Source organism: Arachis stenosperma, chromosome 6 (genome assembly GCF_014773155.1).
Source record: "Arachis stenosperma cultivar V10309 chromosome 6, arast.V10309.gnm1.PFL2, whole genome shotgun sequence".
Classification (NCBI taxonomy): Eukaryota; Viridiplantae; Streptophyta; class Magnoliopsida; order Fabales; family Fabaceae; genus Arachis; species Arachis stenosperma.
This window is the reverse complement of record NC_080382.1, coordinates 45,012,672-45,084,760: the sequence shown is the minus strand read 5'-3', so window position 1 is coordinate 45,084,760 and position 72,089 is coordinate 45,012,672. Positions and strand designations below refer to the sequence as shown.

The 72,089-nt window shown below is 38.1% G+C and overlaps 2 protein-coding genes across 2 annotated transcripts; one reads left to right on the top strand and one right to left on the bottom strand.

Annotated features, from left to right (window-relative positions):
• The first annotated feature begins 39,812 nt into the window (after nucleotides 1-39,812).
• On the top strand, nucleotides 39,813-43,051 carry LOC130934001 (glycine-rich cell wall structural protein-like). Its single transcript, XM_057863591.1, has 3 exons — nucleotides 39,813-39,897; nucleotides 39,958-40,371; nucleotides 42,999-43,051. Exons 1-3 carry the CDS (start codon nucleotides 39,813-39,815, stop codon nucleotides 43,049-43,051), a joined length of 552 nt encoding a protein of 183 aa, XP_057719574.1.
• A 4,491-nt stretch (nucleotides 43,052-47,542) lies between these two features.
• On the bottom strand, nucleotides 47,543-48,239 carry LOC130934000 (uncharacterized). Its single transcript, XM_057863590.1, has 2 exons — nucleotides 47,944-48,239; nucleotides 47,543-47,669 (listed from the first exon to the last, which is right to left on the bottom strand). Exons 1-2 carry the CDS (start codon nucleotides 48,237-48,239, stop codon nucleotides 47,543-47,545), a joined length of 423 nt encoding a protein of 140 aa, XP_057719573.1.
• Between the last annotated feature and the right edge of the window lie 23,850 nt (nucleotides 48,240-72,089).

The following is a 72,089-nucleotide window of genomic DNA, read 5'->3' as shown; positions in this document are numbered from 1 at the left end:
AAGGAAATGTAAATTGCAATTAACAGAAGAATAAAAGATGACTTAAATTGAAACAGATCTCAGACAGAAAAGTAAAATTGCCTGAAGAAGCATATAGTAGATAAATTAAACAGAAAATGTAGATCTCAGGGGTCAAGAGAGTAGAAAACAAGTCTAGATCTCACTGCCTTCCTTGATCCAATCAAAGAACAACTCTAGAAGAATTAAAGATGAAATTCAGTAGAGAAAAGTATATCAAAACACAAATCCTTGAATTATGTAGTAAAATGAACAAAGAGATCTCAAGGTGAGATTGAAACAGAATTTCTTCAATTCTCAACACCCAAGACTCAAGCAATGTGTGCAGAAAAGAAAAAAAGTAAACCCAGAGGAAGAGAACTCAATTCTCCTTCCCAATTCAAAGCTAAAGTTCAAAGAAAATGAAAATTCCAAATAAGAGTCAACTCCCAAAAATGAAAAAGTCTAAAAATGATCAAAAGAAAAGTAAAAAACAAAAAGGTCCTCTCTAAATCTAACTAAAATCTATTTATACACTTCCTATTTTTGGATTTTAGAATTTGGGGTGGGCTTTTTAATTTGGTGAAGAAATGAATTAATTTGGCAATTTAGTTGAATTTCCTAGCCCATGGGTGTTGCTCCCAGGGCTAGGCTCGGTTCCTTGCAAGAGCGGAGCTTTAGTGCTCTTTGCTTTGCAATGTTGCGCACATGCTGGGCTTTGACAAGGGGAGTAGTGATCAACTCTTGGCAAGAGCTGAGCTTCCTCCTTGTCCTTAATAAAGTTCCAAGTTCGAATCCTTGGTGAGGCAAATTGGTGTAAGTAGCGCCTAGTTAAAATCTCTTCACACAGCGCTACTTGTTGTTTGAGTAAGGCTCCCACTTTGATTCCCAATCAATGCATTTTGTGGAGCCAATTTTCTTTATGCTTAGCAATATAACGTAGCGCTTATTTAAGTAAAGCAACTGAGTGCCCTTGCCCTCATTGAAGTAGCGCCTTTTTGTTATCCCTCAGGTGCAAGGTTCAAGTCTTGGAGGTTGCATTTTGGCCAATTTCTTTTGTGAAACAATGCAAGTAACGCTTCCTTCCATTCTCTTGGTGCAAGGTTTGAAACTTGGTGGCTTCATTCCTTGGAATTGTGCCTTGAATTTATTTTGGAGAAGCCCGATAAAGCTCTTGGCAAGAGCATAGCTTTGAAGTTTTGCATTGTTTCCTTGTTAAATTGTGGCGCTCGATTCACAAGGAAAGCGTAGCTTTCCCTTTGCTTGGCCTTGATCCCTTGAAGTAGCACTCTTTGTGAGAGCTCTAGGCTCTTGGTGAGAGCTTTAGGCTCTTGCCCCTTGTGTTGTGCCACGCTTTTCCCTTTTCCTTAGGCCACGCTTTACTTATTTCTTCGTTTTCATCACCTACAAATAATCAAAATCACCTATCAAAGTATCACAAATTTCACAAGGTTTAAAATTCATATAAAAACCAAGTAATTTCAGCTTAAACCTCATGATTTTGTGTAAATGAGAGGATGGTTGATTGATTTAACAAACTATGCAATTTCACTCCAAATTACTTACTTACAATGCAAGAAAGTGCATAAAACCTAATGAAACAAGTGAAAAATGTAGAACCTATGCACAATTACTCAAGAGGGGGGTGAATTGAGTATTGCAACAACAATGAATCTTTTTGCGAAAGTTAAAGACAATATACAAAAGTGTTATTGTACTAGTATTTTTCCAAGAGCTTAACTCAATTGCTAAGCATTTATAAGGAGCTTTTACTTTCCAATAGACACCAAGTCAAATAAATTGATCAAGCTTTTCACCAATCGGACTTAAGCTATTCCTTAAGTACTTACGAAGCTACTTTTCGATCACAATTTATTTGCTCAAAGGTAAAAGACAATAATATTGAAGAGATGAGTTTGGAGAGATGCAAACGCTATTTAGAGTGGTTCGGCACAATCCTTGTCCTACGTCCACTTTCTTTCTCAATCGCTATTGAGAAGTTCCACTATTGCCAAGCTTCAAGGTGCTCGCGCAAAACCTTTTACAATCCGAGTCCTTAGTTTCTAACACCTCACGGTATATGATCACCACTCGTATACTAACCCACTCCACTTAGAGATACCTTCTCTAAGATTTGCCTTGAGTACTTAGTATACCTCTTTGGTATCCTCACCGACTATAGTGTTTATAACTCTTGACTCAACCTTGGAGATCACACTCCAATTTACAAAGTGTACAAGAAAATAATTCTCAAAGAATTGTTGAGACGAAATGAGTACTCTCTAGAAGAGTGTATGATTACAAGTTTAGCACTATTGAACCAATTGATATTGCTCTCTCAAATTGTGTATTATAACACCTTAAAAAAATGTGTAGAATGAAAGAATATGAACAAGATAGTTTGCAAATCCTCAAGTATGTGAAATAAGGCTTCAATCCATCTATTTATAGACTCCCCAAACCTTAGAAACGTTGGGGAGTTAATGGGATGGAGCCTTTTTGTCAAAACTAGCCGTTTTTTATGTTTTTGAATCATTTGCATCGATGCATAACACTTTGCATCGATGCAAATGTGTCTTTGAAGCTGAAATTTGAATTTTCAGCTAGGTTGCATCGATGCAAACATCTTTGCATCGATGCAACAAGTCGTCGCATGCTTTGCATCGATGCAAGATGAGTGTGCATCGATGCAAACCTTAAAGAATGGCTTAAAATCACTTCAAAATACTTAGGATTGATCTCAAACTTGTTGGAGTCAATTCCTATGCTTTTGTACCTTTGAAAACAAGTTTTAAACCATTTGGCTAGCATCGAATTGCAAGATGTGCATCAAAACATTTTGTGAGTGTGTGTTGAGAGATTTAGCAATTGGTTCTTAACAAGAAGTTACCTAAGTCCTAAGACACTATACTTGTCTTCAAATGTTGTGGACTTGAGTTTCTTGTTGTTGTTGTGTTGCTTTCAACTCTTTATTCCTCAACGTTGAATGTTGGTTGATCTTTCAACATGCTTGTTCATTCAAGTTGTTTGTTGGTTTGTCTTTCATGTCGTTTGTTGGTTTATCATTCATCAAAACCTACGAATACAAACTTCGCATACAAGCAACATGATTTACAAAAAATGCTTGCAAAGCTAGCATATGATGACTTGTCATCACCTACCTCAAGGAATCAAGCCCGCAGCGATTTTAATGCAGTAAACCCTTTTTTCATGTTAATTTGTAGCAGTGACATAAACCACAGAAATTCCTAAGTCACCACAACTGCATTATCCAAAACTACAGCAACCACAGCAACTTTAATCACGCATAACCACAATTCAACCCTAAGACATTAATGTCATGAAATCTCAATAAACATACAACGGAGTAGTAATAGCAAGGGTTTTCAAGCAGGAAAACTTACGCAACAAAAGAACGAAGCAGCAACGACCTCTGAACCAATTTAGCGACAGCTCTGGCAGCTACCTCCAGTGACGGCGGTGACCAGAAGCTCCAATGGTGGATTTCTGATGATCAGAGGCGCAGCAACGCGGCTGTAACAACAATCAATGACAACAATATTTCTGGAAGTTAAAGGAATGGAAATTAGAAGGAAGAACGCCCTTACAAGTGGCAGACTCCACGACGGCAGTGGCTAGAAGCATGGCGACGCAACTCGGTAACGAGCTCCGTCGGAGCTCCCTTTCTCTCTCTTCGAAATACCTCCCCATGCACACCATCACAGCAGCGATTCACAACCCCAAGAACGATGACGAAGCGGCCCCATGACAACGACGAAGATGAAGCTTTCTTCTCTGCATCTCTGGCTTGCACGTTGTATTCTCCCGCACGCGACAAATTTAGACCCCTCTCCACTCGGCGGCATGACGGTAGCGACGGCCTTCAAAAGAAACGGTGATGGCTTGGCATCTCCTTCCACCCTCTTCTCCCTTTCTTCTTCTCCTCCCTCGGTTCCCCCCTCTCTATTCTCCCGTTTCTCTCTTTTCCTTTCTTTCTTTCTTTTATTTCTATTGGAGGAATGGCGGCTAGGGTTTGGTGAGGGTGGGTGTTATGTGAGTGTGATTATGAGCATGTTTTAGGATTAGGTTAGAGTTTTGGGTAGTATAAAAATTTTAATAAAATAAAAGGGTAAAATAGTAATTGAAAACCAAATATAATTATTTTTGAGAATATTATTTATTATCAACTTACCAATTATTTTCAGAGAAATAGTCTAGTTTAAAAAATTAGAGATAATCAAATTAATTTTTTCTTCATTCGAAAAATAAAATTCAAAGTCTCAATATTCAAATTAAATCATATAAAATTCTCATTATTTTTCAATTACTAAAATTTTAAATTTTAAATAAGAAAATATCAATTATTATAAAAATTATGAGTTCTAATAAATTTTAAACTCAAAGTTTAATAACTTTAATTTAATTTCTTTTGGTGAAATAATTTTTCTGAATATAAAAGCATGATTACGTATAATAATTCGCAAATAACTCATTATTTAATTTTCAAAATCTCGGAATGTTATGAGTGATTTGCTTTACTTGTTGCATGAGAAAATTGAAGGATCTAGTCTAAGGTAACTCTTAGTATTTGTTCTTTCAGTTTTATCTCTTTTATCTAGGTTGTTAAATACAAGTTCTTTGAAGGTCTAGTAGGAAAAAATCCTTTTAGTGACCTATGTTTTTAAGAATAAATTTCTTAGAGTCTTGTAGAAAAATAGCTATCCAACTATCCTTTTATCTTAATTTATTTTGTTTCTGTTATATCCTTTTTCTTTGGGTTTTTTCTTACCAGCTGGTATCAATTTCAAGTAGTAAAAAACCCCTATTTATCTACGTATTCTAGGATATTCGTCTAATTTCTTTGTTAATCTTTTTTATGCAATTTTAGATTAGTGTAATATTCATAAAAAAATAAAAAAAATTCAAACAAAAAATAGCACAACAATTCAAAAAGAAAAAGAGATATTGCGATTAAAATTGTTTTTGAAAAGTGTAGTTAAAAAAAACACAAGAGAAAAGTGTCAAACAGTTTAAGAAAGTTGTTGATTTTAATTTTAAAGTACTAAAAGAAAATATATTCTAGTTTGTTATAATCAAGGTTCTGAAAACTGAATCGGTTATCGAACCGTTCTAGTTACTGGTTTATTGATTCATCGGTCCAACCGTAGTCTAACCAAAAAATTGTTTTATAATAATAAATAAATTATTAATAAACACCCTAAAACATAATTATAGCCTAATATGAACTTTAAAATATCTTTTAAATTCAAAGCACTGCATCAACCAAAATCTAATATAACCTTTAATCTCATCAATTATTAAAAATTTATCACTCATTAATCATTATATCACTATTGAACTCATGGTTACAAGAAATAGAAAAAAATTCATTAAATTAACCAAACCAATCATAAATATTCGATCATCTACAAATAAAAGCTTATACTTCAGCATAATTTTAATAAAGATTAGCAATATTTTTAGCATACAGTGTACTACTGATCGCAATTTTAAAATGATTTTAGCATAATTTTAACAAAGATTAATAAACTTTTCCAGAGACTAACAAAGATTATCAAGGTTTTAGGGTTTTTGCACAATTTTTTTCAGCATAACACAATAAAAAGCAACAAATCAGAGTACCACAAATCAGCAATAAGCAGAATTAAGTAGCACTAGCTTTAGCAAAATCTTAAACCAAAGAACAAAGAACTAATGTTCAAGAACCTTCAGCTACTTCATTTAATGTTTAACTTTGTTTCATGTTTATTGTGCTACCAGAACCAACAATGGAATGCTGCTGTAATAGTGCAAAACAACAATTGAAACCAGAACAATTGAAAGTAGGGACTGTAACAACGTGCTAATCATTAAAACAACAAACAGCAAACCAACAATCAAATAACAAGAACTATTGAAACTTTAAAATACAGCAAACCAATAAAATAAGAACTATAACAAATAAAGTTAAAACAACAATCAAATAAAATAATAACTGAATAATTAATACAAAAAAGAACAAGAAGAAGAAAAAGAAATCACCTTAGGCTGGTGCACGTTCTGAAATTTGAACAGAACAGGGAGAGGGAGCTGGAGCTTTGAAACGTGACGGTAATGGCTAAGCGTAGGCTGAACAACAGCGAAACTGAGGTTGAATAGAGGCTCCAACACGCGACAGAGAGGGCTGAACAGAGGGCTAAGCAACTCCAATTGGAAGACGAGGGCTGGAGCCCGGTAGAACAGAGGCTGAAGAGCGACAAAACCTCAGAAAGACAGCAGCAGATTCATGGTAAAACAGAGGCAGAAGCTTGGCTGAAAAGAGGTGGAAGCACGACGAGCAAGGGCAGAACAGATGCCTTGTGACGAATATGTAGCAGTAAGGACGACACGAGATGGAGGTCGGTGGTGACTGGATGTTGAAGAATGGCGACAAGATGGAGGCTGGCGGTGACTGGAGGTTGAAAAATGGCGACGAGATAGAGGGTTGCTTCCTTCAATTTTCGAGTTCTCACTTCTCATCTTTGTGTTCATGCATTGATTTCAAAGGCTAGAGAAAGAATGGGAAAAATTGTTCTGGTTTTTTTAAATTGCTGAAACGACATCGTTTGGATGATTTTCCAAAAGCCAGCCGGATCCCAGATAGGCAAACCGACTAATTTTCAGCTAGTTTAACAATTTTTTACCAGTTTTTAAATAGGCAGTTTTTTTCGATTATCCAAACCGCTGCCATCAATGTTTTTCACTCTAGGGTATCATTTGGGATTAGATTTTTTTATGGGTTCTCTTAAAAAGGTATCTCTCCTTATTTTGTTTTCTTTGTCACATAATTTGAGTTTTTTGTCAAATTAAAAATTTCTATCATTAAGATTATTATAGTTTGGTCTCTCTTTTTTCTTCATTTCTAAAGTGAAACTTATTTAAAGCAATCTAAAAGTGAAAAAAAAAAGATAAGAATCGTTAGCTCAAAAGAGAAAAAAGTCACAAATTGGATTCAATCACAAGTGCCTAATTTGAGTGAAACACGTAAGAAGAGTGTTGGGAGGTCTTTATTATCACTACAAGAAATTCGTCGGATATTGTCAGATTTACTGGTGAATTTACCAAAACAGCAGGTAATATGTTTACCGTCAGAATAAATCTGGTATAAACCTCACCGGTAATTGTTTACCAGTGAAATTTTTTGTCCACTGCTAATTAGCGTCGAAAAATTTTCGGGTAGTTCTTACCGTCGAATTTCCTCCCAATAAATTCAATGGTAATATATTATTATTATTGATAACTACCAGCAGAATTAACCGACAGAAAACTTAAATTTTAAATTTTTTAAAAATTTAGTTTACAAATTAATATATACTTTTAAATTTTTAAATGCAATAATTTCTAAACTAATAAATCAAAAAATACAACACTAATTAACTAAAAAAATGATTAACTCTGATAATAACAAACTTAGAAAATTAACAATAATAAACCATAAATCAGTAATTAACTCAAAAAATAAATAAATTAAGAGTAACTTAGACAATCAATAACAATCAACTAATTAACTTAAAAAGTAAGTATCTCAGATAATAATAAACTTAGAAAATTAAAAACGATAAATAATAAGTCGATAATTAACTCAGAAAATAAATAAATTAAGATTCACCCAAATAATTAATAATAATTAACTTTAACTAAAAAAATGGTTAACTAAAATAATAATAAACTTAGAAAATTAACAACAATGAATAATAAGTCAATAATTAACTCAGAAAATAAACAAGTTAAGATTAACTCAAACAATTAACAACAATCAACTAATTAACTCAGATAATAATAAATTTAGAAAATTAACAACAATAAATAATAAGTCAATAATTAACTCAAAAAATAAAAAAGTTAAGATTAACTCAGATAATTAACAACAATCATCTAATTAACTCAAAAACAATTAGCTAAGATAATCATAAACTAAGAAAATTAACAACAATAAGTCAATAATTAATTCAGAAAATAAACAAGATTAACTCAAACAATTAACAACAATCAACTAATAAACTTTGAAAATTAATAACAATAAACAATAGGGTTTTTTACTTAAATAAATGAAAGTGAAGCCAAATTTACTGGATTCCCTTAAAATAAATTTCGAAACATGTTTACCATATTTCTAATATTATATAAATCGTCCTAGGATAATAAGGATTATATAATATGTTAAACATGGCACCCTAGGACGATTTATACATGCATGACATAGTTCGAATTAGTCATAAATCGTGCCAAGGTATCCATGGTTACTAGTTGAGTATAAATTGTCCCACTCTGGATGGATGCACGTGATTTTGGGCTGAAAAACAAAGGTCTGCCATGATTAATGTGCTTTTCAAACCCCTAATAACCCTAGCACAATTTACTTTTTCTTTACTAAATCTAATAGGCCTGCCATGATTTACTTGCAACGTAGTAACTTTGAGGAGGCAAGAACGATTTTTGATGATAAAAACTCTATAAATAAATGAGTGTGGCTTCAACAAATCACATTAGAATTTTAGTGAGTTTAGGGAGAGATGGCTGAGAATATATTTTTTTTATTTCATCACTGAGGAAAGATTGATGAAAACACAAGTGAAGGTGTTATGTTCTCTAGTAAAAAGTAGATAAGTGTATTTGTAAATCCGTTAACCACTTTGATGAAATTACATAGTAGTATATTACAGAAGCCAGGAAAGTGTGGCAAAAAATGTGTGAAACAAGGTTATGCTAAGTTTGAAAAGTACGAGATGCTTAGAGATGACGACATGTGAGTTATATTCCACAGTTAAGCAAGATTTTTCGACTTGGGCACTATGGAGTTGTTTTCCAGAATGGTTGATGTAGAGGATAGCTCTGATGGATCCGCTCTGAATCTGTCAATTGGGGTCATAAAAGGGAGTTCCAGCATCATTCTAGCTGGGCAACTAGTGACTCACTTTATTTCAACCCGATCATTTGCGGCTGATTTGCCTGTTATAGCAGATGACTTGGATGATGGGTGTACCTTTGGACAACTCGCAGTTGCAATGGGAGCAGCACCTGTACTAGACAGTGCACCGGCATTCATGGAGGTAAGAGATAGAGATCCATTTGCAGAGGCTATAGGCAATGATGGGTCGGATTCAGAGCCACCAATTATTGGTGATGAAAGCGATGGCGAGGAAGATACCACACGTGCCGGGGGAGTACAAACCCATGCAAGCAGTCAGACACAGAAGTACCCTCGACATTTTTCAACTTTGGACCTTGATGCAATGAACCAGCCTGTATTTTCAAATCAACAGTACCCTACTATTCATGGAGACAGGCTTAGTATGATAGGCACGGACGAGTTTGAAATCAGGCAATGGTTCGAAACCAAAGAGGAAGCCATACTGACAGTCTAGAGTTATAATATTTGTCGCGGTGTAGAATATAAAGTGATTGAGTCTGACCAATTGAAGTATCATAGAAAGTGTGTGCAGTTCGAGAATAGATGTAACTGGATGATACGTGTGACTATGAGGCAGAGGAAAAGCTTCTAGAAAGTTAGAAAGTACAACGGACTGCACACATGTCTAGCAATTGAGATATCGACGGATCACAGGCAGCTCGATTATCATGTTATTTGTGCTTCAATTCTATCGTTCGTCATGGTGGATGTATTAGTCTCCATTTAGGTATTGTAGAATGCAGTGTTGTCAAAGTTTGGTTTCAAGCCTAGTGATGAGCGGATATTTTATACGCTTTTTGGCATCATTTTCATATAGTTTTTAGTGTGTTTTGTTTAGTTTTTATTAAATTTTTACAAGTTTTAGTGTTAAATTACATTTATGGATTCTAGTTTGAGTTTGTGTATTTTTGTACCATTTCAAGTATTTTCTGGCTGAAATTGAGGAGCTGGAGTAAAAGTCTGATTCAGAGACAGAGAAAGCATTATAGATGTTGTCCAAATCTGACCTCCTTGCACTTGGAAGAGCTTTTCTAGAGATACAGAAGTCCAAATGAAGAGTTCTTAACGGCTATGGAAATCTGACTTCCAGAGCTTTCCAACAATATATAATAGTTTGTACTTTTCTTCGAATTAGGGTATCTAGCGCTCATGGAGCTGAGCTCAACGTCCAAACATCCAGAGAGGACCCCTAGCCAGCGTTTCACGCTCTAGAGGCCTCATAGCACATGGATCTCATCAAGTCTCATCCCAAACACTCACCAAGTGGGCGCAGAAGTAAATTTTAGTACTAAAAAGATTATTTTACCCTTACTAGTCATTAGTTTAGTATTTAAGGGATTTGATTTATGTTGTTTGAACATCTTTGCCCATCATTCAACATATTTACGTTTTACATTGTATTTATCCTTTTAGTATGAGTTTCTAAACCTCCTAGGTTGAGGGGAGGAGCCCTGTTGAGTCCTATGAATTAATAAAAGTATTACTGTTTTTCTTCGATACGTGGCTGGAAAGCACAAACCGCCAGCTTGATTATACATCTCTCAGACGGCTAATCCATGACTTCATTGGAGACTTCTCGAGACACTAGTTCAGCTGATTTTAGGGGAGATTAGGATCTCTGTGGTAGAGGCTAGAATCCAAAGAAGAAGAATTCTTTGATCCGGAAGATTTGACCTTGTCTATGACAGTTTGAGTAGGATCTCCAAGAGAATAAACTGCTAGAGCTTCACCCTCCATCAGATTAGATGACCACAGACGATGGCGTTTGATCTGGAGCAGAGGAGATCAATGACCACGGGTAATGGCATTGATCACAAACAGCCTTCTATAGAAAAGATCACTCACAAGTAAAGAAGATAGTAATACCAGAGTTAATTCAGAAAGACATAGCAACCTCAATCCTTAACCAATTCCTTATCCCTATTTACATTCAAACTTATAAAGTATTTTCTACCCCTTTTGCTTTATACCCTTTTTACATGTCAACTCAGTTTAGATTTCACAAATACAATTCCATATCCAACAACTTCTGATTCGCCTGCCTAAGACTTGCAAGATAGCCACAACTTACTTCAAACCGCAATCCTCGTGGGATGGATTCTGAATCGCTCAGGTATTACTTGGACGACCCAATGCACTTGCTGGTACAGATGTACGAAGGTGTGGGGATTCGTGCACCACCCAACTATAGGAAGGTTTCGATGGCCAAGCAGAAGGCCATTGCTCATATATATAGAGATTGTGAGGAGTCGTACAACCACATGCCAAGGTGGATCATCAGGGTTCAGTTGTATATGTTGGGCAGTATAGCGGTGTTGCGTACGTCACCAGTAAGGGCAGGTAATATGGTGGATGGAACGAAGGTTTTCTTTCATCGATTATTTTAGATGTTTCCTCCGTGTGTTAAGGCATTCAAGTATTGCAAGCCACTAATTTTCATCGATGGTACTCATTTATATGGGAAGTACAGAGGTACTTTGCTAATGGTGATTGCACACGTTGGAAACAAAAACCTTTTTCCAGTAGCATTCGGGTTAGTCGAAGGCAAGAACACAAATTTGTGGAAGTTTTTTCTTAGTCACCTTCATCAGCATGTAACTCTCCAGCCCGGGATTTTAGTGATCTCTGATCGGCACAACGCCACCAAGGCTGCCCTACTTGCGGAAGACGATGGGTGGCTCCCGCCAACGGCATTCTGTGATTTCTATGCACGACGCATCACTGCCAACTTCGCTTTATTCTTCAATTCTAAGGATGCCCAGAAGATCCTCGTGAATGATGCATATGTGAAAACTGAGGAAGATCATTAGTATTGCATGGATATCTTGTGAAAGAAAGACACTGCCATGGTTTATTGGTGTGATAGGATTGGATTGGAGTTATGGACTCAATATCGGATGGAGGCCGTCGACATGGGCATATGACGACAAACATTTCTGAGTGTATTAATGCCATGCTGAAGGAAACATGTAACCTGCCAATGGTAGGGACGGCAACGGGTCCCCATGGGGGCGGGGACATACCCCTGCCCCCTGCCTCTATTATCAGTCCCCGTCCCCGCTCCATCCCCGCAACGGGCAACAGAGATTCTGTATCCGCCGGGGACTCGGATATCCACATATATCCACAGATTTAAAAAAAAAGAAAAAAAGAAAAAATTGAAAAAAATAGAAATTACAGAAATTGAAGGTAAATCACAGAGACAATGAGGCACATATATGAGATATAATCACAGAAATTCCAAATCAAATTAACAAATTCTTCAAGGTAAATCACAGAAATTACAGAAAATCACAAAAAATTATAGAACTTACAGAAATCACAGAAATTACAGAAAATCACACGAATCACAAATCTTACAGAAATCATAGAAATTAACAAATTTTTAAGTTAAATGGAAAACATAGGGGATGAAGAAGAACAACGCTCACTAAACGACAAAGAAAAAGAACGACGAAGGTGGTGACGCTCACTGAACGGCGACGGCGTGACCCTCACTGAATAGCGATGGCGCGACGCTCTTGCTGCTCACAGAACGGTGATGACGCGATGCTCCTACTACCACGAAGACAGCTACGATGCGACGCTTATGTAACCTTGCTGCAACGTCTCTAACGCGTGAAGATAACAACAACGGTGACGGGGTTTTAGGAGAGTGCGACGGTGAAGGGGTTTCGGGGGCCGGTGGCCGGCGGTGAGATTTGGAAAAAGAGAGGTGAAAATCTAAAGAGTAGAGAGGTTAGGGTTTCATCCCTTTCTTGTGACTGAAGAAAAGAAAGGAAGAATATAGGAGGCAAGGGTTACTGGTTTCAGAAAATATATATATATATATATATATATATATATATATATATATATATATATATATATGAAAGGCATTTTTGTCTTTTCCTATAACGGGGATTATACGGATCCCCACGGGTTGGGGACCTCTATCCCCGCTCCTGCCCCGCTTGTTAAGTCAACATATGGGCCTTTGGCCGAGCTCTTTGTGAGGAAAGGAAAGGAAGCCGAGTCGTAGCTCAGAGCTAGGCAAGAATTTTGTCAGACTTTTATGAAGGCTATTGAGAAGAATCTACATGCCTCTAGGAATATGCGGGTAGATCTATATGACATCGGGAACTCGGAGTTTGTTGTTAAGGAGCTTGCGCTGACCGGTGAAACAATTACAATGAGTAGCTGTCGGGTTTCTTTATCCGCGCGCAAATACGAATGTGGATACTTTCAAGCCCTCCATTATCCATGTCATCATGTGCTTGCCACATGCTCATTTTATAGACTGGACTGGAGGTCTTATGTTGATGATGTGTACCGCCTCATCACCGTATTCAACGTTTACAAGATGGGTTTCTCTCCGCCTATTCAAGATGAGTTATTGCCTGTATATGAGGGACCTCATGTGATTTCCCGATCCCGGCATGATGCGAGCTGCTGTTGGAAGACCTCGGAGTACCGGGATAAGGAATAATATGGATGAGACTGAGCCGGATCGACCAAAGAGATGCGAAATGTGTAGGCTCCTAGGTCATACTAGAAGAAACTATGCACAGCGCTCAAGTGCTTCCAGATTTCATAAAGGAAGCAACGCATAGCCGCCAGTGATTGATGCGTTAGGTTATTAGTATTTGTTATTGATTGTTTGTCTTTATGATGATATGTTTGCTTTAAGTTTACGCTAGGTCGCTATTATTGTTAATTTGGCCTAATTCTATGTTATTTTGTGTTTTGTTATTTTATGATATATTTGTTTTTGTGGGTTTATATCTATGTTGTGATGTCTCTTAGTTACTGGTAGTAATTACGCCTAATTCCACATTTTATTCTACTTGTGTTACACATAAGCTAAGATAACACAATGACATACCGAACAAATAGACAACAACATAGCATATGCGACTACCGTAACATAGCATACGAGACTACAATGCGAGATAAGCAACAAAGTAAGATACAATACCCTAAAGATAGATAAACTACAACAAAAGTCTAAAGATAGATAAGCTATAAAAAAGCCAGATAGATGTGATCCCAACAACTAACACATGTGTGATCCAGTGCCACACTTTGCCGGCTTGATGACGCATTTCCTCCTATGCGTGATCGGTGCAAAGTACAAACACATCTAGTGGCTGACTGATAGATGCAGATGCCTGATCTGACTGATAACCTTGTGGAAGTTATCTCTGTCCTCAATTGCAGATGTTGGTGTACCTCCTAACGCAAACACACCTACCTGATAACCGGTCAGCACTTCATTCAGATTGACATTCAGGTCCACTGCAGCTCCCTCAAACTCTGGCTTGTAATCCCCAGTTGGGCTACTAAACTAGGCAAAGCCTGCAAAAAGATCTAACCTAACATCGAAAACTTGCTCCATCTGGTTCAGGCTACTAAAGTCGGAAAAAAGGTCGATACATTGACCTGGAAGCCTCAACTCCCACCCTATAAATCCCCACCCAACCCAGAACTGTTAGGTCCGATTTCACTCCCACTTGGAACCCAAGCTCCTGGTGCGGAATTTCTAACCACAAACTAACCGGCAAGTGCACTGGGTCGTACCAAGTAATACCTCAGGTGAGTGAGGGTCGATTCCACGAGGATTGATGGACTAAGCAACAATGGTTAGTTAAACTACTTAGTTAGGCAAACAGAAAATAGTGTTTACAAGTTCAAAGGCATTAAACAATAACACAGAAAATTGGAAGACAGGTATGTAAATAAGTTGAAAACCAAATATGGGAAAACAGTTAAGGTTTCAGAGGTATCAATTTTCCTGATTGACTTTTCTTATTAACTATTTTAATCATGCAAGATTCAATTCATGGCAAACTATATGTGACTAGACCCTAATTCCTTAGACATTTCTAGTCTCCTCTAAAATTCATCAACCGCCAATTCCTTGGTCACTTAATTCCAATTAGAGGGTGAAGTTTAATTTCTAGTTTATATGCCACAAAAATTCTAATTACCCAAAAATAAGAGGATTATATGTCACGTATCCCGTTAAATCCAAATAATTAAAATTTAGGAGAATTTGTTTTCAAGCTGTTGTTCAAGTAAAGAGCTTTTTCAAGTTATATAAGAACTCAATTAGAAAAAGGATCATACTTCCATTCCACCCAAATTCATAAGATAAAGAACGAAAACAATTCTTGAAATATAAATCCAAACATGAATTAAAATAGAAAAATAATAGTATCAATCCATACAATAGACAGAAATCCTAACCTTAAAAGTGGAGGTTTAGTTGCTCATGGTTCAGAGAAGAAAATAAGGATTCAGGTAAACTGTAGAGTATGGAATGTAAATTGGCATCCCCTTAAAAAGGAAGTTTCTTTTCCTTTTTATATCTAATCCTAATAAATTTAAAATCTAGTTTCTAAAAACTAAAATAATATCTTTTCCTAATTTAAATAAAAAAATAAAGTTTTAAATCAGAATTAACTAAATAATAAGCAAGTCTTCAATTGATGGATGGGGACCACTTGCTTTGTAGGGTCCAATCTTAACTCAGAAAACAATTACTCAGATAATAATAAACTTTGAAAATTAATAACAATAAACAATAGGGTTTTTTACTTAAATAAATGAAAGTGAAGCCAAATTTACTGGATTCCCTTAAAATAAATTTCGAAACATGTTTACCATATTTCTAATATTATATAAATCGTCCTAGGATAATAAGGATTATATAATATGTTAAACATGGCACCCTAGGACGATTTATACATGCATGGCATAGTTCGAATTAGTCATAAATCGTGCCAAGGTATCCATGGTTACTAGTTGAGTATAAATCGTCCCACTCTGGATGGATGCATGTGATTTTTGGCTGAAAAACAAAGGTCTACCATGATTAATGTGCTTTTCAAACCCTAACAACCCTAGCACGATTTACTTTTTCTTTATTAAATCTAATAGGCCTGCCATGATTTACTTGCAACGTAGTAACTTTGAGGAGGCAAGAACGATTTTTAATGATAAAAACTCTATAAATAAATGAGTGTGGCTTCAACAAATCACACTAGATTTTTAGTGAGTTTAGGGAGAGATGGCTGAGAATATATTTTTTTTATTTCATCACTGAGGGAAGATTGATGAAAACACAAGTGAAGGTGTTATGTTCTCTAGTAAAAAGTAGATAAGTGTATTTGTAAATCCATTAACCACTTTGATGAAATTACATAGTAGTATATTACAGAAGCCAAACCTTGCCATCTCGACCATTTCAGCCACACAGACATCTCGACCGTTCTGGCCACACACAGTCATCCCCAATCCCATCGTTAACATCTCAATTCAATTACTCTAGACCTTCCTTTACTTCTAAGTAATCTTCCTTTCCATAGTTTAATCTCATCACTACACTTAAAACTAATCTTTAGGGGCTAAAAGAAAGAAAACAGAGGTTTAAAATCATGTTTAAAACAAAAAAATCACATTTGCGGAAAACAGGGGTCACGCGTATGCGTGAGTGCACGTTTGGACCAGGACGCGTACGCATTGCCCTTCTCGCGTATGCATGTGCACCAGGCAGGAACGACTGGTCATCCATGAGGGATTTTACGTATGCAAAAACCCCAAGTCATGCGTACGCGTGGCCGTACATTTTATAAAAAATTTGACTACATTTGAAAAGCTGCAGAATTTTAATTTTGGATCCCAAACTTTCGAGGCGCATAACTTCTTTGTTTTAAATTTTTTTTCTTCCGTTCTTTGAATGATGCAAACTCCACGGACCCAATTTTCATCTGAAACAAGTTTGAAATAATTTGGGGGTCCAGAAGCCGAGTTATGGCCCACTGAAGTTCAGCCAAAAACTAACTTTACATAAAAAGACTCAAACCTCAATTTTCATAAAACCCAAACTTAATTCCTACTTCCTTTACACATATCCAACACAACAATATACCAATTTAAATGCCAAAACCTCCATTTTCTTTAAAGCTCAACTTCAATTCAACTTACCATACCTATAACCATCAACACAACATATCTTTATCAATACCACATCAATCTTCACATCCTACCATTTCTTAATTCAACAATATCATGCATCAACCTCTCAAATACATTGACAAGATTCTCATTTTACCTATTCAACATATATACATACACACATATCATCATCAAATCATTATTCATCATTTAACCAACAAACACCTAATCCATATCACAATCCCTATCAAGGTTAATAAGCATTAAACATATTCATACATTCCAACCTATCCTATGGTCATCTAGCTTAAGCTTTCACAGAATATTATATATTAAATACGTGAAACCTAAACCATACCTTGGCCTCTTTCCTCGGATAACCCAAGAATTTCAAAGCTAGAGAGTGAACAACTGGAAAAAAAAGTGAGGCTTACCAGTAACTTGGTTATATGGGTATTGTAGAAAACTCCGAGACAAATGCATGGCCGCTAACGGCTTATCAATTAGAGTTCCGGATTGAAAGATATAAGCAATTGAAGATTGGAGGTGATTAGGTTTTCCTTCTCCTCTTCTCACCATAACTCCCCCCTCCTCCCCCCCTTTTGCCATGTCCAGCGTGTTTCCCTTTGAGGGAAGGGACAAGAGCTAAAGCAGTTTTCATTTAATGGGATTTGGGTTGGGCCATGGGCCTAATATGGGCCTAGTCCAACTGGTTCGACCCATTTGGCCCAATCTTGGGCCAAATTCTTTAAAATTAGTGTCAAAATTCCTATTTTAATTTTCTATAATCCATTAAGCTATAAAATTCTATTTTTTAATTGTTTATTAATAATTATTTTATTTACTAATTATTCACTAATTACTCGGGGCTTACACTAAACTCTCCCAAGTTGGGATAAAACCCTATCAACCTGATGCCACTCAATTGAGGCAAAGTAGATCAATGCAGTTGTCAACTTCCACAACACTGTGTGATCAGGCCTTAGAATATCAGGATGGACTACTTGGATAACCTCAAGATCGTTGTATGGCATCCAAATGAACTACAACACAGGAAGAACTCAAAATTAACCAACCAATACACATATCCGTTGCAAAGATTAGACCATAGACCAATACAGCTGTCACTTGTAACCGAAAACAAAAAGTGAAAAATGAGACTTACGTCATTTCCACTCAGCTTGTCTAATCTGCGTCAGGTTGCGATGACTAGGGGAACCTTCTCGTCTAATGACGGCAGGAACCTCCCTCACCTAGCAAATACATAATAGTGTACAATCAAACTTTGATAAAAATGAATATCATATGGTGCATGAAAAGAATGATACATGAAAAATACTAACTTCGATGAAAGCGGCCAGTGGATGGTGTCAAAACCTCTAGGCCTGAACATCGGAAAATGCCAAAAAATCCATGACTACAACAATGCCAGTGGGCCACTTAGGTTTTTCACATTCCGGTTAGCAACCCTGCAAAGACACCTGTACAACCAGGACAAAGTCACCGAACCCCAACTGTACTTGCCGAGCCCGTCAAGGTCCGTAACATACGGAAGCCACCGCAAATGAACCCTAGCACCAGAGTTGTCTGCGAAAAGTGCCGTAGACAACAACATCATAATGTAACCTCGTGCATAGATCTGTACCGTTACCTTCGATGCATTGGCAAGCTAGTCTCTGAACTTTTTCTGGAACCAGAAAAATAAAACCGTGAAATCTTCAACACAGTCATCTGGTGGAAGTTCACTGAATAACTCTCTAAACCACACCCAGGCTGGCTTCACCCCTCCATCAACTGCTCAAAATCGCTGAGACACCCGCTCACCTCATGTCTATCAATAAGGAGGCCAAACTGGTATGCCACATCCTGCAATGTTACCATACACTCCCCAACATCATATGGAATGTATGGGTCTCATGATGCCATTGCTCTACGAATGCACTAATCATCGGCTCCTCAAGCTTGAACCAATAATCATTCAACCTTGCAACATGTAGAAAATTAGCACGATCTAAGTAGGGAAGTATACGATCATGTATTACCATCCTTTGTTGCCTACGAATGCTCCTAACGCATCGAGTTGGCTGATAAAACATAAATTTTAAGGCAATGATTTAACTTGTCATTATACAAAAAAAAAACAAAAACAACTCAGTAAGTTCATCCAATAAGCTAACAAAATAAAAAAGGACAGGCCATATGTATTCATCAAAATATCACAAGTCTAACAGCACAAGAAAAAATTCATCACAACTCTAACATCATAGGCCCACAACATCTTAGCATCCTTTAAACCAACCAAAAATTTAAGGAATCACTAAACAACACAATCCACAAGATCCTAAATAAAAAAATGTTCTAACATGCATATTCAAACTATACTATATTCTTCAACATATTCTTCAAACTATACTAACTCAACTAAATTTGGATTCCGATAACTAACCTCTTCGTCGATAAATCCAGCAACATGCGTAATACCGTTCAGGCGATACATATCTCCTTGGTTTGCGACCATTCTCGCCATAAGACGGATTCTTCCACCTCCACCGCACCACTTACCACTATGTGCTTCACTTCGCCGGACAATGGCTGCTCTGCCCCACCCACTGCCGCACCGTCGTTGGTGAACGTCGCACGCCTCTGTTCACTGCCACCTCCTCCTCCGCTGCGGGCTGTCTTCCTCCCAAATGTTCTCTCCCAGAGCTTCCCTAGCAATTAAAATGGTGGCTCCTACTCCACCAATGTTAGTCACCGCAATTTGTTAAGGTTTCACTCAAGCACTAACTCGCTATAGCCTCTTTAGTGTAACTCTTTAACCATAAATTGTGACAAACCAATGAGGGTCTTCAAGTAGAAAGTAAATCACGCCAGGGTTCTTAGGGTTCGAAAATCATATTAATCGTGGCATACCTTTGTGTTTCAACCCAAAATCATGTGAATCCACCCAGGGTGGGACGATTTATATTCAACTAGTAACCATATGTATCCTGGCACGATTTATGGCTAATTTGAACTAGGCCATGCATGCATAAATCATCCTAGGAAGCCATGTTTAACATATTATATATCCCTTATCATCCTAGGACAATTTATATAATATTAGAAATTGGGTAAACACATTTTGAAATTTGTTTTAAGTGAATCCGGTAAATTTTACTTCAGTTTCATTTATTTAAGTAAAAAATCATAAACAACAAGTCAATAATTAAGTCAGAAAATAATTAATTTAGATAATAATAAACTTAGAAAATTAACAACAATAAACAATAAGTCAATAATTCACTAAGAAAATAAACAGGTTAGGATTAACTCACACAGTTAACAACAATCAACTAATTAACCCAAAAAATAATTAGCTCAGACAACACCATAACAGAAATTAGAATAGTGCAATGAGGGATCTTACACTTGCAGATTTATTCGGATGAGCAGAATATCCTTACTTACCTTTTGTGTCGCCAATGTTCTCACTTGAACTAATATCAAACTGCAAATTATCACAGAATTTGAAACAAAATCATAAAAATAGAATTAAAAATCAAAATAAAATTCAAAATCAGAATCATAAACAAAATTTTAAACATAGAATCATCAAAACAGAATTAAAAAGAAAACCTAAATCTAAACTAATACGTGAGATAAATCTGAAAAACAATTAAATCTCTATTACAAACATCTGAATTATAAATTTTCTAATACATAACAAATTAAAATTAAATAAATTAGAGTTTAAGGTTTAACTACTGTTCATACCCTGGGTCGAGCTGTTTGACCCGGGATGTTCTACAGACAAAGCGACCGACCTCTTCAGGTCAGGACAACCCAACCCCTTCTCAAAGAGCTCGGCCAAATCACAGGAAAGCCCAAACAAAGGGCCCAAATAGAGGAACACGTCCCAAATCCAAAGGCAGCCCAAGCCCATAGAGATAAAGACGATTCTCTTGAAGATAAGATAAAGATAAAATAAGATAACTAACTTATCTTATCTACGAAGGTCATTCTACGCTATTATAAATACACTGGAGCACCCAGGTATAACTCATACTCTGATTCTACTCAATACCTGCTTAATACCCTTGCTAACTTAAGCATCGAAGTCCCTTGCAGGTTGGTGCGCGAAATTGTGAACTATACTTTTTCACAACTCTCATAATCCCTGGTAATGGCTCCAAAAACTTGGTGCGCTCAATACCATGGCATTACACAACTTCGCACAACTAACCAGCAAGTGCACTGGGTCGTCCAAGTAATAAACCTTACGTGAGTAAGGGTCGATCCCACGGAGATTGTTAGTATTGAAGCAAGCTATGGTCATCTTGTAAATCTTAGTCAGGCAAACTCAGATATATATGGTGATGAACGAAAATAACATAAAAGATAAAGATAGTGATACTTATGTAACTCATTGGTAGGAACTTCAGATAAGCGCATGAAGATGCCTTCCCTTCCGTCTCTCTGCTTTCCTACTGTCTTCATCCAACCCTTCTTACTCCTTTCCATGGCAAGCTCGTATAGGGTCTCACTGTTGTCAGCAGCTACCTCCCATCCTCGCAGTGAAAGCTAATGCTCAATACTCTGTCACAGTACGGCCAATCACCGGTTCGGTTCCCTCCCCTACCGGAATAGAATAACTCTTTTGCGTCTGTCACTAACGCCCAGTAGGTTACAGGTTTGAAGCACGTCACAGTCATTCAGTCATTGAATCCTACTCAGAATACCACAGAAAAGGTTAGACCTTCCGGATTCTCTTGAATGCTGCCATCAGTTCTTGCCTATACCACGAAGACTCTGATCTCACAGAATGGCTGGCTCGTTTGTCAGGCGAGCACTCGGTTGTCAGGCGATCAACCATGCATCGTGCAATCAGGAATCCAAGAGATATTCACTAAGCCTCAGATGCTTGTAGAACAAGAATGGTTGTCAGTCACCTTGTTCATGGGTGAGAATGGTGATGGGCGTCAATCATCACCTTCATCATGTTGAAGAACAAGTGATATCTTGGTAAAAGAACAAGTGGAATTGAATGAAAGAACAATAGTAATTGCATTAATACTCGAGGTACAGCAGAGCTCCACACCTTAATCTATGGTGTGTAGAAACTCCACCGTTGAAAATACATAAGCATAAGGTCTAGGCATGGCCGAATGGCCAGCCTCCCAATGATCTAAGAACTAAAATGTCCAAAGATGATCTAGAGATCTAAAAGTGATCCCAAGATTTTTTATTTACAATAGTAAAAGGTCCTACTTATAAGAAACTAGTAGCCTAGGGTGTACAGAAATGAGTAAATGACATAAAAATCCTCTTCCGGGCCCACTTGGTGTGTGCTTGGGCTGAGCAATGAAGCAATTTCGTGTAGAGACTCTTCTTGGAGTTAAACGCCAGCTTTGGTGCCAGTTTGGGCGTTTAACTCCCATTTGGGTGCCAGTTCCAGCGTTTAACGCTGGGATTTCTTGAGGTGACTTTGAACGCCGGTTTGGGCCATCAAATCTTGGGCAAAGTATGGACTATTATATATTGCTGGAAAGCCCAGGATGTCTACTTTCCAACGCCGTTGAGAGCGCGCCAATTGGGCTTCTGTAGCTCCAGAAAATCCACTTCGAGTGCAGGGAGGTCAGAATCCAACAGCATCTGCAGTCCTTTTGAGTCTCAGAATCAGATTTTTGCTCAGGTCCCTCAATTTCAGCCAGAAAATACCTGAAATCACAGAAAAACACACAAACTCATAGTAAAGTCCAGAAAAGTGAATTTTAACTAAAAACTAATAAAAATATACTAAAAACTAACTAGATCATACTAAAAACATACTAAAAACAATGCCAAAAAGTATACAAATTATCCGCTCATCACAGGTACCCCCCACCCTCCGGGGACGAAGGATCAGCATCATCACCAAGTCCAACGAGTCGGACACAGTGACTCTGACCACGATCATCAGATTGGACTCCGCATCCCCGACCAGCATAGAAGATCTCGTCTGAGATCAACCTCTAGTTTCAGGTAACCCTCGGAACATTGGCGCCATTGCCGGGGAACCTGGAAGTCATCCCAGCACCATGGCGAACGACCATGACAACAATCACGGCTCAGATCTAGAGGATAGAACGCCGCACAAAAATACAGACACTACACCAAAAGACACTCCCCAAATCAACAATAAGGACTCCCCAAACGAGGAAGCCCTGGAGGCATTTCAAGACCGGTTAAAACAACTTGAGGAAGACGCTCTACATCAACGAGAGGCCGAGAAGGATCTACAAAGAGAAATAAGGCGACGCCAGGAATTGGGGAACAAACTCCTAAAACTTGAAGCCGATGTCAAGACTAAAGCCAGCCAATCCACTCCCGAAGATAGCACCCGCAAGGACCAAGATCCATTCACCAAAGAGATCATGAAGACAAAAATCCCAAAAGACTTTAAACTCCCAGACATGACCTTGTACGACGGCACTACAGATCCCAGCCATCATCTCAGCAACTTCAGAAGCAGAATGTACCTCACTGATGCCTCAGATGCAGTTCGTTGCAAAGCCTTTCCAACTACTTTAACAAAAACGGCAATTAAATGGTTCGATAACCTCCCTCTAAGATCCATCTCGAGTTTCAACGACATGGCCAAAAATTCCTGGCCAGATTCTCCATCCAAAAGGACAAAGCAAAACATGCGCCGAGCTTACTGGGAATCAGACAAGGAGAGCGAGAAACCCTGCGTAACTACATGGAGAGATTCAACAAAACATGCATGGATATACAAAACCTTTCAACAGAAGCTTCCATCATGGGTCTCATTAATGGCCTGCGAGAAGGGCCTTTTAGTCAATCCATATCAAAGAAGTACCCCACATCCCTGAACGAGGTACATGAGCGAGCGAAAAAATACATCAACATAGAGGAAAACTCCCGATTAGGAGAGACCTCAAAAGCAGGGTTCACCCCTCGGGATAAAGACAAAGATTCCAGAAAAAAGGAAGATCGACATGGAGAGAAAATAAAAAAATACCACAATTACACCCCTCTTCGGGTGTCTCTCGTGGATGTCTACAGAGAGGTTTGCAACACAGAAAATATACCACCAGCTCGACCACTCAAAGGCAAAAAAGGAGGAGGAAACCGAGCTGAATATTGTGAATACTATCGGATCCACAGGCACTCCACCAATGAGTGTTTTGACTTAAAAACGTCATAGAAAAGCTCGTACGAGAAGGAAAGCTAGATCGATACTTGGCCACCCATGAGGATGAACAAAGGAAAAGAAGAAGAGCAGAAGATGTCGGAACAACTACGCAATCATCCCGGATGCCAGAAAGACACGTCCACATGATACACAGCGGATTCACCGGGGGAGGAATCTCCAAATCATCCCGCAAAAGACATCTCAAAGACGTATATCACGTCGCAGAAAGGAAGGAAGCACCTGACTTCCCGGCAATCACTTTTACCAAGGAAGACGCATCCGGCATCGCGACAGGGCATGACGATCCCATGGTCATCACTATTATACTGGCAAATGCAAATCTTCATCTCACACTGATAGACCAGGGGAGCTCTGCCGATATCTTATTCAAAACCGCCTTCGACAAACTCGGCTTGGAAGAAAAAGAACTCAGAGCATATCCGGACAGCATGTTCGGGTTAGGTGATACCCCAGTTCAACCAATGGGATACATCCCGCTCTACACAACTTTTGGAAAAGGAAGTCAGTCAAGAACACTCAAAATAGATTACATCATTGTTGAAGTAAGCTCAGCCTACAATGCCCTAATAGGTCGGGCAACGTTAAATCAACTCGGCGCAATAGTCTCGACTTCGCATCTATGCATGAAATTCCCAACCGCAGAAGGAATAGCCACAGTAAAGGCAGATCAGAAAATGGAACGCCGCTGTTACAACGAAAGTCTAAACCTCAGAGGCAGGGGAGAAGAATTCCACACAATCAAGCTCGGTGGAGTTTGGAGGCAGGAGGAGCTCCGCCCACAACCTGAAGGAGAAATAGAGAAAATCCAAATCGGGAACACCCCGGACCAAACAACCAACATCGGCACACTCCTAAAAGGGGATATAAAAAAATCACTCATACTGTTCCTACGCAACAACGCCGACCTCTTTGCGTGAAAAGCCGCAGACATGCCATGCATAGATCCCAAACTAATGTGCCACAAGCTAGCAGTCTACCCAGGATCTCAGCCGGTACAACAAAGGCGCAAAAAGCTAGGACCAGAACGCTCTCAAGCAGTGGAAGAACAGGTACAAGCTCTATTGGAGGCAGGCTTCATAAGAGAAGTGAAATACCCGCTATGGCTTGCTAATGTGGTTTGGTAAAAAAGTTAAATGGGAAGTGGAGAATGTGCACCGACTATACCGATCTCAACAAAGCTTGCCCGAAAGATCCTTATCCACTCGCAAACATCGACGCACTAGTAGATGCCTCCTCTGTATACAAATACCTCTCCTTTATGGATGCATACTTGGGATATAACCAAATCCCAATGTACTCATCCGACCAAGAAAAAACCTCTTTCTTAACCCCAAAGGCAAATTACTGCTACATTGTTATGCCCTTCAGTCTCAAAAATGCGGGAGCCACTTACCAAAGATTAATGAACAAAGTTTTTTCGGATCACATCGGAAAGATCATGGAGGTCTACGTAGACAACATGCTAGTAAAGACGCAAAACGAAGAGATGTTATTATCCGACCTGACACAAGTATTCAACACCATAAGACGACACGGCATGCGATTCAATCCCACAAAATGTACCCTCGCAGTAGAAGCTGGTAAATTCTTGGGTTTTATGATCACACAGAGAGGAATCGAGGCAAACCTAGACAATTGTAGGGCCGTACTCGACATGAAATGCCCGACTTGTATCAAATAGGTACAACGACTCAACGGGCAGTTGGCAGCCTTGTCTAGATTCCTGGCGGGATCCACAATAAGATCTCTCCCCTTCTACGCCACTCTAAGGAAGGGAAAGTAGTTTAAATGGACAGTTGAATGTGAGCAAGCCTTCCGAGACTTCAAAAAATTTCTGGGACAGCCACCTATATTAAGTCGGCCACGAGAAGGAGAACCACTCATCTTGTACCTCGCAGTAGGAAATCGGGCAATAGCCTCAGCACTGGTCCGAGAAGACAACAGTGGGCAACAACCCATATACTTCATCAGCAAAGAGTTACAAGAGTCCGAGCAGAACTACCAGAAAATAGAAAAGTTTGCTTATGCTCTCATAATTACATCTCGATGACTTCGCCCATATTTCCAGTCTCACACCATTAAAATTCGGACCAACCAGCCCATAAAAGGAATCCTACAGAAAACAGACTTGGCAGGCAGAATCTTGCAATGGGCAGTCGAGTTGTCTGAATTCGACCTTCAATACGAAGCTCGAACGACCATCAAATCTCAATATCTAGCTGACTTTATTGCGAAATTCACGGACACACCAGAAATCCCCACAGAATAGAATCTATACGTGGATGGCTCCTCAAATAAAACAGGAAGTGGCACAGGCGTAATAATTGAAAGCGACCAGGGGACCCAGATCGAACTCTCCCTCAAATTTGGGTTCCCTGCCTCAAACAATCAAGCGGAATATGAGGCACTACTAGCTGGTTTGAAGCTGGCTAGAGAGGTTGGAGCTCAAAAACTTATCATCTTCAGCGACTCACAGGTAGTCACTTCACAAATAACAGGCAGCTACCAAGCCAAAGATCCCACTATGAAAAAATATCTGGACAAAATCAGGGAACAGCTCGGACAAGTCAGAGAGTATGAGATTCAACACATACCCCGAGAACAGAATGCCCGGGCCGATGCACTCTAAAAACTAGCCAGCACCAAACCAGGAGGCAACACTAGAAGCCTTATCCAAGAAATTCTACAGAAGCCATCAATCTCAGAAGAAGAAAAGGTCTTAGCCATAACAGATCGCGATCAGGGATGGATGACCCCCATAATTAATTACCTCACCACAAAGGCCCTCCCTACAGGTGAGAAAGAGGCAAAGAGGTTAAAACGGAAAGTATAATATTATACCATCATAAATAATACTTTATACAAAAAAGGGATTTCAACACCATTGCTAAAATGCATGCCGACTCCCAACACTAAGGATATCTTAGAAGAAGTACACAGTGGCATTTGTGGCAATCACCTCGGAGCGCAAGAACTCGCCAAAAAAGTACTACGGGCAGGATTCTATTGGCCAAACCTACAAAAAGAAGCCACAGAATTCGTAAAGACATGTTCGCCATGTCAAAAGCATGCCAACTTCCACACCGCTCCGCCAGAGGAACTCATCAGCGTAACCTCACCTTGGCCATTCACAAAATGGGGACTCGATCTCCTTGGACCTTTTCCTCAAGGATCAGGACAAGTCAAATTCCTCATAGTAGGAATATACTACTTCACAAAATGGATCGAGGCAGAACCCCTAGCCAATGCCACAGCTCAAAGAAGTCGGAAATTTCTGTATAGAAACATCGTCACAAGGTTAGAAGTTCCATACTTCATCACTACAGACAATGGTACCCAGTTCACAGACGCAGGCTTCAGAAAACTAGCGGCCGACCTGAATATAAAACAACAATTCACCTCTGTCGAGCACCCCCAAGCCGATGGGCAAGCCGAAGCTGCTAACAAAGTTATATTAGCAGGGATAAAATGGAGATTACAGGATGCAAAGGGAGCCTGGGTTGAGGAGCTCCCACAAGTCCTATGGACATATCGAACGACTCCACATTCCACGACAAAGGAGTCACCTTTCCGATTAGCTTACGGAATGGAGGCGATGATCCCAGTGGAGGTCGAGGAAGGATCATCCAGAGTAATCCATTATAGTGAAAAAGCCAATTCCCAACTCCAAAGAGAAGAGCTCGATTTACTTCCGGAAATCCGACAAAGAGCTCGGATAAGGGAAGAAGCGTTGAAACGATGAATGGCCTCCAGATACAACCAAAAAGTAATACAGCGGGCCTTTGTTGAAAATGACCTTATCCTAATCCAAAACGATATAGGAACAACTTGACCTGGAGAAGGAAAGCTAGCTGCAAACTGGAAAGGACCCTTCTGAGTCATAGAAGTCTTGGGAAAGGGCTACTACAAACTTTCCGAAATCGACGGGCGAGAGCTTCCTAGATCATGGAACGCCTGCAACCTAAGAAGGTACTATAGCTAGGGATGATAAAAGATCTTGGACAAGGCGCACTCTTTTTCCTGAAAAAGGTTTTTTAGCGAGGCGCCCCGCCAAGACCTACAAATCACCCGACTTAGGAAATTAATTCCTCATGTATATTTGCATTTTCCTTTAATAAAATTTGTTCAGATTCTCTACAAACGCTCAAGTCGTATTATTCTGAAAATATTCATCGCCCGATTATAAAGCTACAGATCGACAAAAAGTGAAAAACGAATTCACTGCGCGATCACGATAAAAACGAGGGCTAAAAACCCAAATTCTACAAAATTGGCAAAGATGAAAATAGAATAATGCAACAAGTTATAGAAAGCGATCCATAGAAAGGACCTGACGAGGACCTAATAAAATGGATTGCTATAAAATAACTTAAAGACTGGTCGGCACAAAAAGTCGGACCAGCCACAACAACCCAAGTTATAAGTAAAGCCCTGGAAAGAGGTCTGGCCAACCCTATAAAAGAGGATTACTATAACTTCGAAGAGCCCGACATGAGGAAGTCGGACTCCTACAAAAAAGTTACAAAAGATAATCCCTGAAAGAGACCTAAAACGAGGTCCAAAAAAGAGGATTATCAAGTAACTCGACAGGGCCCGATGTGACAAAGTCGGCCCGGAAAGAAAAAGTTACAAAAGATAATCCCTGAAAGAGACCTAAAATGAGGTCCAAAAAAGAGGATTATCAAGTAACTCGACAGGGCCCGACGTGACAAAGTTGGCCCGGAAAGAAAAAACTACAAAGGTAATCCCCAAAAAGAGACCTGAACAAAGTCCAAGAAAGAGGATTACCAAGCACACTCGACAGGATCCGACATGATGAAGTCAAGCCCAGGACATAGAAATTACAAACAAAATCAAACCAAAAAATCAAGATGATTATGTTGGACAAAATCTCAGCCTACTAAGGTACCAAGATAAGTGCAAGCAGACATGATATAAAAGCTACTAAGTTATGATAATAAACTCTAGAGGCCATCAAAGACCAACCCCGGAAGCTCGAGAACTACTTTGTTTTTCAAAATAAAGTTGCTAAACGGGCAACCAAAGGAAGTATCAAACAAGTCACCAAAACACCAGTTACAAAGATAAAGAGTTCAAAAGCCCACAAAACGGGCTATACACAAATATGATAGAGAAATCATAGAGGATCCAAAGGCTTCCCAGTAGCAGCATCTTGGGAAGAAGGAGGGCGAGTCTGGAGAGGCACCACTTCCACTGTTCCGTCGCCTCGATTCAAGATCTGACAATCAGGATCTGGCTCAACTACGATCGAGGGGGCTGAAAAAACTGGCATAGCAGAAGCTTTAAGAGAAGGTGCAGGAGGAGGTTCAATGTCATCATCGGGATCATCCGGGACAATCTTGCCATCCTTTACTACGTTATCAAGGCTAACGAGAGCCAAATCGGCATCAGGGGCAACAATCCAGAACTGCTCCACCAGATTCTCATAAGCAACAGTTACACTGCCTACAAGATGACCTTGGAGCTCGGCATAATCAGCTCGGGCAGACTCCAACTCCTCCCTAATACCCATTAGCTCCTTATAAGTGGCAACATAGCTATCCTTATGTTTTAGTGTCGTATCTTCGGCCAGTTGCGCAGCAGCCACCAGACCAACAGACCGGGCCTTCTCCCCCTTCAGCTCCTTTTCCAGCTCGGACACCTTCATCTCGAGCTCCTCCTTCAAACCCTTGATTCGGTCAAACTCTGACTTCGCCTCCTCCATAAAAGCCTTGGTAGCATGAATAGGAAGATCTTGAGCAGTTCGGTATAGAGCCGCTCCCATATGTGCCAACGTAATACCGCTCCGGGTAATATAATCCAAATGACGAAGAATGGATACATCGTCAGTAGGCATGACACCATAGGGAGCAATCTGTTGATCCACAAATCCAACTGCATCAAAGTCAGGAGCACCAAGATTAAATGGCTCGACAGTCCGAGGTCTTTTTGGAGGAGGAGCAATTGAAGGAGCAGAGGTACCAACTAAAGTTTGAGGCGGATCAACCAAATGAACCCGAGGGGTCGGGGTCATCCTCCTCGGCCCAGGAGAGCTCGGGATAGACGGATTCGACAAAGCCTAGGAGGACCCTTCCCCGACCACCTTGGCTGGGACGCTCTGAGCCGCGGTAGCTTTCCTCGCCTTCTTAAAGGCCTTCAGTGAGTCATTATTCTTCGACATCTCTGAAAAACAAAGAAAAATACAATTGACTTATGAATACCCAGAAAAGAAAGCAAGAAAACAAAGACAGGAGAGCACAGTCTATAAAATACCCAGCACAGCACCAATCAAGGACGGATCCCCCAGAAATTTCTTGGTCTCAAGATGAGGAGGTTCCCCCCAAATATCCTCCAAAGCAGCAACAAAGGCATGCTCGACCTCATCTAGCATCTCCCAGGTATACCTAGACACAACTACATTTCTCGGCCACTCTAAAGGAAAACGAGGCTCGTCATTCTCATCCAGGAAGAAAGGGCGAGCTCCTTCAACAGCTCGGATCTTGAAAAAATAATTCTTAAAATCGCGGAAAGACTCATCATACATGGAGAAGACTTTATGCCCCTGGGCCGACCTAAAAGAAATCCAAGAAGCTTTCTTTTTGGTAGTCCCAAGTTTGGTCAACACAAACAAATACAGAAAAAGAGTCAAAGAGGGCTTAATGCTGAATTCATGAGAAACCATTTGAAAAATCTTAATAAAACCCCAAGAATTCGGGTGAAGCTGAGATGGGGCCACGTTACAAGACCAAAACAACTCGGTCTCAAAGGAAGAAAAAGGAAGAGTAATATCCATCTGGCTAAAAAAGAAATCATATGCATAGAAGAAAGGACGCTCCCCCTAGGTCAAAGTAGGAAAGCAGACCCGGTCATCAAAGTCAGGTGCCACCAACTCATAATTGCATTCTTGATTCTCACTACTACATATCCGATGGTATTTTCTAAGTGCCGCACAGAACTCTGAATTAGCCAGAGATACACATAACAGCACAAGGGAGTCCAACCAGTCAGACATTCCCTCGGGAACTTTAGAAGGTGCCTCGACAATATTTTTGCGAGAAGACATGGTTAACTAGTCCTACAAGAAAAAAAGAAGATTGGATTACTCAAAAAACACCTCAGACACTAATTGAACAACTCGGGCATAAACGGAGGCAACTCACAAGACTAAAGCATATAGGTGACAGAAAAACCAGGAAAAGCAAGAAAAGGAAACCCCAAGACCCAACCCAAAAGGTTCCAAGGGCATCCTTTGGAGGCAGAAAGAAGATTCAAGGAGGCCAACAAAGCCTACATCTTTTCACATCCCAATAAAAGTCAAAAGAAAGTCATCAAAAACCATCATCTCTATTGAAGAGCAGTCATCAACCAGTATAACAAAATCATCAACGAAACAAACAAGTTATCAAAGGAGCAACCTTTTTCGAAACAGTAGTACAAAAAATCACCCAAAGCATACATAAGGACGAAAGAAAACCAGAAAACAGGCATCACAGCAATAAACCAAGCACATAAACAAGAAAAAGGTTCAAACCTTCCAAATGTACAAATTTAGAGTGTCATCAAAGAAATCAAAAACAAAGTAGCAGAAATAAAAAGGTGAAGAGAAAAGCAAAGCCAACCTGGAAGAAGGAAGAAAACTTTGAAAAGGAGCAGCAGAGATTCGACCACAAAGCGGAAGCACCAAGCGAATGCCAAAGCGTCACAAGAGAGAAAACGAGAAATACAGGACAGGAAACGGCGAAAAAGAAGGGAAGTTACTGGGAAAGGAAAATCGTCTCTTGGATACAAAATTTGAATAAAGGAAACCAAGAGAAACGGGGCATTAAAACCAATTAATAAGGGCATTAAATCCCTCGCACATTCCAAGGCTAGGGCACTAAACGAAGAAGCGCGCGCATTCAGAGGAAACGAAACAGAAACGTTCCGCATTCAAAAGAAGGAGAACTCTACAAAAAGAAATCGACAAAATGCTCGAGTTCGGCTTCACCAAAGAAGGATCGAAGTCCTAAAACTAAAGACTCGACCTCAAAGAGAAGACCGAACTCGAGCAGGGGCACTGTTCATACCCTGGGTCGAGCTGTTCGACCCGGGATGTTTTACAGACAAAGCGACCGACCTCTTCAGATCAGGACAACCCGACCCCTTCTAAAAGAGCTCGGCCAAATCACAGGAAAGCCTAGACAAAGGGCCCAAATAGAGGAACACGTCCCAAATCTAAAGGCAGCCCAAGCCCGTAGAGATAAAGGCAGTTCCCTTAAAGATAAGATAAAGATAAGATAAGATAACTAACTTATCTTATCTAAGAAGGTCATTCTATGCTATTATAAATACACTGGAGCACCCAGGTATAACTCATACTCTGATTCTACTCAATACCTGCTTAATACCCTTGCTAACTTAAGCATCGAAGTCCCTTGCAGGTACCCCCCACCCTCCGGGGGACGAAGGATCAGCATCATCACCAAGTCCAACGAGTCGGACACAGCAACTCCGACCACGATCATCAGATCGGACTCCGCATCCCCGACCAGCATAGAAGATCTCGTCCGAGATCGACCTCTAGTTTCAGGTAACCCTCGAAACAACTACCCAAAATAAATTAGATCTATTTCTATGTCATATAAAGTCTTTGTTGTAAAGAAATACCTAATCTAAGTAGATTAGTTATTCTGGTCTACTTTATGTTACTAACCATTCCCGAACCCAAAACCATGATTTTGTGAGCCAAATTATAACAAAGTCTTAATCATTGAGAAGAAGGCTCTTAAATTTAGTTAAAGGGTTGAAGTGATTCTGATACAGTGGTTTTAGTTTTTAAAACTTGCAGAGAGAGAGAGAGAGAGAGAGAGAGAGAGATAGAGAGAGAGAGAGAGAGAGAGAGAACAAAAGAAGAAAAATGGAAGCAACAAAGCAAAAAGGGTACTTCTTCTCCTTCATTTCCTTCTGAGCTTTTCGGTTCCAAAGAGTCTCAACCATCACCTTCTTTTGGGATTGTTGGCTCTATATTTTCTCGTTAGTCACCTAAGGTCAATGAATTTTCCTTCATTTTTTCTTTTTTATTCTTATTTATTTAATTCATTTTATTTCTATCTTTCTGCATTTCATGCTTAGGTTGATGATGATTTCTCTTATATCACAGATTTTCTTTTACTTTTGTATTTGCTCTTTGATTTTGTTTTTGTTGTTCCTGCAACATAGTTCCAAAGAACAAAGATAAGCATTTAATTTGTACATGAAGATGAATTGAATTCAGTTAGATTTTCCAAGTTCTTTGAATCATCATAACAAAGTTTTCATTGCATATATTTAGACTCATATTAATAAGCATCTCTTAGTGTTTTTTTCTTAATTTTATTTATTTATTTATTTGTGTTGAGTTAGGTCATATTAATAAGTTTTATTTTATTTAGTTACTATAATACATTTTTGAAGAATTACAAAGACCTTGCAAATACACAGAATTGGATTCAACCATTACTTTGTAAGCATTTATTCCTCCTAAGATGACATATTTTTCTTTGAACCAAATCAAATCTGCATTAATATCTATCTTTATCAAACAATTTGGATTTTGGATCTACTGTTGCTCTGTCATATTCAGAACAAATACTAGATGGGTGTTTATGGGTTTGGAACAAATTTTTTTACTAATTTAATGTTATGTAATTGAATATACTTATAAAACTATTTTACATTACATATTGAATTCATCTTATTTTGCCTGATAGATTAATTAGCATTATATATATTATGAAGAATGATTTTATTAATATATTGTATCTTTTCCTTATCTATTTATTAGAATGGAGAGAAAGCAAGGGATTAGGAGGGTGTAAATTAATCTTTATTTAAGAGCTTTAGCAGTGAATGGTACAACCGTTTTTTGACATAGTTTCTCACAAATTTCTTAATCCTTGAATTTATGTATAAATTTTGTTCAAATTTTAACTTGTTTTTCTTTAGTTAATCTTATTTGAGGTCCAAAAAGTGATAGACTATGCAAAATATCAACGAAAAGCATTTTTCAAATTTCAAATTTCTAACTTACGAATAAAATTTATGCAAAACTGAACTTACTTTAGTTGAGCTGCTGCCACAAATAGGGTTTTGATTTTTGAGATTTTTACATACTCACCCACTTTATTGCTAAGGCTTATTTACTTTTACCTCTTCTCTATCTGTCTATCTACGGCAGTCATCAACAGGTATCCATCAACCAACCCCACTTATTTATCTTAAACTCCTTCTAGCCATTGCGAAGGCCTTAAGGCAAGTAGCTGAAGGAAAAGCTTCTGCTCAAACTGAGGCCGCTGAATGGAAACAGAAATTTAAGTTGGAGAGGGTGCGGAATCTGCAGTTTAATTCGACAGGTTCTTATAATTAAATAATGCAAGTTTCACTTTCTGTGTACACATTTCCTGTTCTATAATAGTTGATATTGCGGAAGAAACAATAAACTTTTTTCATCTGCCTAAACAGCAAAATCAATTTTATTTGTTTACTTGAGTTAGTTTAATGTAAAACAGAATATTATATTGATATAAGGTTTTCTATATATATAGTTCTAAGTCAGAAGCTTGGATCACAAGAAAAATGGAACTCAAGCTTATGCATATATAAGCTAAGGCAGAGTATAAATAAGACTAGTTTATATTATATATTTATAATAATATATTCTCAATTTTATTCTTATCTAAAAGGGTTTTATTTTCCTAAAACACATATCAATTATTGATTCAAAATAGAAACACATTAATTATTGAGTATCTATCTGATTTGTAGGCTGTTGATTTTAGGAGCTCTCATCAAAACTTAAACGTAAACTTTATCCCGCGGGCCATAAAGGTACGTAGTATGGGCAGGAAGGAAGAAATAATCCCTGTATATATAATATGTAATAAAATTAATAATGAGTCATTCATCATTCCTGTTTTAGTGTCTTTAGTGTTTCTGGAGTTTGTCTTTAGTATAATGTCTAACTATCTTTTGCACTGAAAACATTGATATGGTTAAATATTGATAGGATGTTGTATGAGAGATGAAATGTTACTTGTGTTGGAACGGGCAATTGAAAAGGCCAAGAATAAAAAGCTGAAACAGAAGTGATGGAATGAAGCTTATGTTAGCTACTATGAGATGGTTAGAGAGTCAAGTAGTTCTAGTGCAGTTCCACTACCACCACCACCATCGCTACCCTCAATGTCTTCAGATGAGGACTAGGAATTATAGTTGATGATCACTACACTTTGTTTATGTTTTGAATTTTATTGACTTACTTGTTTATAGTACTTTTCTTTTAGTTTGATAATACGATGAATTTGTTTATTTTTTGAAATATCATAAATATTCGAATACAAATTAGATAAAAAAATTATATTAAATTTATATTTATTTTGTATCAAAACAAGTTATTTTGTAATTGGAAAAATAAAAAAAATCTATTTTACCTTACTAACGGATTTACAGACGAATTTTTTATCTGTAATCAGAGTGTAAGATGATTTTCCAAGGTTCAAATTACAGACGGAAAATCTGTCAGAAAATTCGTCTGTAATTACCGACAGAAAGTCCATCGAAAAATCCGTTTGTATTACCGACAAAAAATTCGTCGGAAAGTTAGTCGTCTTAGTGAAATGGATGGAGAATTTACAGAGAAAAAATTCGTCGGTAACTGGTAATAATCCGTTGGTAATTTTCCGACGGAAAAAAATTCGTCGGTAAATAATTTCCGACGAGGCTTTTACAGAAGGACAAAATCCGTTAGTAATTTCGTCGGAAACCAAAAATCCGTCTGTAATAAAGACTAAATCTATCTGTATTAATCCATTTTCTAGTTGTGATAGTTTTGAAATAAATTGAAAACGTTAAGGACAAAATTGAACGAATCAAAAACGTTAAGAATAAAATTGAATAAAATTAAACGTTAGAGATATTTTTAAAAAATTACAAATCTTAGAAACAAAATATATACTTTATCCAATATAAAAATAATTGCATAGAGCAATTTTATATAACATATAACCATTATTTCTTTCTTAATTATAACCAACCCTTTTCTTTCCACCTAAATCCCTTTTTTGTGTGCAACAATTCAACAATTTAATAGAAATCATCAACCGCAATAATTTATCAATTTCATAGAAATCATCAATCGCAATCATCAACAAAATAAATTTAACAGAAATTTCAAATTAAAAAATAATTCAACAATCATCAACTGTAATTTCAGATCCAAAATCAACAATAGAAATTAAAAAAATTAGAAAGAAAGAAATGATGTTTATATTCTTCAAAAATAAGAAAACAAACATAAAAAAAAAAGGAAGAACGAAACTCTTGCCATCGACAATAGAGACAGAGCAAGTGTACAGCATTGATAGGGGAGCAATGAAATCTTTGCCCAACGACGACGGAGCGGTTGAAACTCTAACGATGACGGCGCCGCAGAACATTACGTGACGGGAGAGGAACCAGAGCCTAAGCCCCGCGACGGCGAAGAGAAAGCCTGCGGATGCATAGGGAAGATGAGAGGAGCAGCAGAGGATTGGCCTAGCAACGACGGAGCGGCTGAACCCCGGCGACGGCCGCGATGGGGAACACCAGCGACGGTGGCGCGACAAGGATTGTTATTCCTGTGTACTTTTGTGTACTCCTATGTACCCTAGAAACGATGATAATGGTTACCATTGTTAACTTTCCAATATGATATATTTGAAGTAGATTATTTTTTAGAAATAGTTAGCTTTTTAATTTATAATTAAATTTTTTTTGTTAAATATGGTTTATTCCGGTGTACCTATGTATTTTTAGAGACGATAACAATGGTTGCCATTGTTAAATATGGTTTATTTTTTTTTAATTTATAATTAAAAAAAGTCCTTGAAGAAGCCATACTTGTTGTCCGTGTATTTTTGTATTCTCTTATTGATGTGCGGAAAACGATCCGACACAAAACTCACCGGCAAGTGCACCGGGTTGCATCAAGTAATAAAACTCACGGGAGTGAGGTCGATCCCACAAGGATTGAAGGATTGAGCAACTTTAGTTTAGTGGTTGATTTAGTCAAGCAAACAAGTGTTGATTGTGTGAAATTGTGTTGACAGGAATTAAATTGCAAAGAATGTAAAGGGGAGTGGGTGATTTGCAGGAAATTAAAGGGAACAAAAAGAAAAAGAGCTGAATCTTAAAGTGCAAGTAATGTAAATTGACTTGAAAAATAAAAGGGGAATGGGAATTGGATCTGCAGGAATTAAACAAGGAAAAGCAAAACTTAACAGAATGAAGAGTAATTGATGGAATTAGTTGAACCGGATCTCAAACTAAAAGGAAAATAAGCTGGTGTAGTAATTAAACAAGGAAATTAAAATGGAAACCAATAGATCTCAGGACCCAAGAGACTAGATAACTAAGTCTAGATCTCAATGCCTTCCTAGATCCAAATTCAAAGAGCAAATGCCAAATTAAAGAAGAGAGCAATGCAGAAATGTAAATCCAAGTTCAATTTCCAGAAGTTGCAGTAAGAAAAACAGAGAGATCTCAAGGTGAGATTGAGACAAAATTTCCTCAATTCTTCAACACCCAAGACTCAAGATAGTTGCAATTGAAATTGAAAACAAGAAAACTAAGAGGAGGAGAATTCAATTCTCCTTCCCAAGACTCAGAATCTCAAAATAGCTCAAAACCCAAAAGCTCTCTACTGTGAATACTCTGAAAATTCTCAAAGAAAACTCTTAAAAGAAAAGCTCTCCCTAAAACTTCAAATCCTAAACTATTTATACACTTTCTTCAAATGATCATTAAGCCTTGAATTGGGCCTTTAGTCTTGATGGAATTGGGTTGACAATAGTCTCTGTTGATTGCTCTTGGTGTTGGAAAGAAATCCACTTGTGAACCGGGCCATGAACCATTCACGTTTGAGTCAACATTTGAGGCAAACGTTGACTCAAACGTCCCTTGTGTGAGGCATTATGCAGATGCCCTTCTTGCTGTCATCCACGTTTGAGCCAACGTTTGAGGTCAAACGTGAGCTCAAACGTGGGTCTTCCCAGGCTCCCTTTTTGGCCAACGTTTGGCCCAACGTTTGAGGCAAACGTTGGCGCAAACGTGGCTCATCTAAACCATTAATCAGGGGTGCTCTTCCATGCTCTTTCTTGCCAAAATGTAGCCAACGTTTGACCTCACATTTGAGGCAAACGTTGGCTCAAACGTTGCTGTGCCCAGGAGCTCTATTTCTCTTCTTTTTGGCGCCAACGTTTGACCTCACGTTTGAGGCAAACGTTGGCTCCTTCCCCTGCTTCTTCTTCAGCCAACGTTTGCCTCAACGTTTGAGGCAAACGTTGGCGCAAACGTTGGCTCTTCCCAGGGTGTTCTTCATCTGCTTCTCACGTTTGAGTTAACGTTTGAGGCAAACGTTAGCTCAAACGTAAATCCCTTCTTTCCAAGCCCATTCTTGCAACCTTCTTCCAAGCTTTATTCCTCCTGTCATCAATCAACAATTGTATCAAAGCTATGCCATAATCATGAGAGTTATTCTTCTTCTTGTCATATGAGCATTATGGCACAAAAACTCATGAAAATGCATCAATTTATCCATGGTTGATTGAATCAAAGGAAACATGAATTTCAACCCAATTGGCTTACTTATGGCTTAAGAAAGTGCATAAAACCTATTGAAAACAAAGGAAAAAGACTAGTGAAACTAGGCTAAGATGACTTGTCATCACTTATATACTGTTTGTAGATCTATATACTATTTTTTAGACAATGATATGAATTAAAAGTGTGTGTTTCAAGAAACTTGAGTGGAGTTCGCTGGGGGTTAGACGAACTCTATAAAATTTATAGAGCTCGCCGAGGGTAAGGCAAACTTGCCAATTTTTATAGAGTTCGCCGGGGTCCGACGAACTTGCCCAAATGTAAAAAAAAAATTATATTTGAGAAATTAAAGTCTAAAAATCATGTTTGGAGAAATAATAATTTTTTTATTTTATTATTAAAAAAACCCTTTAATACTGATATATTACTAATATATAGAATTACTTTTTTTAAAATTATATTACTAATTTATTAATTTTATTTCAAATTTTACTAGTATTCTTATTTTTAATTACATAATTTTTGGGGTAAGTATGGTTTTGGTCCCTAAAGTTTAACGCCATAATCGAAACCATCCCTCATCTAATTTTCGTATTAAAATCGTCCTTAACATTTTTTTTTGCATTAAAATCGTCCTTTTTAATAAATTTTTTTATATTATTCCTAAACTACCCCTATTTTAATAAAAAAGATAAAATTAAAAAAATAAAAAAAAACGTGTTGTGGTGGGGAGGGGAAACGCATCGGGGAGGGGGGAGGAAAAGGGTAAGGGGAGGGGAGGGGAGGGGAGGGAAAGGGGAAAGGGGAAAGGGGAAGCCAGCCCCTCACCGCCACGCACAGCTTTCACCGTTGCGCCCAGCACCTCACCGCCAGGTCCAGCCCTCACCGTCGCGCCCAGCCCCTCACTGCCAGTTGCGCCCAGCCCTCACCGCCTCACCGCCCAGCCCTCATCTCTTCGGCGAACCCTCACCGTCGCGCCAGCCACCCACGCCAGAGGAGAGAGATCGGACAGAGAGAGACGCAAAGAGGGAGAAGGACTCGCGTTGCTGCTTCTTGCCGCCTAGCCACTGAGGGAAGCCAGCGCCACCGTCGCCGCTGCTCCTCGCCGCCTCGCCGCTTCAGCTTCTTGCGGTTATGGGTTCTAATGATGAGTTTGCCGGTGGTCCTGCTTGGCCTTCTGCATCTGCTTCTTTGTGCTTTGAATTTCTGATTTGGCTTTGTGCTTCTCTGTTGAATTTGTTGATTTGGCTGTGTTGATTTGTTGATTTGTTGCTTTCAGTTTCTGCATTCGTTAATTTGTGCTTGAATTTGTTGATTTTCTATTTCTGCTTCTCTGTGTGGAGGTGGAGGTGGAGGTGGGAGGTGGGGGTAGAGGTGGGGGGAAGGGAAGACGGGGAGGGGGAGGGGACGTGGGAGTGGGGGGAAGGGAACGGGGAGGGGGAGGGGACGCGGGGTGGGGATGGGGGTTGGGGAGGGGGAGCGGACGCGGGGGTGGGGGTGGAGGTTGGGGGAAGGGAAGACGGGGAGGGGAAAAGGGGGGAGGGAAACGGCAGCGGCGGCGTTGGTGGTGGTGTTGGTGCTGGTGCTGGTGCTGGTGGTGGTGTTGGTGGTGCTGTGGGTGGAGGCTGTGGCGGTGGTGTTGGTGTTGGTAGTGGTGGTGGTGGAGCATGTAATTGTGTTGGTAGTGGTGAGGGTAATTTTGTCCAAAAAAATAAAAAGGACGATTTTAATACGAAAAAAAACGTTAAGGACGATTTTAATACGAAAATTAGATGAGGGACGGTTTCGATTCTGGCGTTAAACATTAGGGACCAAAACCATACTTACCCCTAATTTTTTTTATAAGTTAAAAAATTACACTGAGAATTATTTATTTAATTTCATAATAAATAATATTTTAAATTTGAATGATTTATTAATTAATTTATATTTATTATACTATTTATTTAATAATTTATTAAAAAATTAATAAAATCAATATCATAAAAATAAAAAGTTAATATGAAAAAAATTATATAAAAAATCCTTTTGACACAAATAGGTCTTCGATAAATAAATATTTGATTAATTTAACGTCAAATCAACATCGTCTTGTCAAAACAAATAAAGATAAATAGATTCTTTGACAATTTAAATTTAGGAATAAATCTCTAGTCAATTTAGCAGTGATAATGTAACAACTAACATTCAAATGTGCTACTTAAGTAATTTTTGTTACAAGTTCACAACAAAAATAACGAAAGAATTGGATTAAAGAATAAAAACCGAATTAAACTTTTTTTTGTCAAAAAATATTTTGTTTTTTAAAATAATTGTCTAAGAGACTGGATTAAATACTTACTCGTTCTTGAAAGTAGGAACCCACAAAATAAAGCATGTGTGATGCAATTGGAAACCAAATCAAAAGCCTAATGACAAGCGAGTGGGGCCTTCATGGAGGAAACAATGATATAACATTATGCAAGATTGCGTACGATTTTGCATTAACAATTATTTTTTGGTGTGTGTGGGTTTGTATATATATGACCTTATTCGTATAGTACTTTTAATTTTTTTGACACGAAGCACTTCAAATCGTGACAATTAATGAAGGGAAATGAGTTGGTATTAATTAATAATAATGTGTTATGTGTGAATCTCTTTTATCCTACATACAGTAATAATGTAATATAATATTTAATTATTGTAACTACTACTTTATTTTGTGTGTGTGTGAAGTGGTAGTTACAACAAAGGTATAGAAGAGCATGGAAGGTTCAATATATTAGTGTAATCAAGATCCGATTTGAATCTCTCGTTTAAACCATCCTTTTTTCTCTCTGAGCCATATATATTATTTATAATGAAGCAGCTCATAACAAGCTGGAATATTCCCTGATTAGTTAGTTATTGGCTTGTTGCTTTCATTTTGGTGATTGTGAATATAAATTGCATTAAATTGTCTGCATTATGTATATATGGTAAAAAACACTTTATGTTGTGAGTATAAACTTGAATTAATTGACGAGCGAGCTACCAATTAAGAAGAGTGCTCCAACTCAGCCAGCTGATCTGATGAAAAGGCAAAAGCTGATTACATATTTACATTGAATAAACTTATTAGTTAATTATTAATTCGAAACTATCATATTATAGTGTTAAAAATTGATTAAAGTATATCACTTCAAAGGTAGAAATGGAATGGGTCTCTATGGAGTATCCTTCCCCTATTTCTATTTCTATTTAGTAAAATATCTTTTGTTTTTATTTTATTTTTGTTATGAATCTTCGTTTATTTTTCTTTGTGGAAGAGATGAAAATTCATGGATATCCAAAAATATTAAGTTTTAAATTTTTTAAAAAATAAAATTAACACAATCATTATAAAATTCAATACAATTTAAATTTAATATGTATATAATATACACATAAAATTTTTAACATATAAATTAAAATAAAACAAATTATAATTACTTACATAACTTATATATATAAAGATATTTACATAAATTTTCTTTTGAAAAGATTTCATAAGTCCTCTGAGGCAGTACCTCAATTTTCGATCCCGTCTTTATTTATTCATAGGATGAATTTTCGTTTTTGTGAAAATTTTACGAGTCTCTATTAGTATCTCCGTCGTAGATAATTTACGCGGATTTCTGTAGATGCAGATTCTTTTTATCATCCTATTAAAAGGGGATGATTATTATTATAATATTATTTATTAGACACCCTATGTATACTTTAGTTTGTATTCAAACCCCACTTTAATTTCTTGATATTATAAGGGTTTTAAAAAGTCAAATTTTTTTAAATAAATAAAATAAATATTTTATTTATCAAAACATACATTTTATAATTTTTTTACTAAAATGCATCATATGGCTTATCTCATTTAAGTGTAAATGAAATAAGATTGCACGTATCTTATTTACACTGTAAATAAGATAAGGCACGAAATGAGAGACGTGTATATTTCGTTTACAGTGTAAACGAGATATGTGAAATTTTATTTCGTTTACACTGTAAAAGAAATACATGAACACTTTTGACGTTTATAGTGTAAACGAGATACACTACGACAAATTTTTAACAACTATAAAAGGATGTGCAACCCTTTGTATTCTTCACAAACATTTATCTTCTTCTTCTCTACCATTTTTCTTCCAAAAAGTAAGCCAAAATGTCTAGTAGTAGTGGATATTTAGTTGTAAGTGTGTATCCCAATTGTCATATGAGAAATAGTGATACTGAGGTGATATTTGAGTGTGAGAATTTCATTTTGTTGCGTACCTGACGAGTAAGTTCTTTGTCAAAACTGAAGAGTCTGATATTGAGCAGCACCGGTGGTAGCGGCAGAAAAGAGATCGGATGTGTGGGGTATGGGTTGCTAGCACCAATGGGACACAGAGCTTTTCGGTTCATCTGTTTTGACTCCAAGAAGACGAGTATGTGCGCCTGATGTTTGACATCCATGGGAGAATCATGGCGGAACAAGTGATGAAGCTTTCTGTGGAGGTTGGTGATGTCAATGGCAGTGGATCTGGCCAGTCAGACTTTGTGAAGAATGACCAACCTCTCGCACCACCACCGCTACACGTTGTTTGTCCAGTGGAAGACATGGACGTCACGGTGAGGACTCCGACGGGAGTATGTTGCTGATAGCAACGAGAGCGATTCTTCTGAAGATGATGAGGATGAGGAGTTTGTACTAGAGACCCCAGTTGAGCCATCACGTCAGTATCTTCTGCCTTGCCCCGCACCCAATTCTGACCTTGTCATCTGTAATTATCATACATTGGATCTGGATGCGATGCAGGAGAAAAATCTATTTTCCAACACAAGTGAAGATGATTACAACTTAGACGGTGGCGTGAAGTTTTGGGTTGGCCACAGATTCAAAAGCAGAGATGCAGTAATGTAGGGTGTGAAGATTTACAGAATTCGCAAAAGTGCTGAGTACCAAGTCGTGGAGTCAGATCGATTAAAGTACCATGTGCATTGCCGACAATATGAAGCAGGCTGCCCTTGGAATCTTCGTGTTACTCTCTGAAAGAATCTCAGATATTGGTAAGGTCAAGTTTAACTTTGTTTTATATTATCATTTATCATTGTTATGCTTGTTGTACATATCAACCACGGTTGTCATATTTCGTTAGGGAGGTGCTTAAGGTGGGAAGATCGCACACGTATTTAGCACCCACCATGTCTCAGAACCGTCGACAGTTGGACAACAATCTCATCTGCCGTGTCATCCTGCCGTTGATACAATCCAGCCATCCGTTTGTATCTCTGTCCTACAAGGTGCAGTTAGGAAAAGCTATCACTCCAAATTTTCGTATAGAAAGGTCTGACTGGTGAAGCAAAAGGCAATTGTCTAGATATACGGTGATGAGGAGGAGTCATACAATAAGGTGTCGAGGTTTCTATAAGCACTATAGAGTTGTTGTCTCAGAATGAGGGTTGAGATCAATATTGTACCCTACTATGATGGGCACCTTGTGGTGCGTGATTACAGCATGTTTAATAAGAAATTTTGGGCCTTCCCTGCCTGTGTGGAGACTTTCAAGCATTGCAAGCAGTTTGTCTTTGTCGATGGCACGCATCTATATGGCAAATATGGTGGTGTTTTGTTTATTGCAGTGGCATAAGATGGTAACAGCAATATCCTTTCTGTAGTATTTGCAATTGTCGAGTTTGAGACCACGGAGTCCTGGTCTTTCTTTATTACTAATCTGAGGCGATACGTGACCCCATAGGAAGGCTTGTTAATTATTTCTAATAGATTCTAGGTGATTAAGGATGTGCAGAGAGCTAACGATAGTAGTTGGCAGCCACCTAGATCATTTCATGCTTACTGTGTCCGACACATGGGGGCGAACTTTATGTCTCGTTTCAAGTCTGTCAAGGGAAAGCAGTAACTCATAAATGCTGCTTACAGTCCAAGCAAGGCTAGATATGAGTGGTACATGGATGCACTTAGGGGATTGTCGCGGGATATGGAGAACTGGGCTGGCAGGTTCAACAAAGAGATTTGGCTACAACACTGCGACGGCAGTTGCCGATTTGGGCACATGACGATGAACTACTACGAGTGCATGAATATTGTGCTTAAGGGTACACGCTACCTACCAATTTTAGCCATCGTGCGATGCATGATAAACCACAATTTTATTGTTTATTTTGTATTGAAATGAGTGAATTTTATCAACTTAGGTTGCACTTATTCACTAAAATAGCATGGTTTTGTGATTTCTTCCTAAATTTCGCTTAAGAGTAAAAAATGCTTTTTTTAAGCTCTAAAAATGCTAAATTTAATTTACTTTAATTCCATTCAATACCTTAATGTGTTTGTTGAGTGATTTCAGGCTTACAAGCTAAGGATGGATTGAAGAAGTGAAGGAAAAGCATGCAAAAGTGAACAATTCATGAAGAAATGAAGTTTGGAGCATTTCATGGTCATACGTACACATGCCTTGCGTGTATGCATGCTTTGGGAATTCGCCATGTTGCGCGTACGCATGCATCATGCGTACGCATGATTGACTGCACGTGGTTCTCTTAAGAAAACACGTGGTTCTCATTTATGGAGTATTACAGGCCAAACTCAAGGAAGAGAAAGGGGGATCAATTAGGATAGATTTTTACCATGTTTTAGGTTAGATTTCTAGAGAGAGAAGCTCTTTCTTCTCTCTAGAATTATGGTCTTAGATTTAGGTTTCAATTATTGTTTTAATTTGGTTTTCTTCACAATTTATTGTTATTGCATCTTTATTCTCTTAGTTTTACTTGTTAATTTACTCTATTTTGTGCCTTTATGTTCATGAACTCTCTTGTTAATTTTGATTTTCTTTGATGCAATTTATGTTTTCATGATTATTGTGGCTTCTTTTAATTGTTGTTATTTTCTCTTGGATTTGGTAGCTTTAGGTTTTATTATTATATCAATTCTATCATACTTTACTTTTATGCCTTTCAAGTATTTGTGAAAATGTTTCTATTAGTTATAGAGTAGATTTTTACACTATTGGCTTGGAATTGAGTAATTGAGGTGCCCTTGATGTCATTAATGTCTGAATTAATTAATAATTTAGAGATTTTAATTAATATCATTTTCATTAATGAGTAAGACCTATAGATTGAGGTTGATTAAGCCTGGTTGACTTATCTCATAATTTGAGGTTAACTTATTGGGTTTGCTCTTATAATTGTCAAGTCGTGGTTAGTGACACAAGAGTCATTGATGTCCAATACTGATTAGTGATTTAGTTCTTGTTTTCATTGACGAGTAAGACTTATGGATTAAGATTGACTATGCCTATTTGACTTTCTCCCGATGTGGAGATGACAAAATAGGATTAACTTTAGACAATCGTCGTGTTTGTGGTCAATGACTTGATTAAGAAGTTTTGATTCTCAATCCTTGCTAGGAGTGCCCTTTAGCATTTATATTTCGTCAATTACCGGCTTTACTTTCCTGTTATTTAAATTCCTGCTTGTTTATCTGCAAACCCTTATACTCATAACCAATAATATGCACACCTCACTACAGTTCTTTTGAGAGATGGCCCGAGATCTAATACTCTTAGTATTTTTATTGGTTTGCACTTGTGAAAAACAAAATAAACTCTGATTGTGAGTCGTTTATTGGTTTGGGACTATGCTTGCAACAAAATTCTATTGAGGAAATTCCGCACCAACGTTTGACCCATCATTAATGCACCTACGAGAGGCTACAGTAGTTGTTCGTCAGGAAGTGATGGGAGGCACATGCACAGCTAGTGGCAGGTAATCAATTTTTCCAATGGCTAATTGCTGCCATTGAGAAGAATAGAGAAGGAATCTCAAAGATGCGCATCACTCACTACGACAAACGGGCTTCACAGTATTCCTAGATAAGAAGCTAGATCCTTTCGAGGGTTGGTCATAGTGGTCGTACCGTGTTCGCTTGACGAAGGGCACATGTGACTGTGGCCTTTTTCAGTCACTACATTTTCCACGTCGTCATGCGCTAGCTGTCTATACCACCTCGAGTGTCGAATGGGTTTCACACGTCTATCAGGTGCACATGCAGCAAGCTGTGTTTAAGGTGTTTGAGGCGGAGTTTCTCCCGATACTAGTCAAGAAGCTTTGGCCAGAGTGGTATGGGACACGACTTTGTCCTAATCCTGCCATGCGCAGGAAGTCTACTGGCAAACCTGTTTCAACTAGGTTTCGTAATGAGATGGATGAGGGCAAGCACCAAGAGAAGAGGTGTGGTCTTTGCAGGCAAACTGGTTATACTCGAAAAGGCTATCCAAACCAGTCCACGGATGAGGCTTAGTTTAGAGTCCCTACTTTGCATGTGTTAGTTGAGGTTGTTGTTTGTGTAGTTCATGTCACTGTTCACTTTGTTATATTCTTACTTAAAATATTTTGTACTAGAATTTTATGTGATTTAAGTCATCCATGTTGACGGCATTTATGTTATATTTGAATTCTAAAGCTTAAACTTCAACATATAACCACATTTATATAAAACATCTAAAGAAAAAAACCCAAACTAAATACCATAGATATAAAAAAAATAAAAACAGTGTACCAAAATACAAGTAAAATAATGTACCAAAATATAACATAAATAATGTTTCAAAATACATCAATAGTAACATGTGGAATAACAAAATACAACACCAATAACGATATCATCGGTGGTAATCACCCGGGTAATGCAGCCGATGTCCAGTGCCACATGGCGGAAGGTGTGCCTGTCACTGAGGTCTACTAGGACGTGGGTCCAGAAGAGGCTGTGGGTGACGAGAGGGATCCTATGGCTGGTGAGGCGAGTGTGATGGCAACAGATGATGTGGGACAATATAACTCTCCAAGTAGGTCAAACGCTGATACTAAGGCTGGTAAGGTGGAGGAACCGGTAGTGCATGTATCGGCTGGGATGCCATCATCAATAGGCCGTAGTCCACCAAAGGCGGTGTCACATACAGAGCACCGGGTCGAACATGTGTGCCGTATGCTCTGACAGAACCCAGAGAAATGTATGGAATCCAAAGAGTAGTGGGCATATGGGCAAATGAATGCTGCTGTGGCTGTCCCATGCTTTGCTCCCTACCTGTGCTGAACTACTCCGCGATGCACTACATGGTGGGCTGGTCGCTAGTATGAATATGGATGCCTCCTTGATCTCTATGTCATCGACCATCGATGCCTCCTGATGACTGCTGGAAGCCTGGAGGTCATGCCAACCATGGGGGCAACATCTCAATCGTCTTAAAATGCCTATGAGCCTGACCTTGAAGGCGGATGTGGTGGTAGAGGAGGAGAAAGAGGTGGTGGTGGTGGTGGAGGCAGTGAGTCATCCTGGTCATCTGGGATATCACCGTGATCCTCCTGTTGGTGATACTTAGACTTTTTCTCCGACTCCAAATCCAAGCACTCCCTGTGAGGCTTGACCCTGTCCCTCGGTACCCCTCCGCGCTCTCTGGCACCCTTCTCTCTCCTGGTAGGCCTTCGGGGGTTCTCCCGAACCTCCCTGGAATGCTGAGGATGATCAGGCACATCCTGGGGAAGGTGAAGAACGTCCCCCATCTGGCTGGCAGTAGGTTGGACGTCACTTGATAAGTCCAATAGCCTGGGGTCATCAAGAACATGCTGGGCGGATAGGTGTCTAACGCAGCAGGCCTTCTGGTACCAATCCCAATACTCTTGTATAGGCCGATAGTTTGTGAACGGCTGAATGGAGACTAATGTCCCTCCTCAAACCAATCCCTAAATTGATCATACCACTCCCAGAGCTTTGTAGGCCACCAGAAGTCCTCGCCCTGTCCTGTGGAGGTTAGAAACCTGTCGACCTTGACCGGGACCTCTGGCACTGGCTGCTCATTTCCAAACTACCGTTTCACCCGATCTTCATGGTGAAACTCAATGATATTAAGGCATACGAGGGAGACAACAGACATCCATGTCCCCCACTCTACCTCATCCTTCAACCACAACAGGCAAAGGTCCTGCAATACAAGGTCGTCATACGATGTCCACAAGAACTACAACGTAATATGTATGATAATCATCAGTAGCAGGTAGTAACACAGGATACTTAATTCAAAATTTGGTAACTGGACAAAAAAAAAAGCTCGCTTGCCTCATCTAACTGTAACTGATCCAACTTCAGACGCCATCAGAAGACTCTTTTCTCATGTTGGTTCTGACACTGCTGCACCATACCTGTCAACCTGTGGACACTCGCAAGAATAACAAAGACTCAATTTATTTCATATCATATCGAATTACATAAACGAAGATGAAGAAAACTATAAATCACATTTACCTCGCAGCCATGGGATACGTATAAATCTATCGTTGGGTGGATACCACTGAGGAAATCTTTGGTATATCCAAGAGACTAGCAGCCGAGTGCATCCTGCAATGTCTGTCCTGGCTCGATGTGCTGTAGAGCATAGAAAGTGGTACGTGCATACAAGCACCGCAGAACCTCAAGACAGAAAATGACACCTCTGAAAGTCATCACGGAATGGCAGCCAATAGAGATGGACCTGATTGTTTGACTTGTCAGTCATCAAGTAACCCCTAATCAACAATATAATGTAGCACCTCGTGTACTGTTGAAGGGTTTCTGGATCATCAGCAAAGGGCATCTACCAGAGTCGCTTCCGAAGCCATGTCAACTTAAAAAAGGAGAAAGACTTCTTCCTCTGCGCACCCTGCCGCTGAATTACAGGAGGCCTATTACCAAGTAGCCGCTCCACCAACTTCCAGATCTCAATCCCATACCATGTGTGGAAATCACAGAAGCACCTACCTACTGGCTCTCCATATGCTCATGACTCGAAGTAGTACGCAGCGTCCTGCAGGATGATGATGCACTCACCCCATGTTTGAAAAGAATACAATACTTGCCTGAGTTAAAATATATGTGAAGGTTGTAGAAGGCTTAGAAAAGGGGGGTTGAATCTATGACCTTCTTTTACTTTAATAAACTTAACCCTTTAAAACAAACTTGCAATCTGAATCTGTTTGAACTCAGCAGTGAAAAATTTATGACACAATTTTATTTTGTCTCATGAATATCAGAAAATGGAACAGAGCAGAGAAGAGAAAAGTTGACACCATCATATATCCTGATTCGGTTGCCTTGTACTATGCAACCTATGTCCAGTCTCCACCACAACAATGGTGGAATTTCCACTACAGCTAAAGTATTACATAAACCAATTCCACAGGATTGACACAATTCTTTTACACTCAAGTTCTAGCCTTACTTGACTTTGGCTATGTTAATACTTAACTCTTCACTCTTAGTGCTAACCCAACTAAGAAAGGGATACCTCACAGGTACAAGATACAAGAGATAGACTTACCTAAAGAAATCTGAAATAACTTCAGGCTTTTCTCTCAAGTGTATCACTCAGCCTCTTTCCACTCATTGGCTTTTACTTGAGCTCTCTCATTATGCCTTTTCACTCTAGAAATTACAGAAAGATAAACATTAAAAAGAAAATTACAATATGTAAAACATGAAGGAGATTGACTCTTCAACAACCTCTTTGCTATGTGATAAACTAGATTTGCTAGCCTCTGATTCAGTTCTTCATTCAGCAAAATGTTCCTTTGACTAGGAAACACTGTCCAATTAGATGAACTTCTTCAAAGAGCTCTTCTCAGAACATACACATCAAGAACATTGGTTATCTCTCCTTGGTTTCTGAATGGTGTGAGATCTTCTTTTGTATCTCCTTGCATGTTGCTGAGTTGCTCTCTCCTAGGTCAAATCTCGAGCTTTGTTCTTCACCAACCCACCATTTCACTTTTTCCCATTAATCCTCAAAATAGGAACTTTGGTTTTGACCTTCTCTTGTCGACCGAAAGCCACATATGAGTAGAAACAGACATCTTCAATGGTAAACCCAGATCTTGGCCATCGAAAAACAACTTGGTCTCCAAGACATAATTTTAAATGTAGATGCACAGTAGTGAAGAACAGAAATCATCTTTCCCATATATCTCATTTTGGATTGGCAGAGAATTGGGAAGAGGAGAAGAAAGCAATGCATGCAATAGGAAATGTATTACCTTTGACCTTTGCCTTAGCTTGATTTGGTTTGATTTTGCTGATTTGACCTCAACCTTTCTTTCCTAACCTTCTCTTTATTTCTTCTTCTTTGAATAGCTTAGGAACTAAGCACTCTCTTTCACTTCTGTGATTTCTGACTGAGACAGGAAAAAGTGAACATTGCTTTATGGTGGACAAAATTGTGATCATCAACAATGGCTCCAAGGACTTGGTGCTCTCAAACGTGAATCACACTTTGTCGCAACTCCGCACAACTAACCAGCAAGTGTACTGGGTCGTCCAAGTAATACCTTACGTGAGTAAGGGTCGATCCCACAGAGATTTTTGGTATGAAGCAAGCTATGGTCATCTTGTAAATCCCAGTCAGGCGAATTTAACTAATTTAAGAGATTATTGGTTTAAATAATGATAATAAAATAAACAGAAAATAAAGATAGAGTTACTCATGTAATTCAATGGTGGGAATTTCAGATAGGTGTATGGAGGTGCTGTGTTCCTTCTGAATCTCTGCTTTCCTACTGCTTCCTTCCAGTTTTTTATCACTCCTTTCTATGGCAAGCTGTATGTAGAGCATCACTGTTGTCAATGGCTACATCTCATCCTCTCAGTGAAAAAGGCCCAAATGCTCTGTCACGGCACAACTAATCATCTGTCGGTTCTCGATCATGTTGGAATAGAATCCCTTGATTCTTTTGCGTTTGTCATCACGCCCAGCAGTCGCGAGTTTGAAGCTCATCACAGTCATTCAATCCCAGAATCCTACTCGGAATACCACAGACAAGGTTTAGACTTTCTGGATTCTCATGAATGCCGCCATCAATTCTAGCTTATACCACAAAGACTCTGATCTCATGGAATGGAAGGCTCGGTTGTCAGGCGAGGGGCAACCATGCGTCGTGTATCAGGAATCCAAGAGATACGCACTCTAGCTTTCGCTTGTAGAACGGAAGTGGTTGTCAGGCACGCATTCATAAGGATGAATGATGATGAGTGTTGCGGATCATCACATCCATCAGGTTAAAGTACGAATGGTATCTTAGAACAGGAATGAATCGAATTGAATAGAAAATAGTAGTAATTGTATTAAAACTTGAGGTACAACAGAGCTCCACACCCTTAATCTATGGTGTGCAGAAACTCCACCGTTGAAAATACATAAGTGATGAAGGTCCAGGCATGGCCGAATGGCCAGCCCCCAAAACGTGACCACAGGATCAAAATACAATTCAGGATCCAAGATGTCTAATATGATAGTAAAAAGTCCTATTTATACTAGACTAGCTACTAGGGTTTACAGAAGTAAGTAATTGATGCATAAGTCCACTTCCGGAGCCCACTTGGTGTATGTTTGGGTTGAGCTTGATCTATCCACAAGCTGAGGCTTCTTTTGGAGTTAAAAGCCAAGTTGTAACGTGTTTTGGGCGTTCAACTCTGGTTCGTGACTTGTTTCTGGCGTTTGATTCCAGAATGCAGCATGAAACTGGCGTTGAGCGCCAATTTACATTGTCAAATCCCGAATAAAGTATGGACTATTATATATTGCTGAAAAGTTTTGGATGTCTACTTTCTAACGCCGTTGAGAGCGTGCCATTTGGAGTTCTGTAGCTCCAGAAACTTTATTTTGAGTGCAGGGAGGTCAGATTCCAACAACATCAGCAGTCCTTTGTCAGCCTCCTATCAGAGTTTTGCTCAGGTCCCCCAATTTCAGCCAGAAAATACCTGAAATTACAGAAAAATACACAAACTCATAGTAAAGTCCAGAAATGTGAATTTAGCATAAAAACTAACGAAAACATCCCTAAAAGTAACTAGATCATACTAAAAACTACCTAAAAACAATGCCAAAAAGCTTATAAATTATCCGCTCATCACTTTAGAAGCAAGATGGAGGGATTAGCTTGCTGAAATCAAATCGGGCTTGGGTTGGTTCTAATCAAGTTCAGCCCGTTTGATTTCTTTGGCTCAGCTAGTTTCATTACTTTGAATCCTTTTGGGCTGATTTATTTATATGTAGCTGATAATTGGAATTTATCGTCGATCTAGAATGTTCTCTAAATAGAAGAGTTCATTCGTTGTAAGTATAGTCTAGATCAATAACTAACTCCCAATCAAATTTAGATTTAAAAGGGTAATCACAATTAATACACAATTATAACTGAGAGTATTTAGACTCCCTGGTCATTTTTTCTAGGAATTACAATTAGATGATCAATTATTGGCTATGGGAGAATGGGAGTTTGATGGCATGAGACAAGGAATGTAAATAGCAAGGAATTAAAAGTCAAAGCAATAAAAGTCAAAGCAAGGAAAATTCAAATGCAAGAAACCTCTTGGCAAGTAATTGAGAGCTAAGGTTACCTATCCTAGCCATTGACCACAAACACATGATGATTATGAAGAGTTAATTCTACTTAGTCCACCTTACATCGAATATAAGTCAAGTAGGCATAGTTGATTTCAATCCCCAAGTCTGAGCCAACTCTATTAATGGGAGGCTTAGAGTCAAGGGAAACCAAATCAACTAATTACTCTAATGTATCAAACAAGAATTGACATCAATGACTCAAGGATTACCAAGTCATCAATTCCAAGCCAAGAGTGAGAAAAAACTAAGTAAAGACTAAGCCAAGCATTTTATCAAACACTTGGTGTGCATGAAAATAAAATAATATTAAATTGCATTAAAAATAAAATCTAACTACCAAAAGCAAGAAAATGAAAATAACAATTAAAGAAAGCAATAATAACATGGAAACATAAATTTGCTTTAATTGAAATTAAATTCAACAAAAGTGTTCATAACATGAAAGTGACAAAATAAAGGAAATAACAAAAGAAATAAAGAAGATCAAGATGAGGGAATATGAAAACATAAAGGAAACTACACTAAAACAAGAATTAAAGACTGAAATTAAAAGGAAATTAACTAAGAAAACCCTAATTCTAGAGAGAGAGGGGGAGCTTCTCTCTCTAGAAACTAAGAGAAAACATGTAAAAGCTAAACCTAATTGTCCCCCCTCTCACATGGAAAGAGGGACCCTTTGATATAGCAAGAATCAGCTTCAGAAAATCCTAAATTTGGGCCTTGGAAGCCCAGAAATCACCCTCAGTGATTTGCATTAAGTGAGTCACGCGCTGGGACTTGCGTACGCACATATGCTGATTTTCTTCTTGTGCGTACGCACATGATATTGTGCGCACTCACACATGGCTGAGTGGTTCTTGTGCGTATGCATAGTAGGCTATGCGTACGCATACACTAGTGTGTGCTTCTCCTTTGATTTCTTCATGTTTTTTTCCCAATTCCATGCTTTGCTTCCACTCTTATCAAGTCATTCCAACCTATTACACCTGAAATCACTCATCAAAATCATCAAGGCATTGAATGGGATAAAAGTGGGATAAAAGTGATTATATTAAGCACAAAATAGCATGTTTTCACAATTAAGCTCAATTTAGGGAGAAAACACAAAAGCATGCTATTTACATGAATAAATATAGGTTTATATGATGAAATCCACTCAAATCACTCCGAAATATTTCGTCAAATATGGATTCATCAATTCTCCCACACTTAAACAATAGCATGTCCTCATGCTAATCACAATCAAAGGAGAATGATCAAAGGGTAAGCAATTTATTCAATGCAACTATATACATGCAAGAAACTATGCTAAATGATTATATATATATATATATATATATATATATATATATATATATATACACACTATGATTTCCTATTGAGTTTGGCTAAAACAAACAAAAGAACTCCAATCAATTCAAAGTAAATCCTTACGGCTAAGGTAAGAAAATATAGCAATATGTCTAATGTCCAAAAATTTGATTTGAACTTTTCAAAAACTAACAAGCAACTTGCAAGAAGATACAGGATAAGAGATAGGAACATAAAATTGAGCAATTATACCCCTCATCGGATGTGTTTACACTCTAGTCGCTCAGTGTTTAGGGCTTAATTACTCAATGCTCCTTTAATCATGTTTCTCAAAGATTTGCAAGTCATCTAACAATCAACTAATATTTGATGCATGAATGCAAATATCATGAGGACTTTTGAGGGTTGTAATGGGGCTAGGGTAAGGTTAGGATTAATATGGTTAAGTGGGGTAATAGATTGGATCTTTGATTAGCTCAAGTATCCCACCTAATGCTATATCATCCTATATACATAACAAAACAACCTATATACCCATTTATCCTCTTTTTCTCATTCACTCATGCATCCTCTTTCCAATTCATATACATATGCATCCTTTATTTATATTTTTATTTTTATTTTTATTTTTATTTATTTTTTTTTAGAAACAAAGTATGTACACCAAAACTTTCTGTTATTATGAAAGAGAGATGCATATGTTTTAAGTAGTAGATGCATGAGTGTTTAGCCATTTTCCGAAATTTCACATTGAAAACCCAAAACACTTCCTACCAATGTTTCCCACAAATTCCCCCCACACTTAAGTAACACACACTTCTCAACCCAAGCTAATCAAAGATACAATTAATGGACATTCATGGTTTCTCGCTTAGGGCAAAAGATATGCTTAAAATTAGAACAAAGGGATATTAAAGCAAATCTAAGATCACAATCATAAAAGGAGCATAACACATAAGAACAAAGTGTGGTTAAAAATGTGCAACCACACAATTAAGGCTCAAATCTCACTTGGTATTTGTTCAAGCTCTTTTCTATGTTTCATAAAAAGATACTTCAAGAAAGTTCAAAACAAGTTTTCAAATCCAATCAATGGAACGCCCTAAAAGAGATTTCTTGAAAATTCTTTATTGTTTTAACCAAACTTATTTACTCTACCATGCAAATACAAATGCAAATATCTATCATAAATAAACTATAAACAAGCTAAGATATATACAAGAAAATCAAGCAAAGTATAATTCAATAAAATAATAAACAAATATTCACAAAAAAGCATAACTACTAAAAACTAGAAAAAAATAGTGCAAAGTGTTGAGATAAAGGAATTTACGCCCCAAATTTGCGGATTCTCCCCCACACTTAAACGTTGCACAGTCCTCCGAGCACGAACACGATCCGGGGAGAATGAAGCTCTAAGTTCCTCCACCTTCAGCTGGTGGATGCAGGGGCTCGGGTTGTATGGAGATTGCCAAGTCCAAAGCATTTATGGCATCTCCATCCTCGGCGTCTTTCTCCTCTCCCAGCTCTTTGCCTTTATGTCTCATCCTCAAAAAGAATGAATAAGGTATAATTAGGAATAATAGGGCAAGTAGCACAAAAAGGGTAAAGGAGGGAGCAAATACATTGTATGCTTAGAGCAAAAGGAAAACAAACAAATATTTAATTGAGGAAGTTTGTATAGTGGTGTGGCATCATAAAAATTAGCCATGTGTGTATTCCAATTATGCGCGCGGTTAGAACACACACCACGACCGGTTAAAAAGGCATCCACACAATCAAAAAGTAAGCATGAGTTCCTCAATTAAATGGCCTAAGATGCAAGTAATAGATGTGCATCAATTAAGGACAAGCAAATTTAGGTAACTACCACAACTAAAGTGAATTGAGTATTTGACATATTGGATATTGAAATTGTGCAAGTAAAAGCTCAAAATTAATAGAAAATGGCATAATTAACAATAACTAATTCAATGATGAAAGAGAATACTTATTTATCCTTAGGAATAATGAAATAATCACATGTATAAGGTGCTTGTTACAAAAAGTGACAAGTCTTGATAAGAATCAAGTCAAGTCGACTCAAAAAAATGCAAAGCATTAACAAGGAACAAATACCTTGTTATGTGATTATATCCGCTTAGAAACCATGATGAATAAGTAGTTCAATTCAATTCACTAAATTAAAAGTGCACAATTCATAATCAAGTTGCCAAATAAGGATATAGTTTAACACATATGGTCACGACAACATATGCATCAAACTCACAATTCAATTAGGCAATCACACAAGGACTTAATGCTCAGTGCACATATTCACCTGGAATGAAACCCAAAATCAAGCAAGAAGCAACCCAACAATCATCAAGCAAACACTTGCAACTTATTAACAAATAACTAACCCAAAACTAATATAGTTACTAAATGCAAAATGAAATGCAAACCAGACTAAGTAAAACAAGGATAGAAGACGGCAAAAGAAAGAGAAGAGAGGGGTGGAGGGGATGGAAGTATGTTAGGGCTTAATTCAAAGTGCAATAATAAAAAAATTGCCCAAAACAGCACCCGTGTGTACACACAGGTATGTGTGCGTACGCACACTAGGTGAAACAGGGGAGATGTGCGCTTGCACAAGGTGTGCAAACACTTTGAACAGAGGGGGGATTAAGAAGTGTGCATGCGCACGCTGATGAGCGGATAATTTATACGCTTTTTGGCATTATTTTTAGGTAGTTTTTAGTAGGATCTAGCTACTTTTAAGGATGTTTTCATTAGTTTTTATGCTAAATTCACATTTCTGGACTTTACTATGAGTTTGTGTGTTTTTTTGTAATTTCAAATATTTTCTGCCTGAAATTGAGGGACCTGAGCAAAACTCTGATAAGAAGGCTGACAAAGGACTGCTGATGCTATTGGATTCTGACCTACCTGCACTCGAAATGGATTTGCTGGAGCAACAGAACTTCAAATGGCGCGCTCTTAACGGCATTGGAAAGTAGACATCCAGAGCTTTCTATAAATATATAATAATTCATACTTTATTCGAGATTTGACGACGTAAACTGGCGCTCAACGCCAGCTCTATGTTGCATTCTGGAGTCAAACGCCAGAAACACGTCACAAACCAGAGTTGAACGCCAAAAATACGTTACAACTTGGCGTTCAACTACAAGATAAGACTCAGCTCGTGTAAAGATCAAGCTCAGCCCAAACATACACCAAGTGGGCCCCGGAAGTGGATTTATGCCTCAATTACTTACTTTTATAAACTCTAGTAGCTAGTTTAGTATAAATAGAACTTTTTACCTTTGTATTAGACGTCTTTGGATTGATATTTGATTGTATTATTCGGTCTTCTGACCATGTTTGGGGGCTAGCCATTCGGCCATGCCTGAACCTTCATCACTTATGTATTTTCAATGGTGGAGTTTCTACACACCATAGATTAAGGGTGTGGAGCTCTGCTGTACCTCAAGTTTCAATGCAATTACTACTATTTTCTATCCAATTCCGCTTGTTCTTATTCTAAGATATTCGTTGCACTTCAACATGATGAATGTGATGATCCGTGACACTCATCATCATTCTCACCTATGAACACATGACTGACAACCACTTCCGTTCTACCTTAGACCGGGCGCATATCTCTTGGATTCCTTAATCAGAATCTTCGTGGTATAAGCTAGAATTGATGGCGGCATTCATGGGAATCCGGAAAGTCTAACCTTATCTGTGGTATTTCGAGTAGGATTCCGGGATTGAATGACTGTGACGAGCTTCAAACTCGTGATTGTTGGGCGTGATGACAAACGCAAAAGAATCAAGGGATTCTATTCCAACATGATCGAGAACCGACAGATGATTAGCCGTGCTATGACAGAGCATTTGGACCATTTTCACTGAGAGGATGGGATGTAGCCATTGACAATGGTGATTCCCTACATACAGCTTTCCATGGAAAGGAGTAAGAAGGATTGAGGGAAGGCAGTAGGAAAGCAGAGATCCAACAGGGACAATTCATCTCCATACACTTATCCGAAATTCCCACCATTGAATTACATGAGTAACTCTATCTTTATTTTCTGCTTTATTTATTATTCAAAAACTCCATAACATTTATTATCCGCCTAACTGAGATTTACAAGATGACCATAGCTTGCTTCATACCAACAATCTCCGTGGGATCGACCCTTACTCACGTAAGGTATTACTTGGACGACCCAGTGCACTTGCTGGTTAGTTGTGCGGAGTTGTGACTAAGTGTGATTCACGTTTGAGAGCGCTACCAAGTTTTTTTGGCGCTATTGTTGATGATCACAATTTCGTGCACCAAGTTTTTGGCGCTGTTGCCGGAGATTGTTTGAATCACAATTACGTGCAACAACAGCGCCAAGTTTTTCTGATCCGGCAACAGCACCAAGTTTTTGGCGCCGTTGCCGTGGATTATTCGAGTTTGGACAACTGACGGTTCATCTTGTTACTTAGATTAGGTAATTTTCTTTTTATTTTCTTTTCAAAAAGTTTTCAAAAATATTTTTCAAAATTTCTCACCTGTTTTTAAAAATTTTCAGAGTTTTCAAAAATGAATCCTAAAGTTTCATATAACATGTTTTAGCTTGGCTAGCTATTAAGCCATGTATAACTCATAGGATTTCGATTGAGGACTATGAATTCATTACTTCCTTTTCCAAAATATGTTTTCGAAAAATTTAGTAAGAAAATACAAAAGAAATCATAAAATCATAAAAAACCAAAAATATTTTGTGTTTCTTGTTTGAGTCTTGAGTCAATTTTTAAGTTTGGTGTCAATTGCATGTTTTTAAAAATTTATGCATTATTTTTCGAAAATTCATGCATTCATGGTGTTCTTCATGATCTTCAAGTTGTTCTTGGTAAGTCTTCTTGTTTGATCTTGATGTTTTCTTATTTTGTGACTTTTATTGTTTTTCATATGCATTTTTGCATTCATAGTGTCCATGCATTAAAGATTTCTAAGTTTGGTGTCTTGCATGTTTTCTTTGCATAAAAATTTTTTCAAAAATATGTTCTTGATGTTCATCATGATCTTCAAAGTGTTCTTGGTGTTCATCTTGACATTCATAGTGTTTTTGCATGCATCATTGGTTTTGATCCAAAATTTTCATGTTTTGGGTCATATTTGTGTTTTTCTCTCTCATCATTAAAAATTCAAAAATCAAAAAAATATCTTTTCCTTTTTTCTCTCAAAATTTCGAAAATTTGGGTTGACTTAGTCAAAAATTTTTAAAATTAGTTGTTTCTTGTAAGTCAAGTCAAATTTTCAAATTTTAAAAATCTTATATTTTCAAAACTTTTTCAAAAATCAAATCTTTTTCATTTTTTATTTGATTTTCGAAATTTATTTTTTTAAATTATTTTTCAAAAAATATTTTTCTTAATTTTATCTTTATTTTCAAAAATTATGCTAACAATTAATATGATTGATTCAAAAATTTGAACTTTGCTACTTTCTTGTTAAGAAAGGTTCAATCTTTAAATTCTAGAATCATATCTTTTAGTTTCTTGTTAGTCAAGTAATTAATTTTAATTTTAAAAAATTAAATCTATCTTATCTTATCTTTTATATCATATCTTTTTCAAAATTTTATCTTTTTCAAAATTTGATTTTAAAATATCTTTTCTAACTTCTTATCTTCTCATCTTTTCAAATTTTATTTTCAAATCTTTTTCAACTAACAATTTGACTTTGTTTGTTTCTTATCTTTTTTTAAAACCACCTAACAACTTTTCTCTCTCTTATTTTAGAAAATACCTCCCTCTTTTTCAAAAATTCTTTTTAATTAATTAATTGTTTTAAATTTTAATTTTAATTTTATTTCTTATCTTAATTTTCGAAAATCATTTAACTCCTTTTCAAAATTTATTTTCGAAAATTTCACCCTCTCTCATCTTATTCTATTTATTTATTCATTTACTAACACCTCTCTTCACCTCTCTTCATCTCAAATCACTGCCCATACCTTTACCCTTTATTCAGACTATTCATTCTTCTTCACTCTTATTCCCTTTCTTCTTCTACTAACAATAAGGAACCTATTTATTGTGACATAGAGGATTCCTCTTCTTTTTCTGTTCTCTTCTCTTTCATATGAGCAGGAACAAAGAAAAAGGCATTCTTGTTGAAGCTGATCTAGAACCTGAAAGGACTCTGAAGAGAAAACTAAGAGAAGCTAAATTACAACAATCCAGAGACAACCTTGCTGAAATTTTCGAACAAGAAAAGGAGATGGCAGCCGAACCCAACAACAATAATACAAGGAGGATGCTTGGTGATTACACTATACCTACTTCCAAGTTTGATGGAAGAAGCATCTCAATTCCTGCCATTGGAGCCAACAATTTTGAGCTGAAACCTCAATTAGTTGCTCTAATACAACAGAACTGCAAGTTTCATGAACTTCAATCAGAAGATCCTTACCAGTTCTTAACTGAGTTCTTACAAATCTGTGAGACTGTAAAGACGAATGGAGTAGATCCTGAAGTCTACAGGCTCATGCTTTTTCCTTTTGCTGTAAGAGACAGAGCTAGAACATGGTTGGACTCTCAACCTAAAGATAGTCTGGACTCCTGGGATAAGCTGGTCATGGCCTTCTTGGGTAAGTTCTTTCCTCCTCAAAAGCTGAGCAAGCTTAGAGTGGATGTTCAGACCTTCAAACAAAAAGATGATGAATCTCTCTATGAAGCTTGGGAAAGATACAAGCAGATGACCAAAAGATGTCCTTCTGACATATTTTCAGAATGGACCATGATAGATATATTATATTATGGTCTATCTGAGTTCTCTAAGATGTCATTGGACCATTCTGCAGGTGGATCCATTCACCTAAAGAAAACGCCTGCAGAAGCTCCAGAACTTATTGACATGGTTACAAATAACCAGTTCATGTACACTTCTGTGAGGAATTTTGTGAATAATGGGACGCCTCAAAGGAAGGGAGTTCTTAAAATTGATGCTCTGAATGCCATATTGGCTCAGAACAAAGTGTTGACTCAACAAGTCAACATGATTTCTCAAAGTCTGAATGGATGGCAAAATGCATCCAATAGTACTAAAGAGGCATCTTCTGAAGAAGAAGCTTATGATCCTGAGAACCCTGCAATAGCAGAGGTAAATTACATGGGTGAACCTTATGGAAACACCTATAATTCATCATGGAGAAATCATCTAAATTTCTCATGGAAGGATCAACAAAAACCTCAACAAGGCTTTAATAATGGTAGAAGAAATAGGCTCAGCAATATCAAGCCTTATCTATCATCTTCTCAGCAACAGACAGAGAATTATGAACAGAATACCTCTAACTTAGCAAATTTAGTCTCTGATCTGTCTAAAGCCACTTTAAGTTTCATGAATGAAATAAGGTCCTCCATCAGAAATCTGGAAGCACAAGTGGGCCAGCTAAGTAAGAAAATCACTGAAACCCCTCCTAGTACTCTCCCAAGCAATACAAAAGAAAATCCAAAAAGAGAGTGCAAGGCCATTGATATAATCAATATGGCCGAACCTAGAGAGGAAGGAGAGGACGTGAATCCCAATGAGGAAGACCTCATGGGACGTCTCTCAAGCAAGAAGGAGTTCCCTATTGAGGACCCAAGGGAATCTGAGGCTCATATAGAAACCATAGAGATCCCATTAAACCTCCTTCTGCCATTCATGAGCTCTGAAGACTATTCTTCCTCTGAAGACGATGAAGATGTAACTGGAGAGCAAGTTGCTCAATATCTAGGAGCTATCATGAAGCTGAATGCCAAATTGTTTGGTAATGAGACTTGGGAAGGTGAACCTCCATTGCTCATTAGTGAACTTGATACATAGGTTCAGCAAACCTTACCTCAAAAGAGACAAGATCCTGGCAAATTCTTAATACCCTGTACCATAGGCATCATGACCTTTGAAAAGGCTCTGTGTGACCTGGGGTCAAGCATAAATCTTATGCCACTCTCTGTAATGGAGAAGCTGGGGATCATTGAGGTACAGTCTGCCTTATTCTCATTACAAATGGCAGACAAGTCAGTAAGACAAGCTTATGGATTGGTAGAGGATGTGTTGGTAAAGGTTGAAGGCCTTTACATCCCTGCTGATTTCATAATCTTAGACACTAGGAAGGAGAAGGATGAATGCATCATCCATGGAGGACCTTTCCTAGCCACAGCAGGAGCTGTGATTGATGTTAATAGAGGAGAATTAGTCCTTCAATTGAATGAGGACTACCTTGTGTTTAAGGCACACGGCCATTCCTCTATAACAATGGAGAGAAAGCATGAAAAGCTTTTCTCAGTACAGAGTCAAATAGAGCCCCCACAGTCAAACTCTAAGTTTGATGTTGGAAGGCCACAGCCAAACTCTAAGTTTGGTGTTAAAACCCCATATCCAAACTCTAAGTTTGGTGTTGGAAGTCTATAACATTGACCTGATCACCTGTTGACGATTGGATTTTTGACGGTTTAGAATTCACAAATGAATTCTCGTTGCAAGTATAGTTTCTAAACCAATCACTAATCCTTTCATACAAAAATTTGTTTGTCACAAGTAACAAACCCCTAAATTTATAAACCGAAGTATTTAGACCTCGGGTCGTTCTCCCTAGGAATTACAATAAAGTGTCTTGTTATTGGTTTGAGTTGTTTTGGGGTTTTGGATAAGATGCATGAAAGTAAATGGCAATGAAAATAAACTAACAACTATAAAAGGCTCTTGGCAAGGTATGAAAATTAGAAGTTCTATCCTAGTTATCCTCCTCAATTGTGATGAGAATTGTTCATTGCTACCACTTAGTTAACCCTTACTAAAGAAAGGAAAGTCAAGTGGATGAATTGACTTGAGCCACAAGTCCTAGCCAACTCCCAAGGAAAGACTAGCTTTAGTGCACTCCAAACCAATTAGCAATCTCTCCAATTACCAATCAACAAAGGGATTAGATAACTCAAGTGTCACTAATTACTCTACCTAGGCCAAGAGGAACAAAATCTATACTATATCTAGAAGAGGCATTTCAACAAACACATAAAAGGCAACAAAAGTAAACAACATAAATTGCAAGAATTAAAGAGAGATCTAACTACAAAGGCAAGAGATTAACAATGGAAAAGCAAAGAAGAACAATTATTATGAATTACCTCTTATTGAATTGAAAGAAAATGGAAGGAACAAAAGTAGATCTACAACAAAGTACAAGAACAACATAAAGGAAATTACAATAAAAGAGTAGAAGAAGATGAATCTAACAACAAAGAATTGAAAGGTAGAAGTAGAAGAAAGCAAAGATTAAAACCTAGATCTAAGAACTAATCCTAATCCTAATCCTAATTCTAGAGAGAAGTGAGAGCTTCTCTCTCTAGAAACTAACTCTAACCACTAAACTAAACTAATGGTAACTAACATGTAAAAGTGTGAAAAAAGTATATTGATTCCCCTTCAATCCTTGGCTTAAATAGCATCAGAAATGAGTTGGATTGGGCCCACAAGGCTTCTAAAATCGCTGGCCACATGTTGCTTTAAGTGAACTAGGTGGCAGCAACGGCGCGTGCGCGTACTTTGCGCGCGCGCGCCACCATACGTGTGGCAACTATGGCAAATGTTATATCGTTTCGAAGCCCCGGATGTTAGCTTTCTAACCCAACTGGAACCGCATCATTTGGACCTCTGTAGCTCAAGTTATGGTTGTTTAAGTGCGAAGAGGTCGGCTTGACAGCTTTCCGGTTCTTTCATTTCTTCATGAGTTCTCCAACTTTTCATGCTTCTTTCTTCATTCCCTTGATCCAATCTTTGCCTCCTAAACCTTAAATCACTTAACAAACATATCAAGGCATCTAATGGAATCAAGGAGAATTAGATTTAGCTATTTTAAGACCAAAAAAGCATGTTTTCACTCTTAAGCACAATTAAAGGAGAAGTTACAAAACCATGCTATTTCAATGGATAAATGTGGGTAAAAGGTTATAAAATCCCCTAAAATCAATACAAGACAAACCGTCAAAACGGGGTTTGTCACCTGTGTGGCTCCATGAGAGCCCACTATCAAGCTATTGACATTAAAGAAGCGCTTATTGGGAGGCAACCCAATTTTTATTTATCTAATTTTATTTTTTATTTTATTGTTCTTTTATGTTTTATTAGGTTCATGATCATGTGGAGTTAAAAAATAAATACAAAAATTAAAAACAGAATCAAAAATAGCAGAAGAAAAATCACACCCTGGAGGAAGGATTTACTGGCGTTTAAACGCCAGTAAGGAGCATCTGGCTGGCATTCAACGCTAGAACAGAGCATGGATCTGGCGTTGAACGCCAGAAACAAGCAACACTCTGGCGTTCAAACGCCAGGAAATCACCCTGAGGAGAGCTGGCGCTGAACACCAGAAACAAGCATGGAACTGGCGTTCAACGCCAGAAATATGCTGCACATGGGCGTTGAACGCCCAGAACATGCATCACTTCGGCGTTGAAAAGCCAGAATTGCATGCAAAGGCATTTTACATGCCTAATTGGCGCAGGGATGTAAATCCTTGACACCTCAGGATCTGTGGACCCCACAGGATCCCAACCTACCATATTCTCCCCTCTTCTCAACATTCATCCTCTCTTTCCAATAAACACTCTTCCCCAAAACCCTTCACCAATCACCTCAATCTCACTTCCCAATTACCCCTTCACCACTCACATCCATCCACTCTTCCCCAAAAACCCTACCTACCTTCAAAATTCAAATTTATTTCCCACCCAAACCCACCCTAAATGGCCGAACCTACTCCGTTTCCTCTCCCTATAACAACCCCTCCATTCTCCTTAATTTTCACACAACACAACCCCCTCTTCTACACCTTGGCCGAATACACCTCCCCTACTCTCCTCCATATTTTCTCTTCTTCTTCTTCTTTTCTTTCTTCTCTTGCTCGAGGGCGAGCAATATTTTAAGTTTGGTATGGTAAAAGCATAAGCTTTTTGTTTTTTCATTACCATTAATGGCACTTAAGGCCGGAGAAACCTCTAGAAAAGGAAAAGGGAAGACAAAAGCTTCCACCTCCGAGTCATGGGAGATGGAAAGATTCATCTCCAAAGCCCATCAAGACCACTTCTATGATGTTGTGGCCAAGAAGAAGGTGATCCCCGAGGTCCCTTTCAAGCTCAAGAAAATTGAGTATCCAGAGATCCGACATGAGATCCAAAGAAGAGGTTGGGAAGTTCTAACCAACCCCATCCAACAAGTTGGAATCTTAATGGTTCAAGAGTTCTATGCCAATGCATGGATCACTAGGAACCATGATCAAAGTAAGAACCCGAACCCAAAGAATTATCTTACAATGGTTCAGGGGAAATACTTAGATTTTAGTCTCGAAAATGTGAGGTTGGCATTCAACTTGCCCATGATGCAAGGAGATGCACGCCCCTACACTAGAAGGGTCAACTTTAATCAAAGGTTGGACCAAGTCCTTATGGACATATGTGTGGAAGGAGCTCAATGGAAAAGAAACTCCAAAGGCAAGCCGGTTCAACTAAGAAGACTGGACCTCAAGCCTGTGGCTAGAGGATGGTTGGAATTCATCCAACGCTCCATCATCCCTACTAGCAACTGATCCAAAGTTACTGTGGATCGGGCCATCATGATCCATAGCATCATGATTGGAGAGGAAGTAGAAATTCATGAAGTTATCTCCCTTGAATTCTACAAAATAGCCGATAAGCCCTCTACTTTGGCAAGGCTAGCTTTTCCTCATCTTATTTGCCATCTATGTTACTCAGCTGGAGTTATCATTGAAGGAGACATCCCTATTGAGGAGGACAAGCCCATCACTAAGAAAAGGATGGAGCAAACAAGAGAGCCCACTCATGGAACCCAAGAGACGCATGAGGAAGCTCATCACCAAGAAATCCCGGAGATGCCTCAAGGGATGCACTTTCCTCCCAACAACTATTGGGAACAACTCAACACTTCTCTTGAAGATTTGAGTTACAATATGGATCAATTAAGGGTGGAACATCAAGAGCACTCCATCATTCTCCATGAAAGTAGAGAAGATCAAAGAGCAATGAGGGAGAAGCAACAAAGGCAAGGAAGAGACATAGAAGAACTCAAGGACATCATTGGTTCTTTAAGAAGAAAGCGCCACCATCACTAAGGTGGATTCATTCCTTGTTCTTATTTTCCTGTTTTTTTCGGTTTTTATGCTTATTATGTCATCTATATTTGTGTCTCTGTTACATGATCATTAGTATTTATGTCTTAAGGCTATAAATAATTCCATGAATCCTTCACCTCTCTTAAATGAAAAATGTTTCTAATTCAAAAGAACAAGAAGTACATGAATTTCGAAATTATCCTTGAATTTAGTTTAATTATATTGATGTGGTGACAATACTTTTTGTTTTCTAAATGAATGCTTGAACAGTGCATATTTTTTATCTTGTTGTTTATGAATGTTAAAATTGTTGGCTCTTGAAAGAATGATGAACAAAGAGAATGTTATTGACAATCTAAAAAATCATGAAAATTGATTCTTGAAGCAAGAAAAAGCAGTGAATAGCAAAAGCTTGCGAAAAAAATTTAGAAAGAAAAAGAAAAAGCAAGCAAAAAAAGCCAATAGCCCTTAAAACCAAAAGGCAAGGGTAAAAAGGATCCAAGGCTTTGAGCATCAATGGATAGGAAGGCCCAAGGAAATAAAATCCAGACCTAAGCGGCTAAATCAAGCTGTCCCTAACCATATGCTTGTGGCATGCAGGTCCAAGTGAAAAGCTTGAGACTGAGTGGTTAAAGTCGTGATCCAAAGCAAAAAGAGTGTGCTTAAGAGCTCTGGACACCTCTAACTGGGGACTTTAGCAAAGCTAAGTCACAATCTGAAAAGGTTCACCCAATCATGTGTCTGTGGCATTTATGTATCCAGTGGTAATATTGGAAAACAAAGTGCTTAGGGCCACGGCCAAGACTCATAAAAGTAGCTATGTTCAAGAATCAACAAACTTAACTAGGAGAATCAATAGCACTATCTGAAATTCTAAGTCCCTAGAGATGCCAATCATTCTAAACTTCAAGGGAAAAAGTGAGATGCCAAAACTGTTCAGAAACAAAAAGCTACAAGTCCCGCTCATCTAATTAAAACTAATATTCATTGATATTTTGGGATTTATAGTATATTCTCTTCTTTTTATCCTAATTTATTTTCATTTGCTTGGGGACAAGCAACAATTTAAGTTTGGTGTTGTGATGAGCGGATAATTTATACGCTTTTTGGCATTGTTTTTAGGTAGTTTTTAGTAGGATCTAGCTACTTTTAGGGATGTTTTCATTAGTTTTTATGCTAAATTCACATTTCTAGACTTTACTATGAGTTTGTGTGTTTTTCTGTGATTTCAGGTATTTTCTGGCTGAAATTGAGGGACCTGAGCAAAACTCTGATAAGAAGGTTGACAAAGGACTGCTGATGTTATTGGATTCTGACCTCCCTGCACTCAAAATAGATTTTCTGGAGCTACAAAACTCCAAATAGCACGCTCTTAATGGCGTTGGAAAGTAGACATCCAGAGCGTTCCAGCAATATATAATAGTTCATACTTTATTCGAGATTTTACGACGTAAACAGGCGCTCAACGCCAGCTCTATGCTGCATTCTGGAGTCAAACGCTAGAAACACGTCACTAACCAGAGTTGAAGGCCAAAAACACGTTACAACTTGGCGTTCAACTCCAAGATAAGCCTTAACTCGTGTAAAGATCAAGCTAAGCCCAAATATACACCAAGTGGGCCCCGGAAGTGGATTTATGCATCAATTACTTACTTCTGTAAATCCTAGTAGCTAGTTTAGTATAAATAGAACTTTTTACCTTTTTATTAGACGTCTTTGGATTGGTCTTTGATTGTATTATTCGGTCTTCTGACCACGTTTGGGGGCTGGCCATTCGGCCATGCCTGAACCTTCATCACTTATGTATTTTCAACGGTGGAGTTTCTACACACCATAGATTAAGGGTGTGGAGCTCTGCTATACCTCAAGTTTCAATGCAATTACTATTATTTTCTATTCAATTCCGCTTGTTCTTATTCTAAGATATTCATTACACTTCAACATGATGAATGTGATGATCCGTGACACTCATCATCATTCTCACCTATGAACGCGTGACTGACAACCACTTCTATTCTACCTTAGACCGGACGCATATCTCTTGGATTCCTTAATCAGAATCTTCGTGGTACAAGCTAGAATTGATGGCGGCATTCATAGGAATCCGGATAGTCTAACCTTGTCTGTGGTATTCCGAGTAGGATTCCGGGATTGAATGACTGTGACGAGCTTCAAACTCTCGATTGTTGGGCGTGATGACAAACGCAAAAGAATCAAGGGATTCTATTCCAACATGATCGAGAACCGACAGATGATTAGCCGTGCTGTGACAGAGCATTTGGACCATTTTCACTGAGAGGATGGGATGTAGCCATTGACAACGGTGATGCCCTACAAACAGCTTGCCATGGAAAGGAGTAAGAAGGATTGAGGGAAGGCAGTAGGAAAGCAGAGATCCAACAGGGACAATTCATCTCCATACACTTATCCGAAATTCCCACCATTGAATTACATGAGTAACTCTATCTTTATTTTCTGCTTTATTTATTATTCGAAAACTCCATAACATTTATTATCCGCCTAACTGAGATTTACAAGATGACCATAGCTTGCTTCATACCAACAATCTCCGTGGGATCGACCCTTACTCACGTAAGGTATTACTTGGACGACCCAGTGCACTTGCTGGTTAGTTGTGCGGAGTTGTGACAAAGTGTGATTCACGTTTGAGAGCGCTACCAAGTTTTTTTGGCGCCATTGTTAATGATCACAATTTCGTGCACCACACGCATAGAAGATTCTTTTTTTTAGAGCAGGATCATGTGTACGCGCACACACAGGTCCATGCGCACGCACAAGAGCAAAAAAGGCTGGGGTTCACATGCACAGGCTGTGCCAACGCTCCCACCAAAGTGGTTGCAAGTTGGCATGCGGACGCACAAGCTTGTGTGCTCGCACAGGGTGTGCGAAAACAGGGGTGTGTGCGTACGCACAAGCAGGTGCGCACGTACAAGTCAAAGAAAAATAGGAGAGCGCCCACGTACAGGGTGTGCTGGTGCTGTGACCAGAGGGCATGCAAGAGAGTGTATTCGCACACAGGCTTATGTGCACGCACGGGTGCCCTGTTTTGCAAAAATTTTTCTTCACTTTCTAAGGTACTCAACCTTAGCTCAATCAAAATTTCAACCCCAAAACATTCAAAGACTCACAGTTTCATGACCCAAATGCAAATTAACCTATATAACTCAAAATTAAACTAATCCTAAGCTAATTAAGACAAGCAAACATGCAATAAACCAAAATTATAAACAAGAAAAGGGTAAGAACAATGTTACCATGGTGGGGTGTCTCCTACCTAGCACTTTGGTTTATTATCCTTAAGTTGGACTTATAGAGAGCTCTCATCAAGGAAATTTGTGCTTCTATTAGAGCTTCCAACAATGCTTGAATCTCCATGATCCCCAATTGATTGCACCAAGCTATGATGGAGTTCTCAACAAGCTACGAGCTCCCAAAATCAACCTTCTATACAAACAAAATAAAGAAAACCAACAAAAAGCAAGATATTCACATATTAATATATTCACAATAGCAGAAAATAAGCAAGCAACATATGCACAATCAACCAAAAATAAGCTATTTACATATTCACATATGCACAATAGCCAACAACAACACCATTGCAACTCCCCGGCAACGGCGCCAAAAATTTGATAATGGAAATTTATTGTCGATCTAGAATATTCTCTAAATAGAATAGTTCATTCATTGTAAGTATAGTCTAGATCAACAACTAACTCCCAATTAAATTTATATTCAAAAGGGTAATCACAATCAATACACAATTATAACCGAGTATTTAGACTCCCGGTCGTTTTCCCTAGGAGTTGCAATTAAATGATCAATTATTGGCTATGGGGAAATGGGGGTTTGATAGCATGAGACAAGGAATGTAAATAGCAAGGAATTAAATGAGCATGCAAGGAATTAAAAGTCAAGGCAATAAAAGTCAAAGCAAGGAAAATTCAAATGCAAGAAACCTCTTGGCAAGTAATTGAGAGCTAAGGTTACATATCCTAGCCATTGACCACAAACACATGATGATTATGAAGAGTTAATCCTACTTAGTCAACCTTACATCAAAGATAAGTCAAATAGGCATAGTTGATTCCAATCCCTAAGTCCTAGCCAACTCTATTAATGGGAGGCTTAGAGTCAAGGGAAACCAAATCAACTAACTACTCTAATGTATCAAATAAGAATGGACATCAATGACTCAAGGATCACCAAAGTCATCAATTCCAAGCCAAGAGTGAGGAAAAACTAAGTAAAGACTAAGCCAAGTATTTTATCAAACACTTGGTTTGCATGAAAATAAAATAATATTAAATTGCATTAAAAATAAAATCTAACCACCAAAAGCAAGAAAATGAAAATAACAACTAAAGAAAGCAATAATAACATGAAAACATAAATTTGTTTTAATTGAAATTAAATTCAACAAAAGTGTTCATAACATGAAAGTGACAAAATAAAGGAAATAACAAAAGAAATAAAGAAGATCAAGATAAGGAAACATGAAAACATAAAGGAAACTATACTAAAACAAGAATTAAAGACTGAAATTAAAAGGAAATTAACTAAGAAAACCCTAATTCTAGAGAGAGGGGGAGCTTCTCTCTCTAGAAACTAAGAGAAAACATGTAAAAGCTAAACCTAATTGCCCCCACCCTCCCTCTCACATGGAAAGAGGGCCCCTTTGATATAGCAAGAATCAGCTTCAGAAAGTCCCAAAATTGGGCCCTAAAGGCCCAGAAATCACCCCCAGAGATTTGCATTAAGTGAGTTACGCGCTGGGACTTGTGCGTACGCACACATGCTGATTTTCTTCTTGTGCGTGCGCACATGATGTTGTGCGCACGCACACGTGGCTGAGTGGTTCTTATGTGTATGCATAGTAGGTTGTGCATACGCACATGCCAGTGTATGCTTCTCCTTTGATTTCTTCATGTTTTCTCCCAATTCCATGCTTTGCTTCCACTCTTATCAAGCCATTCCAACCTATTACACTTGAAATCACTCATCAAACCATCAAGGTATTGAATGGGATAAAAGTGGGATAAAAGTGATTATATTAAGCACAAAATAGCATGTTTTCATAATTAAGCTCAATTTAGGGAGAAAACACAAAAGCATGCTATTTACATGAATAAATATGGGTTTATATGATGAAATCCATTCAAATCACTCCAAAATATAATAGCCCACCAGCTTTGTTTCTTATGTTCATCCAGTTTGGGCTGCTGTATTGATTTTTCGGCCTGCAATACTTAATCACAAATAATTAACATTAGTTAGATAATTGCCCAAAAATAATGTTTGTTATTATTAATTAATTTAGTTAATTTCTTAACTCAACAATCTCCCCCTTGATGACAAACATAATTAATCATTAACCAAAAGGAATTGAATTTGAATGAAGTTAAGAAACTTCCCTTTGATTTATATCATTTGCTTTTATGTTGCTCCCCCTTTCCTTTTTAGGAGTGACTCCCCCTAGATTTATGCTCTTCCTT

Coding starts and splice junctions, on each gene's coding strand:
- LOC130934001 (XM_057863591.1), top strand. CDS start 39,813: ATGGGTTCTAATGATGAGTTTGCCGGTGGTCCTGCTTGGCCTTCTGCA. Junction 39,898..39,957: donor TGAATTTCTGATTTGGCTTT/GTGCTTCTCTGT, acceptor TGTTGCTTTCAG/TTTCTGCATTCGTTAATTTG. Junction 40,372..42,998: donor TTGTGTTGGTAGTGGTGAGG/GTAATTTTGTCC, acceptor GATATTGAGCAG/CACCGGTGGTAGCGGCAGAA.
- LOC130934000 (XM_057863590.1), bottom strand. CDS start 48,239: ATGGGGGACGTTCTTCACCTTCCCCAGGATGTGCCTGATCATCCTCAG. Junction 47,670..47,943: donor CCACCACATCCGCCTTCAAG/GTCAGGCTCATA, acceptor GGGTTCTGTCAG/AGCATACGGCACACATGTTC.